The 72,089-nt window shown below is 38.3% G+C and overlaps 2 protein-coding genes and 4 non-coding genes across 6 annotated transcripts; 1 reads left to right on the top strand and 5 right to left on the bottom strand.

The window, feature by feature from the left end:
- Window positions 1-3,721: 3,721 nt before the first annotated feature.
- On the top strand, window positions 3,722-4,741 carry LOC142609815 (protein S40-7-like). The gene has a single exon (XM_075781532.1). It carries the CDS (start codon window positions 3,810-3,812, stop codon window positions 4,464-4,466), a length of 657 nt encoding a protein of 218 aa, XP_075637647.1. The 5' UTR covers window positions 3,722-3,809; the 3' UTR covers window positions 4,467-4,741.
- Window positions 4,742-23,577: 18,836 nt separating this feature from the next.
- Window positions 23,578-23,676, bottom strand: LOC142611469 (small nucleolar RNA Z266). Its single transcript, XR_012840052.1, has one exon. It is a non-coding gene; the product is annotated as a small nucleolar RNA Z266 (small nucleolar RNA).
- A 20,358-nt stretch (window positions 23,677-44,034) lies between these two features.
- LOC142611472 (small nucleolar RNA Z152/R70/R12) lies at window positions 44,035-44,146 on the bottom strand. The gene has a single exon (XR_012840055.1). It is a non-coding gene; the product is annotated as a small nucleolar RNA Z152/R70/R12 (small nucleolar RNA).
- Window positions 44,147-44,235: 89 nt separating this feature from the next.
- Window positions 44,236-44,321, bottom strand: LOC142611471 (small nucleolar RNA R11/Z151). Its single transcript, XR_012840054.1, has one exon. It is a non-coding gene; the product is annotated as a small nucleolar RNA R11/Z151 (small nucleolar RNA).
- Window positions 44,322-44,395: 74 nt separating this feature from the next.
- Window positions 44,396-44,493, bottom strand: LOC142611470 (small nucleolar RNA Z157/R69/R10). Its single transcript, XR_012840053.1, has one exon. It is a non-coding gene; the product is annotated as a small nucleolar RNA Z157/R69/R10 (small nucleolar RNA).
- A 23,732-nt stretch (window positions 44,494-68,225) lies between these two features.
- LOC142609962 (NAC domain-containing protein 90-like) lies at window positions 68,226-70,744 on the bottom strand. The gene is made up of 3 exons (XM_075781687.1): window positions 70,470-70,744; window positions 69,522-69,814; window positions 68,226-68,800 (listed from the first exon to the last, which is right to left on the bottom strand). The coding sequence occupies exons 1-3, from the start codon at window positions 70,633-70,635 to the stop codon at window positions 68,498-68,500; spliced, it is 762 nt and encodes a 253-aa protein (XP_075637802.1). The 5' UTR covers window positions 70,636-70,744; the 3' UTR covers window positions 68,226-68,497.
- Between the last annotated feature and the right edge of the window lie 1,345 nt (window positions 70,745-72,089).

The following is a 72,089-nucleotide window of genomic DNA, read 5'->3' on the forward strand; positions in this document are numbered from 1 at the left end:
TAAATAACCATGGATTTCTGTTAGGTGCAAGACATAACAAAATTACTTCCCCCCTCACTGAAATGTGAGTATAAAATTCTTTTATGGATACACATACATTTGCCAACACGATATGACTAATTTACACATTTGTTAACATGTGATTAAATTACATCATTTACACATATCCACTACTAAAACTTAATGAAAGATAATTTAACCAAGAAAAGACAATATGCTTTAGTGTTCAATTAAACAATTGATTAAAATAAAAGGGTCATATTAATAGATGTTCTTAGGATAAATGTTAATAAATCATGATAAGAAATTTTTAACACAACTTTTATGAAAAATATAAATAATTAATAAAAATATATATTGTTTTATAATTCTCCTAATAAAATATTTATAAAAATAGCTCTTAAACCAAGGTATTAATTAATTAATTAATTAATATTTCTCTAAAATAAATAACCATGGATTTCTTATTTGTGCAAAACAAAATTACTTTTTTTAAAAAAAATATTTTTTGTTGAAAAGAAAATATGTATAGTTATTTTACTGATATAAGTTTGCCAACACACTTTAACACAATTTACATGTATGTTAAAGTGTGATTGAATTATATCATTTACACAAGTCCATTATTAAATTTAATAATCCTGTTTAATTTGTATCAAAATATGTGTACAAACCAAAATTCTCAAACGGTATTATGTGGTTGAAATTGAGAGTCAAAAAAAAAAAAACTTTTAATCTTAACTAGTAAATAAAATTAGATAAAAAATAATTAAAAAGTTAAAATTAAAAAGTGAATATGATAAAAAAAAATTTGTAAAAGAAGAGAGTGGTAATTGCAACGTATCTCAATTCCTGTGAAACAGTCCAATTACACTTATTAATTTTCTTGATTTGACATGCATCAATTTTATGTACGGACTTCTTACAAGGTAACACGTGGCCTACATCACTACTAACTACGGTGGTGACGTGTTTATTACTCGACCAGTTCCTTAATGACGCACGCAATCCAGACCTCCATTTTCTCTTTTTCCGTTCAATTCCATCAGATCAGCCTAATCAAACGGTCAAGGTCTTGCCGTCCATAGGACCATTAAGAACTCCACAAAACCCAGATAAGGCTCTGACGTAACATTTTTAATACGCTTCACATTTTCGCCGACGCTTCTAGAACAGAAAAAATTTTAGATAAAGCAATCTATGTGTTGTCAATTTTTTTTTTTTTTTTAAGATTCAGATACTTGATTATTTAACTAAAAATACTTGAGTATTAGATAGTCTAATTAATGAAATTTCTAATGATGGTATAAGAGATTTAAAATTTAATTTTTGTCTATACTAAAAATTGATTAGTATCTTAATCTGACATTAAGGAGTGAGCATCATATATTGAAACTCTGTAAAAAAAAAAAAACTAATAATTCATTTTCATTTTATATATATAAAAATAAAAATCACATGCAATAATTATAAAATGGTAACTTAAAGGATAACACCTCAATAATGTAGGTAAATCTTGCCCTTAGAACGATAAATGAGAAAAAAGTAATTTACGTTGCAAATTTAAATTAAAACAAATAATAATTAACTATTTTTTTTAAATGCTGTTGAAGATATAATTGTGGGGACTAAAAGGACTTAAGTAAGTACTTAGACCTTGGGCTTTATTGATGGGCGCTAGTTTGTTTTAGACTAAAAATCTCTAGAGCTGCAGGTCGGCCCATAGGTCGAGAGTCCGAGGATTCGTCCGAGGACAAGTCTTTCCTCGGACGGACCTGCGAAGACCCTGAGATTCGCCAAAAAGATCAAGGCAGTGTTTTGGACGAACTGTTAGTTAAGAGGGGGATCTAAATACTTTCTAGACGCCACGGAGTGAAAGAAATATCTTAGGAAAAGGCTGCTACCTCCACATTAAAGACCCTACATCTACCTCCCTGGTCGCATTAATGGAGAAATGATCCTTGAACAGTAGAAGTCAGCCTTCTTGTTATCATTTGAAGACTTCCAGAGGGTGGTGGATGGGACAGGTGTCTAATAGGGTAATTTGCGTTACATGTAGATAAAGAGGGAAGAAGAAGAAGTATTTAAGGAGGGAGAGAGGTGACTGAGGAAGGAGGAAGAACTGTAACTTTTGAAAGAAAAAAGAAAAATAATATACATAAATCATCCTCGGCTTACGTCCGAGGAGGTTCATTTGCCCTATTTGTCCATTGTTTGCAAATACAGTAACATTCTAGCTTGTTCATCAAACTTCGAACACTACTAAACTAGATTGCAAGCCCACACTCTACAAATTTTATTGTTTAAGGCTCATTGGGCTTGAGCCCACGTGTGTTTTTGGGTCCAGGTGCAATTGTGCACTTACAATAATAATCATCATTTTTTTTAATTTGCAATATGGGACCTGATAGGACTGACGAAATCAACCACAGACGAGGTTAACAAGACAGACGAGACCGCTCCCATAGACGAGTTTAACCAAATGTCCACGTCACTGACAAAGATGTTGGGATCATTCAATGCCGTCAATAATGTCTCGGGTGGTTACGAGACCAGCTAGACAGACCATTGAGAACATATTAAATCTCATTAGTCAGCAGGAAACGTTATCAAGAAAGACATTAACACCACAACATCAACCACAATGGCTAGAATCCAGAACAACATATATAAAGTCCTCACATCGCCAGCATGAGGGACAGACATATAATCAGCAGGTATACTAAATTATTTTAGGATATTTTTCTAAGAATTCCTCGATATTGACATTGGCATCAGAGGCGTTGTGGCAGACACCACACTGGTGAGCATTTTAGTGAGCTCTTACCTCTACTGTGACGCAGAAGAGTGTCCGGCCCCATTTGGACAAACTCACTGCAACTAATGAACTTTTGCTTCATCAGGACCCATCAATGGAAAAACTAAAACCCAAACCATCGATCACGTGAGCGAGTGTCATTAGTTGAAATTTTATAAAAAAACTAAAAATATACTTTCATTCTATAAAAAAAATTCACATGTCAAAATTTTAAAGTAATAACTTAAAGAATATTACCTAAATAATGTAGGTAAATCTTGCCCTAGGAACAATGAATGAGAAAAAATTATCTTACATTGTGAATTTAAATAAAAACAAATAATAATTTACATTTTTTTTAAATGTTGTCGAAGTTATAATAATTACCATTATTTTTTTAATTTGCAATATGAGATCTATTATTGGAAAAACTAAAACCTAAAGTATCGGACACGTCAAAAGCAGACGTTATAGGTAGAACTTTTCTCAAAAAATGCACTTTTATTTTATAAAAAAAAAAAAAAAACATATCAGTGTCACACAAAGAATAACACCTAAATAATTTCGGTAAATCTAGCCCTCAGAACAATGAATGAGAGAAAAGTAATTTATTTATTATTATTTTTTTGGTTAAAAGGACATAATTAAAACAAACTATGAGGCCAAAATGGCTAAGTTCGCAGCAGCTGCAAGCCTACAATAGTTAACCCATTAACATAGAGCATAACATAACAACTCTTTAACAAAGTTTGGGGCTGAATCAAAAATACAATAATTACCATTCTTTTTTAATTTGCAATATGGACCCATCAACCGAAAAACTAAAACCCAAAGCATCGGTCACGTCAGCAACGAGAGTGACCCGTGGGTCCCACACCGAAAACTCTTTTTCTTTAATTCTCAAATCCGCGACTCTCCGCCACATCAGTTTCTCTCTCTCTCTCACACAAAAACACAGTCTCTCTCTAAAATCTCTCTCTATGTGAAAGACTCTTTGATATCCAAATCAACAATGGAATCTACCAGCTACCGTCACCGGCGTTCACCGTCGAGTGATCGATTTCTCACTGTGTTCTCTTTCTCTCCACCGTCTTCCGCCGGCGTAGGCGGTGGAGACGAGCTCAACGAAGCTGAAGTGTTTTGGACCAATGACTTCACGGACGACGATCACAATCGTCCTCGTTTAGCTAACAAGTTACAGAAATCAACGAGCTCTGGAATCCTCGCGGCGTTGCCGGAATCCGATAACCGGTCCCAGAATTTCCGAGACGGACCGGTTCTGTGCCGCAAGCCATCAATCTCCGCGATTCCGGCGATCCCGAGGCCGCCGGAGAGAGAGCTCTCTCAGGCTCTAAACTGCAACTGGAAATTCCAGAACGAGCAGAACCAGAGCCCGCAGCTTCACCGGCAGTCGGCTCCGATGAAGGTTCCGGTGCTGTCGAAAGCGATGGCGACGAAGAATCGGAGCAGACTGATTGCCGATTACGTGGCGGCGGACGATTTGGACGAGGACGAGATGTTGCCGCCGCACGAGATTGTGGCGCGAGGCTACGGAATGTCGCCGAAGACGACGTTTTCGGTTCTTGAAGGAGTTGGTAGGACTCTCAAAGGGAGGGATCTACGCCAGGTCAGAAATGCCATCTGGCGCAAAACTGGTTTTCTTGATTAACTCTCTCTCTCTCTGACTTTATGTTTTGGTACCACAGTTTTTATGGGTAGGAATTTTTTGCTTTGTTTTTTTTGTTTTTTAAAAAGAAAGCACATGGGGGTTGGTTCTATCTATAACTATAAGGACTTTTTTGAGTATATGTCATATAATATATAGATATTGGACAAGGAAGACTATTATCTATCATGAAATTAAAGTTATGTAAGTGTATAAGAAGTGAGGTCTTGTTAGTTTTTATGGTTATTTTTCTTCTATACAATTCTCTAATTGGGGTATGAGTCATGGAGGCATATGCTTTTTTTGTTGTTGTTGTTGGCTTCATTATGTTGAAAAACACTTCAAGAAATGTGGGGTTTTTTATTGGATTAACATGTGCGTTTAGATAATTTACTCGTAGTTAAAATTTACCCGCCAAGAGCTTTGTAGTTCGGTGACAATTTTAAAATTCAGCAGCGAAGATATTTGTACTGTAATTAAAGTTTACTGGCGAAGAGTTCTGTAGTTTAATGAGGATAGTCTGGTTTATGGTGCACGAGAACTTAAGTTCATTCCCCTTTGCCACTTGTGGTAAAAAAATTACAACAAAAAAGCAAATAAGCCCGAATGTTCTTGGGGGAATAGCTTTTTTAAAAGCTCAGTGAATTAAGCTAACTTTACTACTTCATAAAAGGGATGAAGATATTGATGCTGCGTGTGGCACAAAAAAAGGCTTTGGAGTTTTTATTTATTTATTTCAGTGTTAGTTAGAAGAAAAACGCAAACGTGAATTGAATTTGGTTTTTTTTTTTTTTTTTTGTTTTGTTTAATTGATGGTAGAATGGTAGGTTTTAGAAGCCTTGGAACAATTGTGATGATGGCAATTGGTAACTGCAAAATTTGTGAAAGTTAGGTGGAGATGAGGAAATGCTAGTTTTATGTAGGATGATGAAGCTGTTGTGTTGTGTCTTGCGTGTGCTTCTGTCTTATTCTTCTTTCACTCGGTTTTTTTTTTTTTTTTGTTTTTTTGTTTTTGTTTTTTTTTTGGGCTTATTGACTGTCAGCGTCAAATAAAAAGATTTGTGGAACTTTTAACTGAAGTTTGGTACAGTATACGCGTAGCCTTATCCATACGTGACAAAAGAAATCGTGATTGTTCCAAAGGAAAGCAAGGACTTTTGATTATGTTACTATTATTAGTCAATTAGTGGATTTGGATAGGGTGCAATTGCTAGGTATTTCACCCGGTGCAGTTACCCCCATCCTTTCTCACAAATGTTTTTCTACAGCTTTCACTTTATAAAGTTTACTTTTTTTTACTTTTTTTTTTTTTTTTCAATGGTTGGTTGAGATTGAGAGTTGTTTTTTAACTTTCAATCTCAGTAATTAAAAGCTATTGATAGTAGGGCAAAGACCATATGGCAATAGATGAGACCAATTGAGTAGCTTCAATACTTTTTGCTAAATAAAGGGATTCATTACTTGACTAAACCTTTCTTTCTTCCTCTTTAGTTTTATACAAACTTTAACAACGTGGTAAAGAGTCTTGTGATCCGTAAGTATTGTTTAATTCTCTCTTTTATAAAGAGAATCATGATTGGAATCTTTCTTCCTTTATTGTAAAATTTGAATTTTTTTTTAAAAAAAAATCTAGAAAAACATGGTGTAACTTAAACTTATGTAAAAGCCTATAAGAGTAAACAACATTGGATCGTTTACCAAACAAACGGCATTGGGTCATTTTTGAACACATCCCTTGAGGTGTTGTAATTGACCGAATTGACCCTAAAGTTAAATTTTTGTTCATTATGAGTCTTAATTCCTCTTCCACTACTCATTGCTGAGCCGATCGTGCTACATTTTGTCACCGGAGTGCTTCTTGGGGCCAGTCAAGATGACTTGGTTGGTGCTCACAGGTTCCTTGAAGCCAAAAATGAATTGGTTTGTTCTCATAGATTTCTTGAGGCTTTGGATGACTTTGTTGACACAGTGGCAACAACTACAAAAACCACAACCTCCTAGGCTTTGACAGGGTTTATATCGACAACCTAGGCTTTGGTGCTGCCCTAGGAAAATATTGGGTTTAAGAGAAGGAAAAAATAGAAGGAAGGACTTCGCTTTCATGAGCCTGACATCAACAACTAGACCTTAATACTACCTCTAAAAGAGGGGGAGGGCTAAATAGAAGAATATTAGGATAAGGGAAGAGAAAGAGCAAGGAATTTAGCCATGGAGAGAGATAGAGGGAGAGATAAACGAGAATAATAAAATGAGAAAGAAAGTATACTTTAAAATTAATTATTAGTTGAATTTACTAAAAATGTAACAATGTTAAGGGCGATAATTGATAGAAAAGTAATTGAAATGTCAAATTTAGTCAATTGCAATAACACATAAGTACAAAATTAAATTAAAAATATATGAGGTATGTGTGAAAATGACCCGAACCTCAAGAGATCTTTTTGTAATTTGTCCAAGACTAAAAACATGTTGCCTTTTCAACTCTATTATCCATTTTGTAGAACACTTCTAAAGAAAAATCTTAATAAGTTTCTCTACCTTCTTGTATATATTTTTTGTTCCTCCCAATTATTTTCTCATCCTCCTTACTAAAGAAAGAGAAAAAAAGATGCAGAGCAAAAAAAAAGTGGAATGAAGGATATTTTAATATTTAGACTTTATTATTATTTTTCAATTATAATTTAATTCTCAAGTCACAATTATAATTTTTCAATTCCTCCCAAGTAAGAAAACGTAAAAGGTATGTTCCAATTTGTAGTATTATTATTATTATTATTATTATTATTATTATTATTTTGGCTAACTCCAATTTGTGTATATTAAACACACAAATCCATGGAGAAAATTACACTTTACACCTCTAAGTTATTTCTCCTTTTACACTTACCCTTTAAACTATGAGAATGCCCACTTTACCCCCCTAAATTATGAGTTGTATAGCACTTGTCCCCCTAAACTATGAGAGTGCACACTTACCCCTAAACTATTACTTGTGTAACACTTTGCATCTCATTCCATGATTGATAGTTTAGGAGAGTAAGTTTGCATTCCTCCAAAGCATATCGGTCTGTGGAGTGCTCTCTACCAGGGGGTTAAGTATACCTGATGTGTGTCCCTTGTGTAATGAAGGTACTGAAACTATCACTCATGCTCTTAGGGACTGCTGTGAAGCCTAGGTCTTTTGGAATTCCCTAGCCCCACCTTTGTCTGCTTCTCTTTTCTACGGGTCTAGCCTGAAGGATTGGCTTAAGATCAATTGTTGTTACTCTTGGGTCTCCTCATTATTTAATATTAGCTGGGGAACTATGTTTGCCTTTGGTATTTGGTCATTGTGGATTTAGTGTAACAATTTTATTTTTCGAAATGAGAGGCAGCCATGTAATTTAAGAACTGATGCTATAGCAAGAGCCACAAAATCTGCTTTCCTTAGGTCCAATGGGAAAAAGACCCATGCCAAAACTCCCATTAAAGTTAGCTGGATTAAACCTCTGTTAAATTGGCATAAGCTCAACTTCGATGGCTCATCTCTCGGCAACCCAGGTCTGTCAGGTGGAGGAGGCTTAATTCAGGATGACAAAGGATTTTGGGTGAAATGGTATGCAAGGGTTGTTGGCAGCACTACTAGTGTTGTAGCTGAATTATGGGCTTTAAGGGATGGTATCAGATTGTGCATCTCCCTAAAACTCTCTGCTGTGATTGTGGAACTTGATGCTCAGCTTCTTGTGGATCTGTTGAAGAAGGATGATGATCAGTCCAATAGCTACGATGCTCTCCTCAGTGATTGCAAGACTGGGCTTCGACAAATTCCAATGGTTCGTGTCCAACACTGCTACTGAGAAGCAAATAAATGTGCGGATGCCTTTGCTTGAAGGGGTGCTCTTCTCCCACAAGATTTTGTAGTGTATTTAGACCCCTTTATTGAGGTTTCCTTATTACTCAGTTTAGACAGTGCAGGGGTGGCTTTTGATAGATTTGTATATGTTCCTTAGTTTTTAATGAAAGCATCATTTTCGCCAAAAAAAAAAAAAGAAAAAAGTTTGCATTCTCATAGGAGTAAGCATAAATAGGGTCATGGTTTAAAGAGGAGGGGGGGGGGGTAAATTGTGTATTCTCATAGTTTAAGAAGGTGAAGTATGAATTCTTATAGTTTATGGGGTAAGTATAAAAAATGGGTCATAGTTCAAAAGGGTAGATTGTAATTTTCTTCATATCTATGAATTGCAGTTAGCAAGAAGATAGCCCAAGAGCATTTCTAAATTTTACCTTTTTCTTCCTCAAATGATGAAATTTGCAGTGAAAAAAAAATGATTGATGCCAACCTACATACATTTCACCTTAAACACGTTTCAGTATGTTCATAATTGCATGATTTAAGAATCTCCCTATAAATCTCTCTTTAAAACAAAGTCAAAAGAAATTATCAAAATGATCAAAGTGTGTAATGATTTCATGAAACTCCCTTAGCTAGACTAAATTATAGTCTAACCTTAGTCCCTAATCGGTCAAGTCCACTTTATACGAGAGGGATATTACATGCAACTGTGATACAAAATAATATATCCTTACCTATACCTATTATCCAAGACAAACTTGCACCATCGCCATCCCTAAGGTTGATAAAATAGTTTTTGATAGTTTGTTACAATGGAGGAGTAGAGATCATGAATATTTCCGTTGAAAACATTAAAAGTTATTAGTTGAATTACAAGACTTTTGACAAGTCGATAACACAAATTGAGTAATCGGTATAATCATTATCTCGCATATGTTGCTCCTAATCACTCATTCTATTTTCCTAGAGATTGTCCTTAGAGCATTTCTATTGGCAATTGCAAATGGGAAATGTAGGGGGAAAGTACTGTAGAGACATTGGGCCCAGTAATTTATAAAGGATGGCCCAACAAAGTCTATTGGGCTAAAAACTCAATCCGAGGACATCAAACGATCTAGGAGTACATTAGTGTACCTCATAAAGAAAATACCAGGTAAAGATGTGATAAAAGAGTGAACAATTGCGTCCGAGGAAGATATTAGTCCTCGGATATTAAAGCCGAGGTCATAGGAAGGAGGTTTAATATCCCCAAAGCTATGTTATAAACAATCTTATGGCTACGGGAAGATACAGTACACGTGGAAGACAGTAGAAGAGCGGTGGAATATATAAGGTAAAACTGCTACCACCGCCCACACATTAAAAACTCTGCAATTGATATACTGACTGCATTAATGGAGGAAGGAGACCTGAGCATGAGGTTTGGAACTTGGTCCCTGATCCTAGAGGAATTCGGGGAAATTTGATGGGACAAGTATCCAAAGCCAGCGTCATAACCATGAGGTGGAGGATGATAAAGGGGAGAAGAGAGAGTATAAATAAAGAAAAAGACCTTCGAAAGAAGGGAGGCTCTTTCTTTGGAGAAGAAAGACAATAGTATATGATAATCTAACGATCTATAATTGTAATCACCCTTGAGAAGTAATACTATAAACTATCCTCGGATTGTGTCCGAGGAAGAGTTTTTCATTTATATTCTTATAATTAATTCCTTATTTGTGCCATTGGGCCCGAGGCTCGTTTATTTTTTGTTGTTTGAACCACCCTCAAAAACTAGATTTCAAGCTCACTCTCTACAAATTTATTGCAAAAGGCCTTTCAAGCCCATTCCCATTTAATTGTGGATTGAAGGTTCAACTTGTGTCCTTACAATTGGCGCCGTCTATGAGAATTTAGTCTTTGAGGAAGTTTAGAACATCATAGTGGGCTCAGGACCACAACGTAATGCGGAGTCTGTAGGCTCCCAGCATGAGGATCACTCATTGCATCCTGATCACGGAGAGAACCAGGAAGGTAGTGTACATACTACGCACACTATCAGAAGTACGAGTCATTCACAAGAAGGAAGTAGAGGTCCTCACGAGAGGAATACCAAGGCCATGCAGAAGGAGATTGACGGCCTGAAAAGAAAGTTGCGCCACGAAAGGCGAAGGTGAACTCCTTCGGAATCCGACCCCTCTTCGGAGGGATTCGAGGATGACAATTACAGGCAGAGGTCCAAGACTCCCCCGGGTGAATCTTTTTCTTCCGAGGAGGACAACCTGTATGGGAGGCATGGCAGGGACTTCTCCTCTAAGGGCTTGGGAAATGATGCGATGGGTAGGGCGTTACACCAAATCTCCAAGTCACCCTTCACGAGCAGACTGGAGGAAGGAAGGTTACCTCGGTGCTTCACACAACCAGCCTTCACTATTTACAATGGCCAGAATGATCCTGTGGAACACGTGAGCCATTTCAGCCAGAGAATGGCAGTACATTCCAAGAATGAGACCTTGATATGCAAGATCTTTCCCTCTAGCCTGGGACCCGTGGCCATGAGATGGTTTGATGGCTTGAGGGCAGGCTCTATTAGTTCTTTCAAAGAGCTTACTAGAGCATTTGGTTCCCGCTTCATCACGTGCAGTAGAATTCCTCGGCCATTGGATTCATTATTATCCATGGCCATGAGGGATGGAGAAACCCTGAGAACGTATTCGGATAGGTATTGGGAGATGTTCAATGAAATTGACGGAGACTTCGATGATGTGGCGATAAGGACCTTCAAGGTCGGCCTACCAACGGAGCATGACTTGAGGAAGTCTTTGACGAAGAAACCTGTCAGAAGCGTGCATCGGCTCATGGATCGCATCGACGAGTACAAAAGGGTTGAGGAAGATCAGCAGTAGGGGAAGGGTAAGGCGAAGGTTATCCCACAAGAAATGAGGGATTTCAGGTCGGGCAGATACAACAACAGTAGGCCTGCAAGAGATTTTTCCAGACAAGCTAGTCATATGCCCCCACAGGTGGTCAACACCGTTTTCAAAGAACCAGTGCAACAGCTGTTAGAGAAAATCAGGCATGAGTCTTTCTTTAAATGGCCAAATAAAATGACAGGGGACCCTTTGAGACGCAACCAAAATCTCCATTGCCATTATCACCAGGAGAGGGGTCACACCACCGAGGATTGTCGCACTCTGTGGAATCATTTGGAGCAGTTGGTTAAGGAGGGAAAGCTAAAGCAATTCCTGTATCAGCCTAATGGGCAAGGAAACCAATCAGGAGTGGCAAACCACGGGGGCCCTTCGTCAAGGCCTCCTTTAGGTATAATCAATGTAATTTTCGCGGCACCAGGAAGGACTGGCTCATTTCCCTTTAGGGTGATGTCAGTGGCTTGGACTTTGGCCGAAGAATCAAGGGATCAACCGAAGAGAATTAAGGCAAATATCCTACCAGTTTTGGGTTTCTCGGAGGAGGGCAAAATGGGGACTATCCAGCCTCATGAGGATGCCTTGGTGGTAACCCTGAGAATAGGGGACTATGATGTGAAAAGGGTGATGGTCGATCAAGGCAGTGGCGCAGATATCATATACCCTAACCTATTTAGAGGTTTAAAATTAAAACTTGAAGATCTTACGGCGTATGACTCACCCTTGATAAGCTTCGAGGGAAAGGCTGTCGTTCCAAAAGGGCAAATTAGACTGCCTGTGCAATCAGGCCCAGAGGTGGTAAACGTAGATTTCATCGTGGTGGATGCCTATTCTTCCTACACGGCTATTGTGGCAAGACCTTGGCTGCATGCGTTGGGAGCTGTTTCTTCAACCTTGTATGTCAAAGTTAAATTTCATTCTGGAGACCAGGTGGTGGAGCTACTTGGGAGTCAGTCTGTGGCTCGACAGTGTGTCACGGCTGCAATTCTGCGTCAACCTGAGCCGGAGTCCTCGTCCTCGTCCTCGACTGGCGGAGAGGCATAGCAATCAAAGTCTTTTGGCGCAGCCAAGGTAGATGAACCTGCATGTGAGGAATTGGAGAAGATTCTCATAGATGACGACCCTGAGAAGTTCTTTTAGGTAGGGGTTCAATTGCCACAGGAGGAGAAGGCAGAGCTGATTTTGTTTTTGAGGAAAAACATGGATGTATTTGCATGGAATGCTTATGAAGCCCCTGGGGTTGATCCGAGTTTCATTTGTCATCATTTAAAAGTCAATCCAGTTGTGGTACCAAGGAGGCAACCACCTCGGCGGTCCTCCAAAGAGCATTCCGAGGCTGTGAAAGAGGAAGTGCTGAAACTCAAAAAGGCGGGTGCTATCAAAGAAGTTTTTTATCCTGAATGGTTAACCCATACGGTAGTGGTGAAGAAGAAAAATGGGAAATGGAGAGTTTGTGTGGACTTCACAGATTTAAACAAAGCTTGCCCGAAAGACTCTTTCCCAATGCCTCGGATTGATCAATTGGTGGACGCTACTGTTGGACATCCTCGGATGAGTTTTCTTGACGCTTTCCAAGGTTACCACCAAATACCTTTAGCTGTGGAGGACTAGGAGAAGACTGCATTTGTCACTCCCACAGGAAACTACTATTATAAGGTAATGCCCTTTGGTTTGAAAAACGCAGGGGCTACCTATCAAAGGATAATGACGAGAATGTTTGAGACACAACTGGGAGAGACTATTGAGGTATATGTGGATGATATGGTGGTAAAGAGTAAAGTATTTTCTATGCATTTGGAAGATCTGAGCAACACTTTTCAAACGCTAAGAGAGTATAAATTGCGACTCAATGCCTCTAAATATTCTTTTGGTGTGGGATCGGGCAAGTTTCTAGGCTATATGGTAACTCACCGGGGAATTGAGGTGAATCCTGCTCAGGTTAAGGCCATTAACAACTTACACCCACCTCGGAATCCTAAAGAAGTTCAGAGACTAATAGGTATGACCGCTGCTCTCAACTGATTTATATCTCGGTCTACGAACAGATGCAGACCTTTTTTTCAATTGTTGAATAAATGGAAGGGTTTTGAATGAACCGAGGAGTGTGCGGTGGCTTTTCAACAGCTTAAAGAGTATCTCTCGCAACCACCCATTATGTCTCTGCCAGAAATTGATGAAGTTCTGTTTGCATATATTGCAGTAGCTAACCATGCAGTTAGTTTGGTTCTTATACGAGATGATAATAATATCCAGAGGCCAGTTTATTATGTAAGCAAGTCTCTGCATGAAGCCGAGGTGAGTTATTTGCCACTGGAGAAAGCTATTTTGGCGGTGGTGCATGCTACACGAAGGCTTCCTTATTACTTCCAATCCCACATGGTGGTTGTCCTTACGCAACTCCTTCTCAAATCTATACTTCGGAGTGCGGATTATACGGGAAGAATTGCCAAATGGGGCACTATCCTAGGAGCTTTTGACATCAAATATATGCTTCGTACCTCTATAAAGGGGCAAGTCATCACGGATCTTGTGGCGGAATTTACTGAGCCCTCATTAGAAGAATATATTGAAGGATCAGGCGTGGGTAAAAAATCAGTAGGCATGATTTCACACAAAGAGCCTCCGTTGTGGAAAGTGCACGTTGATGGAGCAGCAAATCAAAGAGGATCTGGTGTAGGGCTAGTTTTGGTATCCCCGGAGGGAATTACTTTTGAGAAATCTTTGAGATTGGGGTTCTCGACCACCAACAACGAAGCAGAATATGAGGCCGTCCTCGCAGGGATGAACATGGTTCATAGAATGGAAGGGAAGACGGTACAAATGTTCTCGGATTCATTATTGGTGGTAGGCCAAGTAGAAGGGAAGCTAGAAGCAAGAGATTCAAGAATGCAGGGATACCTAACTCAGGTCAGGTGTATGCAATCTAAATTTGAGTCTTTTTCTTTATTACATGTATCCAGATGTTAGAATACCCATGTCGATTCATTAGCCACACTCGCAACATCCTCGGTGCAAAGCCTACTGCGGGTTATCCTTGTCGAAGATCTGTTGAAACCCGCTGAGACGAATGGTAACATCAGTCGAATTCTCCAAATTAGGACGGGGCCTAGTTGGATGGATCAAATAGTAACATTTCTCAAAAATGACATCCTGCCTGGAGAAAAAGTTGAAGCGGATAAAATTCGCAGGAAAGCAACTCGGTTCTGGTTATCCGAAGACCAGAAATTATACAAATGCTCTTTTTTGGGACCATATTTGTTATGTATGCACCCCGAGGCAACGGAGTTACTTTTGGAAGAGTTGCATGAAGGGATTTGTGGAAGTCACACTGGGGGAAGGTCTTTGGCTCATAGAGCCTTTACTCAGGGCTATTGGTGGCCCAATATACAGAGGAAGGCACAGGATTATGCGAAGAAGTGTGACCAATGTCAAAGATTCGCTCCAAACATACATCAACCAGGAGGTGTCCTTAATCCTCTATCTAGCCCTTGGCCTTTTGCTCAATGGGGCTTGGACATTGTTGGACCTTTCCCAAAAGCAACAGGAAACAGGCGATGGCTCCTCGTTGAAACGGATTATTTCACCAAATGGGTTGAAGCTGAGCCACTATCAAATGTCAGAGACATGGAAGCAAAAAAATTTGTATGGAAAAACATCGTTACCAGGTTTGGCATCCCTCATACTCTCATTTCAAATAATGGTCTACAATTTGATAGTAAAGCCTTTAGGAAATATTGTTGTGATCTGGGCATTACGAATAGATATTCCACTCCAGCTTACCCTCAAGGGAATGGCCAAGCCGAGGCTGTCAATAAAGTGATAGTTAATGGACTCAAAAAAAGGTTGGGTGACGCTAAGGGAAGATGGGTGGAAGAACTGCCACATGTCTTGTGGACATATCGAACTACCCCACGAAGATCCACAAGAGAAACACTCTTCTCCATGACTTATGGAGCCGAGGCAGTAATTCCCCTAGAAACTGGGTTCCCAACCCTAAAGAAAAGCTCATTCGTTCCAGATAGCAACGATGATCTATTGAGGAGAAATTTAGACTTAGTTGAGGAACGACGAGAGAATGCCATGGTTCAACTAGCTTATTATCAACATAAGCTCAAGCAGGGGTATGATTCTCATGTAAAACTGCGACCTCTTGCACCTGGCGACTTGGTATTGAGGAAAGTTTCGGGCACAACAAAGAACCCAGCATGGGGAAAACTGGGGCCCAACTGGAAACGACCTTATCGTATTACTTCGGTCGCAGGAATAGGGGCTTACAATCCTGAGGATTTGGACGAACATGTTGTACAACGTCCTTGGAATGTAAATAACCTACAAAGGTACTATTATTAAATGAAAGGCACTTCGACCATTTTTGTTAAAACTGCCTTGCGTTCATTGCCTTTGTTCATCTAAGTATCAAACTGAAACTTGGTGTACCTGGATCCTCGGACCACATACCTCGTCTAAATTGATATTTTTTACAAAGTGTTAAACAGAACCTTAGTTATGTCTGGTCCTCGGATCATTTACTTTGGGAAAATTAACATTTCAATTGGTTCATCTAAGTATCAAACTAAAACTTGGTGTGCCTGGATCCTCGGACCACATACCTCATCTAAATTGATATTTTTTACTAAGTGTTAAACAGAACCTTAGTTATGTCTGGTCCTCGGATCATCTACTTTGGAAAAATTAACATTTCAATTCGTTCATCTAAGTATCAAACTGAAACTTGGTGTGCCTGGATCCTCGAATCACATACCTCGTCTAAATTGATATTTTTTACTAAGTGTTAAACAGAACCTTAGTTATGTCTGGTACTCGAATTATCTACTTTGGGAAAATTAACATTTCAATTGGTTCATCTAAGTATCAAACTGAAACTTGGTGTGCCTGGATCCTCGGACCACATACCTCATCTAAATTGATATTTTTTACCAAGTGTTAAACAGAACCTTAGTTATATCTGGTCCTCGGATCATCTACTTTGGGAAAATTAACATTCCTTTTCTTTTTATTAAAGTATCAAAGCTTGGTATTCCTTATTTCATATATTTGACATAGATAAACTAGAGGTCTAAATGAAAAATCAACTGCTTAAAGTCTCCCTGACATAGTGATAAATGGATAAGAAATCCATGAGCATCACTTAATGCATCTCCTGGCATATTGAACCTGCCTATGGTATCAAGTTCGATCCAGGTTATGGCTTTGACTTTAGTAAATTAATAAGGGCAAAAGGATTACTGTTCTAAATATATAGCAAAACAAATATGAAGTGATATGATCAAAACAAAACAAAAGTGAAGGCCATCAAACAAAAAAGAACTTGCGCTTACATTAGATTCAGAAAGTACTTTGTAATTACAAGGAACTTGCGAAATTACACTTAGCAAAAAATAAAGAAAAAAAAAGAACCAAAACTAAGGAAAAGCAGTCATTGCTTCAATTTTATCTTCAGAGGGCCTTTAGGGTCTTGAGGAGGTGGAAGCTGCACCGAGGCCTCATCGGCAATTCCTTTGCCTTTGGAATCATCATTTAAAGTTATCGAATTTGCTTGATCACCCAGCTCATCCTTGGAAGATTCCTGAAGGTCACTTGAAGGCTGTATGTCTTCTAGTGCCTTTTCTTGTATGGGATCAACTTGCTTGAGGAGATCTTCAGAAAGAGCTGAGTATTCAGCCTGTTCACCTCTCTTATCCTCAGATGATACCTAGGCAGCTTCATTGTCAGCTTGAGGAACGTCAGAAGCTCGAATTTCTGGAGGATAGTAGACACTCTTTGCTTTCCAAAGAGTAGAAGAGGCATCAACCCCAGCTTGGGAAAGTGCCTCGTTCCACACTTGGAGGCAGTAATGTCTACATACTTCGGGAACCTGAGCCTTGAAGGTTTCCGTGATCTCCTTGACACCTATCTCGTAACCTTCTTGCTCAGCTAGCTCCTTTGAATTCTCGGCTTCTTCTTTTGCCTTTTCAGCTTTTTCCTTTTCTTCAAGGGCTTTGTCTTTGCCCTTGATGGCCTCCTCTTTAACCCTCTCAAACTCCTTCAGATCTTTTTTCAGATCCTCAATAAGCTTTCGTGCTACAGCGAGGTTCTCGTCGGCTTGTCGGAGCATCAGTCGCTGGTCCTCGGCCTGTTTAGTGGTTGTTTTGAGATCAGCCTCTAAACCTGACCTTTCACTCTCTGCCTTAACCAACTGGGCTAAGACCTCCTGCAGCTTCTTCTTCTGAATATCCAAGATCCTTTGGGCGGCTTCACGCCTTGATTCCTCGGCCCTCAGAGACTTGTATGAGCTGATGGCAATCTCTTCTACCCTATGGGCAGATTGAACAGCCTGTGAACAAAAAAAAATATATATATATGTATAAGTTTTATAAAAATAAAAAAAAATATATACAATAAAAAAAATAGATAAGGTTTAGAAGAAAAACTTACCATCGCAAGCTCCTTCTTCAGAATCATGAAGACATTATAGTCTCTTTTCTTTCTGAGCTCACCCATGTCCTTAGGGAGCAGCAACGCTTGCTCCAGTGCGTCTGCTACGCACGCAGCAGCGCCCTCATCGGAGTTTCTGATGGACGCATCAATAGTAATGGCCCGGTCGTCCATAGTCATGTCTGGGAGCCATAGTGGAGCGTGCACGGCCACGCGGGATTCGGTCCGTTTGTCCGTCCTCGTCTGTATGGTGCGGGCCTGCTTCCCACCTTTTTCAATCTCGGGCTCTTTAGGAAGAGAGCCCTTTTCTACCTCTATCACTTCCTTTCCCTTTTGCTGATCCCTTTTCCTTTTAAGGTCAGTCGGATTGATACGTTGAGGTTGGGAAAAAGGAGGAGGAGGAGGGAGCCTAGACTCGGGGCCTTTATCTGCACCCTTATCTTAGGGCCTAGGGCGCAGTTCCTTAGGAGGCTCTTGGGAACCTGCGTGACCCTCAAGTACGTCTTTTAAACTGGGCTTGGCCTTACGCTGAATGCCCATACTATCAGATTGTTGAACAGTAGCTTGGAGGACTTGAGAGGGGTTGCCGAGGATATGAATTGGGTCTTCGGGAGAGTGGGGTTGATTGAAAACCTCGAACTCGTCCTCGGAATCAGATACCTCGACGATGTTTTCTTCTTCCTTTACGATAGGATGGGAAGATGTGGCTTCACCAAGTATGTTTTGTGTTGGAATAGGGATTAGGGGAATCCCAACTGGAATGGGTTGTGGCGGTTGTATAGGTTGAGTAACCAGAGTACCCTGAGGAATAGGAGCCCCCTCGGGTAGCAGGAAACCTTCAATGGCAACGCTGATCCGGGGAAGGCGGGGGTCCTTGGCTTTGATCACACACTTCGGCGCCTGGAAAGCTTTGGATATTGGATTGTAGTCAAGGATGAGATGAGCCACTCGGAGTTGACCGTCTGAATGCATGAAAACTTCGACTTGTAAAATTCTGTCCAATCGCCCAAAATCGACGAGGAAAGGATGACGATCTGCTGCGTGTGGATCTGCAGAATTGTCCGAAAGAAAACGAAGGTAAGCATAAATAAAAGGATGGTTTTAAAGAGTTTTAAATAAAAATCCAAAAATTCACTTGGGGTCCCCTCCCTTGTCGGACAGGGTAAGCCGTCGTGCCAATCTCCTGATATGATCAGGAAGTCGTTTTTTAGACCCTTATTGGATTCGGGCAGACACTGAATTAACCTAACTGCTGGATGTCTAGATTTTAGGTAATACTCATATTTTTTTGTTAGGTAATGGAGGTTATAAACCCAGTTCACATCATGATGAGTGAGCCCTAGGTTCATTTTTTCATTTAAAGCATCTATAGAACCTAGGATCCTAAAGACATTTGGGGCGCATTGGGTAGGAGCTAATCTAAAGGCCCTAAGATAATCCCTAGTCACAGTCCCTATTGGGATTCTCATTCCTCCTTCGATGAATGCAATCATCGAGATTACTACCTCCCCTGTTTTTCTTTTTTCAAAATACTCCTCTTCGTTACAGTATCTAATTGATACGTTCGAAGGAATTTGGTATTTAGCCTTAAATTGCTCTATTTTTTCGTTTGAATCCACCAAGGATGCAAATCTACCCATTTTTAGAAAAAATGGGGTGTAAAGTAACTAAATAGACTAAGCCGAGGACAACGGAGTATAGAGAAAAGGAAAAAGAAAGGAAGAAAAACAAAAAGAACAAGAGCTGATAAGAAATGGAGAGAGTAAGGGAGAACTTACTTTAAGAAAAAGAAGATGGCATGGTCACCTCGGACAAGGTATTTGGTAAAAAGAGAAAGCACGTGGAGTTGGAAAATTATGGCAGGTACGATATAGGAGTGTTGTAGTGTGTGAGAAGATTTGAAAGAAATTAGTATTTATATGTCAATAGGAATTATGAAGCGGGAGAATTCCTGCCTCATCCCAAGAACAAATCTCAACCGTTGGATATGTGTCACATCGCTGAACGTGGGGGAACATAGAGACGCCAGAATTTAATTCAGGGACGCTTCGCATGCCGAAGTGTCAGGAATATGCGATGAGTAGTTCAAAGGTCATTGTCCCTGTCAGCAATATTGCTAGAAATCCGCAGGATAAAAGCAGATTTAAGTCGAGATCCTCTTTTCTTCCCGAGTTGAAGAAATAAGAATCTCGATGGGCTATTGTAGGGACATTGGGTCCAGTAATTTATAAAGGATGGCCTAACAAAGTCTATTGGGCTAAAACCTCAATCCGAGGACATCAAACGATCTAGGAGTACATTAGTGTACCTCATAAAGAAAATACCAGGTAAAGATGTGATAAAAGAGTGAACAATTGCGTCCGAGGAAGATATTAGTCCTCGGATATTAAAGCCGAGGTCATAGGAAGGAGGTTTAATATCCCCAAAGCTATGTTATAAACAATCTTATGGCTACGGGAAGATATAGTACACGTGGAAGACAGTAGAAGAGCAGTGGAATATCTAAGGTAAAGCTGCTACCATCGTCCACACATTAAAAACTTTGGAATTGATATACTGACTGCATTAATGGAGGAAGGAGACCTGAGCATGAGGTTTGGAGCTTGGTCCCTGATCCTAGAGGAATTCAGGAAAATTTGATGGGACAAGTATCCAAAGCCAGCGTCATAACCATGAGGTGGAGGATGATAAAGGAGAGAAGAGGGAGTATAAATAAGGAAAAAGACCTTCGGAAGAAGGGAGGCTCTTTCTTTGGAGAAGAAAGACAATAGTATATGATAATCTAACGATCTATAATTGTAATCACCCTTGAGAAGCAATACTATAAACTATCCTCGGATTGTGTCCGAGGAAGAGTTTTTCATTCATATTCTTATAGTTAATTCCTTGTTTGTGCCATTGGGTCCGAGGCTTGTTTATTTTTTGTTGTTTGAACCACCCTCAAAATCTAGATTTTAAGCCCACTCTCTACAAATTTATTGCAAAAGGCCTTTCAAGCCCATTCCCATTTAATTGTGGATTGAAGGTTCAACTTGTGTCCTTACAAGTACAATCAAGGCACATAAAGGCCAAAATTGTAAATTTTTTTGCAATTGTACTATAGAAGGAGAGTTGTATTGGAATATATTATATTATTTTAATGGGTAATTTTAATGAGTAGAATAGAAAAATAAAAATTAGAATGTTAGGTGTGTTGTAAAATGATATGGTATAATTGATAAAGTAGCTTTTGAGATGGTAAAATAAAATAGGTTACAATTTTCCATTGAGAATGCTCTAACTAATTCAAAATTACAATCTGTCTAAAGTTAGTCCTAAAAAATTAAACACTATTGCGTCATTGAGAACTTTTTTTTAAAATCCTCTGCACAAAATTTTGTCAACATTTTAAAATTTCACATTTTCTAATTATAGTAATATCTTAGGGAAATGTTAGCAAAAGAATTGGTTTAAGAATTATTTTTAAAAATATTTTATGAAAATATAATAAAATAATTAATTTTTTTAAACGGCTTTTTATATTAAAACAATGTTAAAAACTTTCCCAATCTAATTTATTAACAATTGCAGCACCCGTGATTCAATATTTTATTTGGTTAATTTTTTTAAAACAAAAGCAAAAGGCAAAAAAATCCCCATCCCAACAAATTTAGTAGGATGGCCCATAAAAGCAGGGGATTATTGACTTATTGTGGGGTAAGAAGTTTTCACTACTTTTACATTTCTATTCCGGTCAAATTCATCCTTATTAGGGCCAAAAATATATTCGTCCTTGCCTAACACACCCACAGATATATTCTTCAAAACAAACAGTTTAAAAGGAAAAAAACAAACTTCAAAATTCTTCACAATCCCATCCTCTTCCATACTTAACAACCTTCAAATCAAGAGGTTTTTTTCTTTTAGGCGTAAATGTACTTTTAGTCCCTACATTTTGACATTTTTTTCATTTTAGTCCCTACATTTTATTTTTACCACTTTTAGTCCCTAAACCAATTAACGCTTGTTATTTTCGTCATTTCCGTTAGTCAACCGACGAAAATTGCTCAGGTGGCTGCTGAAGGAATTAAAAAATTATAAAAAATGCCACATCACCATGACACATCAGCATCTTTTTTTATATATATAAATAATTTCTCAATTTTAACTAAAAAGAAAATTAAAAACACAAACTCAAAATTAAAAACATAGGAACACAAACCCAAAAAATCAGACCCAATAATACGAATTCAAAATTAAACCGATTAACAAAATATCACTTCTTTCTCTCTCTTCTTTCAATCACACGGTCACTCTCACTCCTCTCTCTCATTTCTCATCTCTCTCTCTCTCTCTCTCTCTCTCTCTCTCTCTCTCTAAGCCGCTGGATGAGTCTCTCTCAAGCAAGCTCTCTCATCTTCTCGGTTCAAGCCACTGCCATCGCCATCGCCTCTGACGGCCGGAACTCTAGATCATGAGTTGAACATGAATGACGCCACAGATGGTCGAAAACCCAAATCTTTTATCTTCTCAGTTCAAGCTCTAGATGTATGGTTCATTCTCTCTCTAACTCAACATCTTTGTCTCTCTTTAAACCCATGGCCGATCTGTAGCGATTGGAGAATTTTTTGATCGGTTTTAATAGTTCAGGCATGGGCAATCGAATCCTACATATCTAATGGAGGTGAGATCATCAATGGGGGATTCAGTGAAATGGTACGTTTTGAGGAAGAAGCCGCTAGGATTTAGTTTGCTCACGCCGTCGATAGAAAGTTTCAGGATCTTTCTTTGTGATTACTTTGGTAGGTCATTTGATCTGTTTGGTTACTCGAAAAACCAAAAACAAAAACAAAAAATTGAAGGGTCCGGTAAATGTGTGCCCTTAGGACACACATTAAGCCCTCCGTTTATAGTAAAATTTTTTCGAAAATTGAAAAAGCTGTCAATACTTTTTCAATTTTCGAGAAATTTGTTTCTAAAAATGAATACTTATTGTGTACCCTTAAAGCACACATTAGTAAAATTCAAAATGAAAATATATGAATTTGATGAGGATTTGTAGTTTGATGATTTTGGATGGAATTTATGAGTTTTAGTTTGATGATTGAGTTTTCACTGGAGTTTGTTGATGATGTTGGATGATTTAGACTTTTTGTTGTTGATTTGGTTGGGTTTGATTTACTGGTTTTGGAGATATGTTTGGGATGAAATTCTGCGTATTTAGTTGAATTTGTGTTATGAGAAATCCTATTAGTTTATAAAACTTAATAAGTCATTTCTTTTAATTTTGATTTGTATTTTTGGTTTGATTTCCTGAGTTTGTGTTTTTTTGTTTTCAAATTTAAGTTTGTGTTTTTATTTTATTTTTTTAGTTAAAATTAAGAAATTATTTATAAAAAAAATGCTGACATATCGTGGTAATTTGACATTTTTATAATTTTTTAATTCTTCCAACAGCTAACACAGCAATTTCCGTTGATTAACAGACAAAAAGAACAAAAATAATAATTGATGAAAAAACAAAAATAATACGCGTTAATTAATTTAGGATTAAAAGTAGTAAAAATAAAATGTAAAAACTAAAATAAAAAAATGTCAAAATGTAGAAACTAAAAGTGTATTTACACATTTCTTTTAAAGTCAAAAGAAACATGCTATCTTATATGCACACGTAGAAGTTGTCCACATCGCGTAATATTGATTAAATTTACAAATGCACTGTAGGTTAGTTTGCCATTAGTCTTGGAAATAAACATGAACAGTAGTCTGGAGTTGGTCCTTGAGACAACAATCAGCAAAATGATCCACAACTCAAAGCGTACTAAGATAAACATAAATCGCTCTACAAATTAACTTCAAAAGCTCAACTAACCAATTCAAAGTGCATAAAAGCAAAGAAAAAGAGTAGAATAATTTATAATAAAAAAATAAACATATAAATAAAAGAAGATCTCTCTGCTCAGATTGGCAACAAGTCAGACAATTAAATATGCCTCAATAATTATGTTCAAAAAGGATTTCACCTTTCACACATCTAATTGAATCATCATTCTAGCCAATCCATTTTCCCTCACCGAAAACCATAATCTAAAACCTAAAAATTAAAACGTTTCCCCACCTTAAAATGAGGCAAACTTAAAAATGTACCAAGTTGGGTCTGAAAATAAGAATCATTAGTTGAAACTTAATGAGGTTCCATAAATAAAAAAAAGAGAAAAATTACAGATCCAACGGCAAAAATCATTAGTTTTTATAACAAAAATTAGTTCATAAAAATATAAAAACAAAAACATCGAGTTAGCTAAGGATCTAACTGGAAGAAAAATAAAACAACTAAGAATTAAAATGTTTCCCCACCTTAAAATGAGACAAACTTAAAAAATGCACCAAGTTGGAGCTGAAAATAAGACCCATTAGTTGAAACTTTATGAGGGTTCCAAAAAAATGAGAAAAATTACAGATCCCATGGCAAAGAGACATGCCTCATGAAAAAAACACAAGCAAGGTAGGACAAAAAGGGAGGACTCAAAAGGAAAACCCTAATGAGAAACCCCAAACCAAAAGAGGTAGACTTTGATTTAGCGCAGCTATGACTCAAAACGCTTCCATGGTAACTATAGGAAGGCGATCTTAAGGGCTGCGCTTACAGATTTCAGAAAACTTCATGACCCAGAAAAATAATTTATTAAAAAAAAAAAAAAAAAAAAAAAACGCAGACAGTGAAAGTGTAAGAGAGAAAAGTGTGAGTGAGAAGCCCTAGCGAATAGAGCGTGCTTGGACAGGAAGGGCAAATATATAGGCTGTAATGTTTTTTTGGATGACATGTATGCCCTTGTACTTTTTCCAGAATGACAATCTAATATTTTGGGTTATGAGCTTTCTTTTTTTCTTTTGGTTGGGTTGGAGGCCTGTTAGATTTTGGGTTCTTTGTTATTCGGGCTTTTGTTATGGACTAGCCCAGTTTGAGTTCGGACTTATATGGTGGTTTTTGACAAATACAGTTGAGATTGGGCTTAGTTCTTGTAAAAAAACTGGAAAATGCTGTGAAGTGAGGCCTTGTTCTAGCATGAAGCCTGGAAAGCTGGTTAGCCTGGTTTTACAAATACCTTGTTAAGAAAAAAAAAAGGTCCAAAACTTTCTGATTCTCACTTGGTGATATTCTTCATCCTAAGTATGTGACAAAAATTAAAATGTGCTTTAATCATGTGATCGTATGGCGTTAACGATATTAATGTTTGAGATATCCAAATTTATTTTGGCCCAAATACTCATGTACTTATAAAACATTTCATGTAATCCTAATCCTACTTGACAACCCGTCATTAGTTTAGTGTTAGCCTTTGGTTAGCTATGTCATAATTATTGTTGTGGTTGTAAGAGTGTTTTAGAGTTCCTTTTTTTTTTTTTTTTTTCTTAAAGGTTATTTTATCTATTTTAATATACCATCTTACGACTTATCTAATATCTCATCTTTTATTTTAACATACAACGCAACAAAATAATATAAAGTTATAAACAAACCAATTAAATCAAATATCCCAACTCTCTCTCTTCTCTCCTACCTCTCTTCATCTCCGATTGTTCTCTCTCTCTACCACCCACACCCGCCACCTTAACCTAAACCCTTATCAACCCATTAGCCAGCCACCATCCACCACCCAAACCTGTATACCCAGATCAATCCATCCACTGCCCACCACCAAAATCCAAATCAACCTAACCCTAATGACCAACCACACAACCAACGATCTCCACCACAACCTTTGCAACGCAAACCCACCGATCTCCACCACAATAATCCAACCAATTTATGAGAGAGAGAGAGAGAGAGAGAGAGAGAGAGAGAGAGTAGATTCAGAGAGATAGATGAGAGATATAATAAAAAGGCTTTAAAAATGCCTTAAAACTTGCTACAATAAGTATTTAAAAGTAGAATATTACTATAGCATGGTTGTAAATTTTTTTAAGTTTAGAAACTCGGGTAATAAGTGTTTTTGACATTTTCAAGAGTGTAAAATAGCATTTTTTTTAGGGGGGAGGGGGGGGGGGGGTTTACACCCTAGATGCTTACACTCTAAGTGAGAGAGACATGAAAGAAAGAAATAGATGCAAACATTTTTGTTACATCTTATCCACTTGGATGCTTTTGTGATCTTGAATCCACACTCGGCTCATGAAATCTGACATGAATTTGAGGAAGATTATTAATATATGTTAGAACATATTATAGGGCAATACCCATTATCTTGTCTAGGTCAACAATAATATAATGCATCACCTTGTATTACACCTATACTTTGTAATATACTTTTGTGCTATTATTCCTTGGAATATAACGCATACAATTTAGATGGTTTCAAATCATTAGTGACATTGACATACTTCATAGTTGAATACACTTCCCTTGGTTATTCAACAATGGACTTGGTTTTGATATTTTGTCATTTTTTTTTTATTATAAATATTTGTGGAAAGAAACATGTGAATATTGCTAAGAAGGTAATTAGCATTTTTATTTGAGTCAATGTTACTTGTGGAAAACAAAATGATAAAGAAAATATATTCTATTTTAATTGCGGTATAATGTAAAGACTGTGGAAGATACACAGGAGAAGTTTTTGTTGTGATTCTTGTGAAGCATATGAGAAAGTCATTGGTGAATGAGTTTGAGATAGGTGTGATGAATCCTAGGGAGATTGATTTTGAGTTCCAATGGAAGCTAATATGGTAATTTTAATTCCAGTTAGCTATATTTTTACTATTGTTACAGTTGTAAGTGAAAGAAACATGAATGAGAAAAATAAATGCTAACATTTTCATTAGATTACATCCACTTAGACTCAAGTTGGTCTCGCATAAGCTTTTATGTTAAAAAAATGTGCTTGATAGTGTGTAGGTGAACATACGTATGCTTGTATAAACACAAAGAATAGACAAAGCAAGATTAGCTTAAACAACACGTATTAGGTAATATCTTATGAAATGTCAAAAGGGAGATAGATACTACCCATTTTAATTTTCAATTTGTAGCTGCTTTTGCTTGTTTGAAGAAGGCTATAAAAATATGTTAGCCTACATTATAGGCCCATAACCATTATCGAACAAAGTTTCTCTCCAAACTAGTATGGAGAGAAACTCTTTATACTTCTCATATATCTTTTTTTTTTTTTTTTGTAACTTTTGATAATCTAACCATTGAATTTCACGTTCCTTATGTTCTTAACATGCATATAAAATTTTGTTCAAATCGGATGTTATTTACTATTCGATCAATAAACTTATTTTTTATACATAATTTTAGATCATAAAAATTTGAAATTTTAATATTTGTTTGATGACATAGCAATTGATTTTTGATTTTTCTTGAAATTTTATAAGCATGAAGGATATGATAAGAATATGCAATTCAGCGTTTAGATTTTCAAAATTCACAATCAATATAAAAATATATAAGGAGTTTGTAGGGTTTCTCTCCAAATTAGTTTGGAGAGAAACTTTGTTCCCCATTGTCATGTCTAGGCTCAATGTTCAAGTACAACTATACTATAATGCATCACCTTGTATTACAACTATACTTTTTTTTTTAGAGAAAGTTTTAACTTATAGTGTCCGCTCCTAATGATAGCTCTTTGTCATCCTGTATTAAACCTATACTTTTTTTTTTATAGAGAGTTTCAATATATGACGTTCACTTTTAATGGTATGTCATCTACATAAACCAACAAAGCTGTAAATTTTGTGCCTATAAAATGTATGAACAACGAATAATTTGCTTTAGATTGCTTAAAACCCAACTGGAGAATGGTTGTTGAAAGCTTAGCATACCATTGTCTAGATGCTTGTTTCAATCCATATAATGACTTTCTCAACTTGCAAACCAGACTAGAACTAGTGCCATTGAAACTAGGACCACCAAAAGCCTCTTCCTTGTTGTGAAAACCTAGGGGCAAGGTCATATAGATCTCCTCTTCAAGGTCACCATGTAAGAAGACATTATTAACATCAAGTTGATGTAATGACCAATCTTTCACAATAACTAAGGACAAGAGAACTCTAACAGAAACAAACTTAGCCACTGGTGAGAAAGTCTCCAAGTAATCCAACCCTTCCCTTTGAGTATACACTTTTGCTACCAAACGAGTGGGAAACTTGCTTGGAGTGATTTCCCAAGTATGATTTTGCTTTAAGGCAGTCTAGATCCTTGTTTCAATCCATATAAGGACTTTCTCAACTTGCAAACTAGACTAGAACTAGTGCCATTGAAACTAAGACCACCAAAAGTTTCTTTCTTGCTATGAAAACCTGGGGGCAAGATCATATAGATCTCCTCTTCAAGGTCACCATGTAAGAAGACATTATTAACATCAAGTTGATGCAATGACCAATCTTTCACAATAGCTAAGTGATAGAGGAAAAATGGTGAAAAGGAAAGATGTTTTAGAAAGCTAAGTCACTTAGAGAAAAGAAAAAATGAACTAACTCTTTAAGAGACACACCCTTGGAATATTACCTCATACGTAGATTTCTTGGATCCAGATTCAACTAGTTACAATGAGGGCAGCCTTGCTTATTTATAGATACATAGGCAATGTACTGATTGGCTAGAAAGTTAGTTACAAGAACCTACCATGTGGCTGCCATGTTATTGGCCAAAGTCTAACAAACATCTATAACTAATTAATAGGCTGTTGCACTTATCAATAACAATCTATCAACTAACTAACTTTTTCCTATCAAAAAAAAAAAAAAAAAAAACTAACTTTTTGTTACAAGTGAAAGGATCTACTTGTCATACAACTAAGCACTAGTAAACAACTAGTTTTAAAAATGAATTGCATCACTAAGGACAAGAGAACTCTAATAGAAATGGACTTAGCCACTGGTGAGAAAGTCTCCAAGTAATCCAATCCTTCCCTTTGAGTATATACCTTTTTGCTATCAAACGAGTGGGAAGACTCCAATCGGTTTTTGGTGTAAGTAGAGATTGAGCCCTAAATCTCTTGTTCAACTATTAGAGACTTTACTAGTTGTGCTAATTGGAACTCATGTATTACACTATTCTTTTTAATACACCTTGGTACTATTAGGCCTACGTCTTTAGGTTTACATATATAAGTCTCTTATGCATAGTTTTAATGTGAAATAAAGAACAAAAGTAAATTTTTTGTGGTTCGACCCAATGATTTTCGTTTACAATGAAAAGTTATGATTGACTACATCTTTAATATTGTGTTTTACAATGAACATGATATAAGGTATGTATCGCAGCTAACCCTAAACAAACCATATGGTGTTAGGATAAAAAATACATGTACCACAAGGACATGAGCACACGAACTTACAATGAATTTGGTCATCTTGAGGCATGATATCTTTAACATATTTATGGTCACACAATTTGTTTAAATGACTTAATTGGTTATATACACAAACAACAATATTAATTTATTAAATACCATGCAATGAGTTTTAGGAGAATATTCCTCCAAACTTGTTTCAAGAAAAGCTTTATATCATTCACTAATAATTTTGTTTAGCTTTCTAAAAAATTTAAGAGATATTAAATCACATAGAAATACACAGGCTCAAAGGCTTAAAGATATTTTGAAATTGACTTTTTTTTTTCCATATTATTTTTACGTCTTTGTTAAGAAATTTGGATGAGATGATGGTTACTTCTAAGCTTCTTTTTTTTTTTTCTTTTTTTTTTAAAATTTTATATTCTCCAAATTTTGTGCAAACCATTTTAACTAGTGTGTTGTGCTACAAGAAGATATCTCATGTATCATATATGTCTTACGTATTATATATACAACTTTAAAAAATGTTATACCACTCAACAACTTTGAATGATGTTAATATTTTAAAAATCTCATTATTGGATTAAATGTCATCTATGTTTATAATACACATCTCAAATTTCATGTCAATTGGATATTATTTTCTATTTGGTCGATAAATCATCTTTTATACATAATTTTATAAAAGAAATGCTAATAGATGCCCTTAAGGAAATGGTTAATAATCCATTTAAAGAAAGCTTTTATGGGAAAAGAAAAAAAAAACAATTAATGTTTTGACTTTTTTTTCATTTCTCATAAGAGCATTAGTATTGGTGGTGCTAAAAAGCTAAATTGTTATTTTTAGCACCACCAACTACAAAAATAGGAGTACTTTGGTGAAGCAAAATGCATATAATTTAGTTTCTTAGCTATAGTGCACAACCATCTTTGACTGTGCACTATAGCTAAAAAAAAAAAAAATTTCATTCACATTGATAAAGGTTATTCAAATCGTATTTTTTTCCTTTTCTCTTTTATTCTCGTTGCAAAGCTTAATTCTCACTTCCTCAACCTTAGATTTCCCTCTTTCTCAACCTCGTTGCCCAGCCGTCGACTGCCCAGCTCTGACCATCTCTTCTTCCACTCGCTGTCGACCTCGCCTGTACTCTTCTCCCTTTAACTTTTTTTTCTTTCTTTTCATTTTTTTTTTCTTCAAATCAGTGTGTTGGTGTGTGGGTTGTGGCTTTAAATCAGTTTGCTGGGTTTCATGGGTTAGATCGGCATGTGGGTTGTGGGTTGTGGCTTGTGATGTGTTGGTTGTGGCCTGTGATGGGTGTTGTGGATGACCATTGTTGATATGAGTGGGTTGTTGAGGTGGGTTTGTGGTGGTGATAATTTTTTTTAATGGTGGGCTGGTTATGGTTGCGGCAGTGGGTGGTGGGTGGCTATGATTGGGTTGGTTGTGCTAATGGAGGTGGCTGATTTAGGGTTGCTAGGTTTGTGTTTGTGTTGAGGCTGATTTGGGGTGGAGTTGCTAGATTTTTGGTTCTTCTTCCCATAGGAGTTTCACACTAATGGTGGTGGTAGTGCCGTGAGTGCTTGAAGATAGTGAATGGAGAAAAAATAATAAATAAACGAATCGTTTATTGTAGTAGATATATTATTTTATTTCGCTGTTTATATTATTTTATTGTATTGAAAGTTAAAATAAAACCATTGATGTTGAGTGTTTTGTAAAGCGAGTAGGTAAAATAAATAAAATAGAGCTAAAATTATGGCTCCACCAATGTGAATGCTCTAAAAGTGGTATCAAAACTTTTCTAAAATGGATTGTTAACCATTACCCTAAAGGCACTGTTAGCATGAGCAATTTTATAATACAAAAGGTTGAACATCATTTTAAACATTTTATAGATGAAATAGTTATTGATCTCCAATTATCTTAAAATGTTGTAAGCATGAATGATATAAAAACAATATATAATCTAAAAGTGAATTTGTCAAAATTCGCATTTATTATATATATATATATATTATATGTATCCAATAGATAATATAATTTGGGGCAAACTACAAATTTAGTCCCTATTCTTCTTGCTAAATTTCAATTCGGTCCTCAACATTTCAAATGTGTCGATTTAGTCCACAGCCTTCTGTTATTGGGTCAAATTAGTCCTTACCATTAAGTGATGGATAGAAAATGCTGACATGACTAACAGCCAAAATAAAAATTAATTTTTATGCTAACTTAGATGCCAAGTGTGTTGCTGACTAAGATTAAACTTAAAAAATAAAAACAAAAACTAAGGGGTCTCACATTTGGATCAAATCCCTAAATCAATCACGCCCCTAACCCCAATATGTTTCACGTTTTGGTCCAGAGAGAAGAGAACATTGAGGCCTCAAAAATTTCGCATGCCTAACAAAAGAGAAATCCTTGCAAAAGGAGTTCAAAAGGAGGCAAAGGGGAAGCCCCAGCAAAAGGAGTTTAGAAGATGCTTTATGTCATTAACAAATGAATTTAACAAACCAATGTAGAGAACGGTGTCGTTTGGTTCATTGGGGTTGGGAGTGTGATAGATTCAGCATACCAATACCATCCTCATCATTAGCTAAGGCATACAAAGCTATCCACTCAGCTTAGTTGCAAACCTGCAAGCCCCACCCACACCCATAGGTACCCATACCTTGTAGAGTAAAAATCGAATTTTGTTGCCATTTACCATTCAGTATCTAACATTTTCGTTAGTTGTCACTGTGCAAAAGAATGTAGGAAACTAGCATCTCGAGTTTTAGAAACTCGAGATCCAGAAAAAATTCGAGCTTTTAAAACACGATTTGAAGTGTTCGTCAATACCATTACGTGGACAAATTTCCACGTGTAGCCACGTAGAAATCGAGTTTATAAGACTCGAAATCTACACGCCCACTTTCAACCCCATCACTGAAATAGTCACACTCTCTCAACCTCACTCAAACACTCATACTCTCTCAATCTCTCAAACGCTCTCTCTGAAACACTCTCACTCAAAATTCAAACACTCTCACTCAAACACCCAAACCAGTCACCCTCAACCCCTCGGCGTTCAGCGAAAATCACCCTCACCCTCAAACGGTCTCCTCTTTCCTCACAACCGACTTCAGGCGATCCTTCAAAATCCCTTTTGTCCCTACCAACGGAAGTTTGAAGGTATGTTTTTGAGCTTTTTAAATAATTATTCCATCTGGGTTTTTCCAAGTGTTTTTGATAATTTTTGTTGTTAGTGCTTTAGTTTTTCTTGTTAGTGTAAGATTTAAGTTAGACGAATTTGGTTTGTTACTTGTTGTATGATTTGGGTTGCTGGCATATTCTGTTTTTGTCTCTGTTTTTGTTGGTTTCTGGGTAATAATGCTTGATATGTGTTTAGTTGTTGGGATTAATGTTAGTAAAATCTTTGTTATGGGGTGGTTGCAAATGTTGCAGAACTCTTCCAAAGTGTAATACTTATAAAATGTGTAGGAATGATGCAAATTTCTTCATTGGGCTCAAAATTAGAGAAATTTGTGCTTTTATTTTTGTTCTTGGGTTATAATTACGAATTTTTTTTAAAAAAATTGGTGCTTTTCAGTTTTGATACCTTATTTTGTTCTATGGAAAATTTAAAGAAAAAAAATTGTGAATTTTTTACACTTGAAGTTGTTTGCAACTATTTCTTGGGTTCAAAGTGACATTACTTTCATGGGTCTATGAAGATACGTTGTTAGGTGTTCCATTTTTTTTTTTTTGAATATATCAGGGTGATCACTTGCAGTGTATGCTGACCTTTCAGTCAAAAGCTAAATAATGATGGCTGGTAAAATGAGTGAAAAGAACATTTGAATTCATGCCCTTTATTATTTTTATTGCTAAGAAAATGTATAACATTTAACAGATTAAAAGTTGCAGCTTGGGTTATTGTTAGATAGTTAACTTTTTATCATGGAAAAATTATAGATTTATGCTTAGGTGAATGATAGAAATCCTCAAAGATATGTCTAAATATATATGTCTGAATATATATGTCTGAATATATATGTCTGAATATATTACAGTGTGTCACTAATAGGGCTTTTGTAATTTTTAGATGCTGAGCTTCCGCCTCTTTATCATCCTCTGGTTTCTCTAAGTAAGGAGAAACTTCAGTATCCCCTATAAGGACATCTCTTTGTTTTGCATCAATATCAAAGTAACTACCCTGCAAGCAAATAAGAGATGCTATAAGCCATATAGAACATGTTTTAGGAAGCACCAATTTATATGAAACTTATGGGGAAAAAATCATAGAAAATGCACATATGGCAGCTTGATTTTCAAGTCTAGCACTTTGCGCTGAAAACATTTCATTTCAGAAATGTGACTGTAATGATCTTAGGCTAATTACATCTTGGGCATCTAGAAACAAATGGTAAGACGACCATTCTTGGTCAACTTATTTCCAAGATATGATAGTGATACTATAAGCATTTAGCATCTTCAACCTGCCCAAATTGACATTAAAAATATTAAAATGACATTAAAACTCAACTTCCCCCTATCCACAAAATCAAATTGGTGTATTTGTATCAATTATATGAAAATTTCTTAGTATACTAGGCAAGATAATTCTAATTACTCTTTAAGTTTAACAGACAACATCTGTTAGACTGTCACACTGCTGTCTTCAGAATATTAAACAAATCTCTTTGGATTTAAACTTTACCTTAACAATTTGACAATCACCTTAATCTGTTCAGTTCATCATGTTGAGCTTGGTTTTCCGGTATACAGATGGGTGCATTGGTGTCATAAAACAGAGGTTGAGTTTCAAGGGCATCATAACATCAAAACACATTTCAATTATAAGTATCCAAAAACTCTTGTTTTAGCATTCCCATTTAAACTTGCTGCCAAGAATAGTTTCTCACTATGCCAATGCTTATAGATTGCCCATTATTAAATCATTCCTCCCTTTGTCCCAACTAGTTTTTTCTGTATTCCATTTTGAGATGTTGCAATATATAGTCTTATTTTGAATGGGGATCTATCTCATGTTGATTTTGTTGTTTAGGCTTATGAATCTCCCATTATATATGTGCGTGCTTTTTTATCACGACTACAATGACTTTCTTCCCTAGTGATTATATTTATTTGAGATGGTCTGAAGTTGGGAGTTACATTTGATTGTTTCGGTTTTCACAATTGAAAGGCATCCTGATGCATTTTTATTTTTGTAGGAGGTTATTTAAATACTCTGATAAGATTCTAAGTGAATGTGAACATTGTTTTATTGCTACTTTAGATGTTATGTTAACTAAATACAAAAATATATACCAACATGATTCTCACTGAATAAAAAAACCAACATGAATTGTTAGTGTTCAACAATGAATCTTTAGTGTACAAACTCAGTATCACTCGGCTTAACTCAAATGAATAGGTAAACATAGGAACAGAAACAATCAAGGCTGTACTTCTTCTTGCTTTCCATTCTTTTAGCATCCTTTTTTAAATAATGCCAATAAGCTGCTCTTTAGTATAGATTTTCCTTGCATGTAGAATAGCATTCCTTTGCCCCTACACTATTAATGATCTCACAATTGAGTATCTGAATGTTTGCAGTATGGAGCCTCGGATTGATGACGAGCTACAGATTTTGCACCCTGGTCCGCTTGACGAGTCATTGTTGACGCGACAACGATATCATCGATCAGAGGACATTTGGAATAGCGAGGTGAAATATCTAGTTCTTTCAAAGTTGTATTTGTAGTTGTAACAACCGCTATAATTTGTATGGATTTTGTAGGACCCAGGCCCACTTACGTGCCGTGGTAGCACTAAGGAGATGGCAAGCATTCAGATGGGAGATAATCGGGTGATTCACATTATCAAGTTGCTAAGGCTGGAAGGATTGTTTAGGGCCCCTTCCAGAGAGATAGATCATTGCCTAATTTCGGCCCTAGTTGAGCGATGGCGGCCGGAGACGCATACGTTCCATCTTCCACATGGTGAGATGTCAATCACCCTACAAGATGTGGAGGTCATTTTCGGACTTCCTATAGACGGTGAGGTCTTGGTTGGGCCAAATGCTGTGGTGGATGGGGATTGGTGAGATCTGTGCATGGAGTTGCTTGGTTTTACTTCGGCGAATGACAACAAAACTTTGGTGGGGCAAAGAATTCTCATCAGTCGCCTTGTTCACGCCATTGCAGCGCCACTGCCTCATGACGCAACGGAGATGCAGATACACCAGTATGCTCGGTGCTATATTTTTACGCTATTAAGGGATAAGCTTTTCATGGACAAGTTGGGAGATAGGGTGCATTTGATGTTCTTGGCGTTCCTGCGTGACCTTCGTGATCCACCACAGTATAGTTGGGGTAGTGGTTACTTGGCCTGGTTGTACAGAGAGTTGTGTCAGGCAAGCGAGAAAGGGGCATCGCAGATTGGTGGGGCGTGCACATTGGTCCAGTATTGGGCATGGGCAAGGTTGCCATTCTTGTGCCCGAGGATAGAGCCCCCACCTGGATGTGATTATGGCCCATGGCCATATGCTCCACTTGCATTTAAGTAAGTATTTTTTTAACATTGTGTGTGTTCTGCAATGTACTCTTCTTAGTAACTATAACATGGGTATTATCTTATCTTATGTTATTCGCTTGTAACTGTAGGTGGGTGCGGGTGCCAAGCTCGAAGAGTAGGCCATCCAGCATGGCCTTGATCCACTATTGCGAGCAATTAGTTAGAATGCAGCCGGACCAAGTATGGCAAACAAAAATTCTGTTTGGTTATGTTAATTTTCCTTAAGAATATGATTGTTTCATCCTTTAACACATCTTTTGTTTTAATTTTTGTTTTTCCCTTTATCTATGTATTCTCCCTTGTTTTAATAAACTTGATGTTATGATAATTGTTTTTTGTTTCTATTGTAGATTGTGTGGCAGCCATACGAGGCAGACTTCGGCCACCTTCCTGACTTTTGCGTTGCAGGGAGGGATACGTGGACGGCAAGGGTGCCATTTGTGTGTTTTTGCATAGTAGAGATACACCACCCAGATCGTGTCCTTCGTCAGTTTGGGTTGGCGCAAGAGCGGCTCGACCATGTTGTGTACAATGAAAGACTGCATAGAATAGACTTGCGTGGGAAGGTGGAAAAGAATTGAAGGGAGGAGCATGGACCGTATATCCTTACATGGGATATGAGACAACAACGACTTTGCCATGCACCTCCTCAGACTGGTGAGACGCCTCGCGATCATGACTATTACCGCTGGTACCGTCCGGTCACTCGAAAGTATGTCGACCACAACAGCGCAAAATTAGATATATCGGTAATGTGTTCTAATTAGATATATCTTAGTTGAGTATTTGGGTAGATTAATAAGTACTATATTATCCATTTTACAATTGATACGTAAATGTCTCAAATCTGATTGTACTGGTTCTTTCTCGGTTTCAGATTGAAAGCCATTTAGCGTTGTTGGAGATGCTTCCTGTAGGCAGCCGAGCCCACAACCATGTCCGACGCGTCCTAAATGATCTGGCTGGGCTTGGTGGTGGTCCTGCACCAAATGGGGAGGCAAACAATGGGCATGAGACTGAATCAACAGCTATTGCAACCCCAAGCACAAGCGCAGCACCCATAAGTACACCGACCCGTGCTACTGCAGCTAGGGGTCGTGGTGGGCCTGCTACAGCATGCCCAAGCACTAGCGCAACTAGGGGCCATGGTCGACTTGCTATAGCAAGCCCAAGCACAAGTGCAGCTGGGGCCGTGGTCGGCCTGCTACAGCAAGCCGAAGGACAAGTGCAGCTAGGGGTCGTGGTCGGTGTGCAACAACCGCTCGGGTTGTAAGTAGTCCTGAGATACCTGCACCCATCCCGCACGCATCTCTCCAGCCCGAGGTCCCTTCACCCATGGTAGATGCATCTCCTCAGCCCGAGGTCCCTTCACCCACCCCACCTTCGCAGCCCAGTTTTGATCTCGGTATTCATTCTCAGTTGACCCCTCCTATGCACCCCGAGACACCCTCAAACCCATCTCGGTATTCATTTTTTTTAATTTCCCAGTGGAACTCGAGTCTCTAAAACTCAAGTTTCACTTGACAAAATATTTTTTTTCCCAACACAAGCATGCTCTGTTTCAGGTAGAAAGGCATACCCTGTTTCAGCGATTATTGCCCAGTGGAACTCGAGTCTCTAAAACTCGAGTTTCACTGGGCAAAATATTTTTTTTCCCAACACAAGCATGCTCTGTTTCAGGCAGAGAGGCATGCCCTTTTTCAGCGATTATTGCCCAGTGGAACTCGAGTCTCTAAAACTCGAGTTTCACTGGGCAAAATATTTTTTTTCCCAACACAAGCATGCTCTGTTTCAGGCAGAGAGGCATGTCCTGTTTCAGCGATTATTGCCCAGTGGAACTCGAGTCTCTAAAACTCGAGTTTCACTGGGCAAAATATTTTTTTTCCCAACACAAGCATGCTCTGTTTCAGGCAGAGAGGCATGCCCTGTTTCAGCGATTATTGCCCAGTGGAACTCGAGTCTCTAAAACTCGAGTTTCACTGGGCAAAATATTTTTTTTCCCAACACAAGCATGCTCTGTTTCAAGCAGAGAGGCATGCCCTGTTTCAGCGATTATTGCCCAATGGAACTCGAGTCTCTAAAACTTGAGTTTCACTGGGCAAAATATTTTTTTTCCCAACACAAGCATGCTCTGTTTCAGGTAGAAAGGCATGCCCTGTTTCAAAGACTATTGCCCAGTGGAACTTGAGTCTCTAAAACTCGAGTTTCATTGGGCAAAATATTTTTTTTCCTAACACAAGCATGCTCTGTTTCAGGCAGAGACGCATGCCTTGTTTCAGCGATTATTGCCCAGTGGAACTCGAGTCTCTAAAACTCGAGTTTCATTGGGCAAAATATTTTTCCCCCCCAACAGAAACATGCTCTGTTTCAGGTAGAGAGCAATGCTCTGTTCCCCCCCCCCCCAAACATGCAGCAAACCAAAAATTGAAATGTGTGCACACACCTGCTGGGAAACATAGATAGAGAAGCTAAGAATGTAATCCACAAATACTCATTGAGAGGTAGACAAGTTGAGAATGTAAATGCACTTAAATTACATCAAAAGGCATTCTCATTAGGCACCAAACTAAAGAAATTGTTACGCTCTTTGCATAACCATAGTTTTACAATGTAAATGCACTCAAATCATAACAAAAGTCATTCTCAATATATCACCATTCTAAACATGTCCAACCACGCTTAATTTGCAATTCTAACCATACTACTCAAATCACAATCTTCATAGAGGTGCATTGGATAGAGAATTACAAGTACATTCAACAAAAATCAAAAAGTTCACATAGAGCCAATACAACGTAGTCACTTTTCCTAAGATCAGCGATTCGCATGACATAAACATCGTCCATGGAAGCATGCCTGAAAAACGTAGAGTATTTACGTTAGGAGACAAGATAGTAAACATTAGGTAAACATCGAAAGAACAACAATTATTTAACTGATGCATAAATTTTTGCCATCTACCTACCTAGTGTGGAACATGGCCGCTTGTGGAAGCGCCACGGGACTGTGGACATTTTCTGCGGTTATGCCCATAAGCATGACACAGTCCACATGTCTGCTTGGGTTGACTCTCTATCAAATCTGCGTCCTCCCTCCGCCATCCCGGTTCTCGATCCTTATTCCTCACTCCATCCATCTCGTTCCTTATACTTGACTTCACCGGTCGACCTTTGGCCCGCAACAATGCCGGATTAGGCAACCACTTTGGCCCCATGGGATCCCTCTATAATGACTGTGACTTAGGAACCACAAATGCATGCTCATAAGTGTTAAGGGCATGGTTCAAACCATAACATAGGTGAATATACGTGGTCGAATCAATATGTAAATAGTCACATACTCTAATTGCATGTGAACACGGGATCCCTATATTTTGCCATTTCCCACAACTGCATGTTTTTTCCCGTAACCGAAGTTCGTAACTGTGGTTTCCCCCTCCTGCGCTACACGTGTTGAGTTGGGTAACTACTTGAAATATCAGCTCTTCATTGCTAAATGGCTTGAGATAGTGTTTCTCAGATTTACGCTTATTTCCATCCCACGTGGATAAGGCATATTCACTCCATTTCTTACCCTCTGACAACTCATAATGGTATTCTTTGTGCCGGTTGTGGAAATATTGAACAAGTTTGTTCCAAGTGAACTCAACCAATGCGGCAATAGGAAGGCCTCGTGCACCTTTCAATACACCATTGAAACACTCTGATATATTGGTTGTCATTGCCCCAAAACGTCTCCCACCATCGTGTGACTGGGTCCACATATCCACAAACTCGCTCATTAGGTATGTGTATGGAAGATAATCTTGATTCTTTTCCTTACCATCCCTCCCCGTCACCTTCTTCTTCTTCCTAATGGCCTCAATTTCCACCTGCTTAATGGACTCCATTATGGTAGTAAATTTAACTACCTGACTAGTATATCCCGCTTTCAACACCGCTAACTTTAGAGTCGAGTTCTGAAAATGGGTGTTGAAGTTGCTAGCAACATGTCGAAGGCAATATCTATGAAATACCCTTGCTTTTCCATCATCCCTTCTAGGCCAGTTTGCAATGGCGTTTTTGATACCGAGATGTCGGTCAGAAATTATGCAAATGCCTTCGTCAGGTATCAAGTGGCCAATCGTTTCTATGAGGCATAGTAAAAACCACCTCCAACTGGACCCTGACTCACAATCCACAACAGCAAAGGGGAGAGGGAATGCCTTGTTGTTAGCATCGGTTGCCATTGCGACCAACAACTTTCCCTGATATTTACCATACAGATGGGTCCCATCAATACTGATAACTGGCTTGCAGTATTTGAATCCTGATATGCATGGACCGAAAGACCAAAACACATAATGCAACAATACGGTGTGATCTTCATCGGTGGGTGTGACACGATAGCAAAACTGGGTAGTCGGGTCCTGATCAATATATGTCATTAGCAACTTTTGCAGCCTTTGGTAAGACTCTTCCCAATCTCCAAACATAAACGCAATCGCCTTTTGTTTCGCATCCCATATCTTGTAGTAAGAAGGCTTATGGCCATTATATTTCGACTCTATCAGAGATCTGAGATGCTTAATTTGAGTAGTGTGATCCTCACGTAACTTGTTATGGATTTCTGCTGCAATAAAATTACAACTCATCATTCTACCATCATTTCGCACCCCAGTCGGTATACACGTGTGAGGACCCACATACATGATGACCATCCATATATTTTGGAGCTCGGGCTTCATAACTACGTAGACATACCACTTGCATGACTCATGCATGCATTTCGCACAAAGATTTTTCCTCGTCGACCTAGTGATCTTAAAGTGTTTGTTTTCCTTGAGGGCACAAATTGTTAATACACGCTTCACCTCCATTTTACTGGCAAAAGTCAACCCTTTGCACAAATTCATCCCCTCTCTCCAAGTAGACACAAATGGCATCTCAATATGCGAAGGATCAACCATATTTTCCCAAGTATTTGCAGAGAATGACAACGCAGGAGGTGCGTAGGCAGGAATTGTGTTTGTAATGTTTTGGACACTAATAACATTGTCTGCATCAGGTTCACCACCGTCCAATGTCTCATCGTCATCAATGTCCCTCTCAAAGTCCTCAAAGTCCCGAAAGTCCCCTCTGTCAATCATGTCTTCATAGTCATCTTTATCGGCAAAATCTTCACCGTTAATGGCAAGATTCTCATCAACATAGTCGTCATCATCATCGTCATCATCATTGTTAACGACAGTAGTCTCATCAACATAGTCGTCGTCGTCGTCATCATCGTCATCATCATTGTTAACGGCAGTAGTCTCATCAACATAGTCATTGTCGTCGTCATCATCATCATCATCATCACCATCGGCATGAACATCATCATCCTCTACATGTGTAGAATACTCATATTGAGCATCCGGAATCGCAATTGTAAGCTTGTGGTTGTTTGTTGGATATCCTCTTGCCATACTGCACACGGCTCCAACTGTATGTACAACTCAATGTTACTTACTTCAGCTATACTCTCCAACTTGTCAAACATGATCTTTACATGTTTGTCTTTTTCTATCACCATATAGTTGTAATTAATCCAGTGCTTCATGATTTCATTTGGCATACGATAAGTAATTTGCATGTTGTACGCATCAGGATTCTTACACAACTCTTCCATGACAAACATCTTCAATTCGTCAATGGTCTTCAACCTACGATCAATTTGGGTATAATAGGTCTTCATACCCGGCCCCTCAAATGGCAATCCCTTGTTCGCATTGGGATTCTTAAGCGGACCACCGTGGTATATGATTATAACAATATCAGGCATTGTGAACCTGTTCAAGTCAAGTACTATGTTAGTTAAATCACATAACTGTAAAGTGGGGGAAAAAAATAATGCAATCTTAAGGTTGAACATATTCAAGCCCGATTATAGAGTGCCCCATTGCCCATTAATATGTAAAGGCCAAGACATAAACCTTCTAATCCTAGTGGATGGAGAGACGAAATTATCTATTACTCCATTGTGTGGTGACCTATAATGCCTAAAAGGGTTCTGATTACATACCCATTCATTACATTCATTCATTACTCATTTCATACCCAAACCAATGATAAATAAAGTAAAAAAAACTTGTAAGATCATGATAAAAATAAAAGCCTAGAAATGATGAATAAAATTTTGATAATTACATACCCATTTATTACATCCATTCATTACATTCATGCACTACCCATTTCATACCCAAACCAATGATAAATAAAGTCAAAAAAACTTGTAAGATCATGATAAAAATAAAAGCCTAGAAATGATGAATAAAATTTTGATAACAAAAACTATGCAAATAAATACTCAAACAATTAACACTAACAAAGCAAAATAAATTAACTATCTAACAAATAAATGGTAAAACTCTTTAACCCACACCCATAGACAACATACCCAACTACAATGACAATCAAATTATGCAAACACTTACCTGATATGTGAATTTGTTGAGAGGGAAGAGCAATGAGAGTGGACAATGTGGTTTTGTGAGAGTGAAAGGCAATGTGGTGTGAGAGAGTTAGTGAGGGTGAGTGAGAGTTAGTGAGGGTGAGAGGAGCTCTGTTTTTAGGTTTTTTCTCTGTGAGTGTTAATGTGAGAGAGAGTCTCTGTGAGTTAACATGCCACGAGCTGTGTTTTAATATACTGTCCAGTGGAACTCGAGTCTATAAGACTCGAGATCTATTAATTTGACCAATGGAACTCGAGTCTGTAAGACTCGAGTTCCATGCGTAGGATACGATATATAAAAAATATGAATTAGTTGAACTCGAATTTTATAGGCTCGATTTTTATGTCGTTGAAAACGAGTTTTTAAGACTCGAGATCCAGGTGGCATTTTGTCCAATTCAGCGAGCGCAAAGCGAGCATAAAGCGAGTTTCTGAGACTCGAGTTTTTATGTATATCTCGAGTTTCAAAAACTCGAGTTGTTAGTTTCCTTTATACTTTCAAACAATGCCTAACTTACTATATTGATGCCATCCACACAGCTAATTTGCACATTCCCCCAGTAAAAATCCCATAGAAGCATCCAAAGAAGTCAAGTGTCCCAGATCTCTCCAAGTGTGAGCTTGTTTGGCATTGTTTGAGCATATATGCTAAATATGTTTTCAAGATTCACGTTCTCCTTTTTGGACTAAAATGTGTAGCAGATTGGGGATGGGGCCATGGGGCGTGATTGATTTAGGGATTTTGATCCCAACGTGAGACCCTTATTAAGCTGGTTCAAAAAAAAAAAAAAATCTTAGTAAGGCATATTCGTTACATTCTAATTTGGCATAAAATTATTTTTTATTTTGGATATTAGTTATGTTAGCATTTTCATCCATCAATAAATGGTATGGATTAATTTGACCTAATAACAAAATGTTAGAGACTAAATTGACATATATAAAACATTGGGACCAAATTAACATTTAGGAAAAAGGATAAAGATTAAATTTGTAATTTACCCTAAAATTTGTTTATGACACTTGCTTAACTAATAATCTCATACCAGTTTCCGGGCAGATTGCAAACTTTTGGCGGTCAATTAAGATTAACACGCGGCACCAAAAATATGGACCGAATTCCTCTCCTTGGAAATACAAGGATGATCATGAAAATGACAATCTGTCATAAATTGGAATCCTAGGTAATGATGAAAATCTGGCGTGCAACACAAATTTAAGTCAACCATAAATAGTAATGGGATCATATTAACAAGTGTCTTGAATAAAATGATTAACCATCTAGTTTTGAAAATTTTGACATCATTTTTATAAAAAATAAAAAATTGTCAAAATATTAATTACTTTTTTTTTCTATAAAAAATATTTTTAAATGAATTATTAACTATTATTTTAAGAGCATCCGTTAGCATTTTTCTTAATTAATTTGAGGGATAATTACAGATTACCCATTTGTGATTTAGCTCGAATTAAACTTATCTACCCTTAGTTTTATTTTTGACACTTTACCCACCCGTGGTTCATTCTGTCTATGCTCCGTAACTCACCTCTAATTTTTCCGTTTATCTAACACGTTTCATCAAAAAATCAAACACTCTTCTCCCACACACTCTCTACGCTTGCTCACCCACTTGGGATTTTAGATGCTACAATGCCACCCACTTAATTTATTAGACAGAGAATCATCTGGGTTTTGATCGTGCAAGGAAACTGAATTTCCTAATCTGAAAGTGAAACCTTTCCAGACAATTCCAATAATGCACCTACTCAAAAAAAAATCCAAAAACACCAAAATTGAAGTAACAACGTGGAATTTCCCAAATCACAAACCCCCTTGCAATAAACCCCACAACAATCAAAAACCCCAAAGGGAAAAGGAAACTAAATTTCCTAATCTGAAAAAACATAAACACTTTTACATCAAACCCCAGAAAATTCAAACCCTAAAAAAAATAATCAAGAAAAACCTAAACAGAATATTTCCCCTATAATCAAGAAAAACCCAAACAAATTCGATTAAAAACACACACACATATATAGTACACAATTGCATAAATTGAGCAATAAATTAAGCAATATATAGTACACAATTGCTCAGTGGAAGGAGAAGTCGTTTTAATAAAATGAGCTCACGGCGAGGCCTTTTGGGTCTCGTCCACTGCCCAAAACACTATCCAAGTGTTTAATCTCATCATAGCAACCAAGTCCTACAAACCAAATTTAACAATTAAAAGGAAAAAAAAAAAGTGAAACTATATAATATTTAAAAGACAACATACATATTATTAAGGGGCTTCAGTGTGTGTAATATTCAGATCATCGAAATAAATCTCTCACCGAAATCTGCTAAGATAATGAAGTTATCATCATTAGCCCAATTCAAAAAATCATGCATCTTTTATACACAAATATTAAAAAAAAATCCAAAAAATAAAAAGAAATAGAGGAGATAATGTGCTCAGACAGCCAAGGGTTTGTAATCAGAATATGGGAAGAAGAACCCAGATCAGAAACTCTAGTCCACAAATAGCCTCATCACCACACACTTTAAACAAACACAGACAGAGACAGAAAAATTAGAGGTAGCTTACCATCACATCTGAATCCAAGTTCTTCAGCTTGAACAGAAACAACAAGTGAAGAGATCAGTCCTGTTTGTGGAGCATCTAAGATCCCAAGTGGTTGAGCAAGCATAGAAAGCGTGTGGGAGAGGAGTGTTTGATCTGATTTCTTGTTTGATTTTTTGATGAAACGTGTTAGAGTAACGGAAAAATTAGAGGTGGGTTACGGAGCATAGATGGAATGAACCAGGGGTAGGTAAAGTGTCAAAAATAAAACTACGGGTGGGTAAGTTAAATTCGGGCTAAACCACAAGTGGGTAATTTGTAATTATCCCTTAATTTGAGAAGCATCCTCTAAATAGTAATTAGCAAATAATAACTAGGATCCTTCAAAAAACTGTACGCTAAAGGAGGGCACAAAGCACCTGAAACACAATTATTTAACCCTATATATAGAGACTATGAACAGTAAATAAACCGTGCATGCACCTAAAAAGAACAACACAAAGAAAAAGTATTTGGTTAGCCTCAATAATAGACTTAATTTTGTAAGAGAGCTAGTATTTCATATGCCTGGTGTAAGCGCACAATTGCACCTGGCCCCAAGAACAGTTATGGGCTCAGGCCCAATGAGCCTTAAACAATATGAATTTGTAGAGTGTGGGCTTGAAACCCAGGTTAGAAGTGTTTGAGGATTAAATGACAAGCCAAAGACTATAAACACTTGGAGACAATCAGGAATATTGTAAATCAACCTCCTCGGACGTAAGCCAAGAGTTGTTCTTATATTATCACTTTCTCTTTTTGTCTTTTTTCCTTTTTAGATTACCCAAAAAGTCTCCACCTTTCTGTTCTAGGTTGCTCCTTAAATACTCTTCTTTTTGATACTTTGTACACGTGTTGCCCCAACTCCCCCTTAGCCTAGATATTTCTTTTCTCAGTGCCTTTAAATAGTAACCAGAAGTTTCCCTTCCACTGTTCAGGTGTCACTTCCCCATTAATGCGGCCAGGGTGGTAGGTGCAGGGTCTTTAATGCGGAGGTGGCAGCCTTTATCTTCGGTATTTCTCTGACATCGGTGCTTCTAGGACATTCAAGAGTTCACCCCTTTTAACCATTGGTCTTGACCGTGTCATTCCCTAACCTTTACCATGAAGTCCCTGGTTCTCCAGTGTCCGTCCGAGGGGAAAATCACCCTCGGCTGGACCCTCGGATCCTCGGCGTATGGGCCGACCCGTAGTACTAACAAATTCTGAATCCAAAAGCAGGTCGGCCTTCTTTAGCACGGCCCAAAGGCCCACATCCTCATCAGGGTCTTTTTACCCCCCACAATAGCCCCTCAAAACTCTAATTTTCGACGTCCGAGGAGAAAAATAGGGTTTTGACCTGACGAGAACCCACTCCACACACTTCGTGAGTGATGGCACGTGTGGAAATCGTTTCGCGTCCCAGAAGATGCCACTTGGCGGTTTTATTTTCAAAAACGCGCGCATTTATTACTGCAAGTTACACTTTGTCCCCCACGTTCAACGGCGAGATGGGCATCCAACGGCCCTCGTTTCTCCACGAAAATTTGGGCGGGATAAACATAATTTCGAGGCCGCTTTTCCGCACGCCATGACGCTTCGGGAACCTGCGCCTTCATTTAATTCCCCAGGGGTTAATCCCATCAAAACATCATCCATCATACTTTACCTGCAGAAAACCGTGGAAATTTGCACACCTTCAACTTTGTAAGTTTTTGTTCTTTCTATTCTTAACCTTTTCTCCTCTGTCCTTGTCCTCGGCTCTCACTATAAGCATTCTCCCTCTTAGAGTTTAATCTTTCGTCCCTCTGTAATGGAAAGATTCAAGTGTCTAGTTGATACCGCCGCTGGGATGGAAGGCTTTAGGGCCAAGTACCGTATTCCCAGCGACGTAGGTCTAGAATATTGTCCGGCGGAAGCCGTGGCCGATTCTAGGAAAGAGGGAGAGGTTATCATCCCAATGATAGCCTTTATAGAGGGTGGGATGACCCTCCCAATGAAACCTGTAACTAGGGAGTACCTTCGCAACCACCGGTTGTGTCCCGATCAGTGCCTCCCAAACGTTTTTAGAGTTTTGGGTAGCGTCGATGCTCTAAACGAGCAAATGGGTCTAAACCTCTCCTGGCATGATGTCGTTTTTCTGTACGAGTCCCATAACCTCTCCAATGTAGGTTACTACATTAAATCCCGTTCTAGTGTCGTTAGGTTAATCTCCTGTCTGCCCAAATCCAACAAAGGCATGAAGGACGACCACCTGATCGTCTCTGGACTCTGGCACGACGGCCTCCACTGTCCAGTTGAGTGGGGAAATCCAGGTGCGACACCTTAGGATTAATCTCCCCAACTCAAAACTTACCTCAATACTCACAAACATGCACACTAACATGTATTTACATTTGTTTAACTTTATCACTTACTATGTGAATCTGACCATGTTGTTTACTTTCACGTCTTTCTTCACAGATAAGCAACACGTGCGCCCACGCTTAAGCCACTGCAACGTTGTAGATCTTAACCGAGTACTGCGCTCCGAGGTGTTTGTCAGTAAGGACCTACAACTCAGAGTGGCTCATCTCATTCTGGGGTACACTCCCATCTCCTCGGACTTCCAGGAGATAGAAAACGCCATAGTAGCCGGTGACCGAAGGCGAAGGAAGATAAACGTAGCCCGGCCCCACTTTCTGGACGACCACGATCTCCCTGACGCCCCTAACACCGTTTTATACGGACAGCCCATTGCGGCGATCCCCCTCGCCGTGCACTCTCAGGCAACTGTTATTCCAGAAGAGCAGGTGTCTTCTTCGCATACACTAGACGAGGAGATAGATCAATTCCATTTTGAAGACACCGAGAGACCTCGAGGGAATCAGTTCGTCGTACTTTCCGACGAGGAGGAAGAAGCCACCGAGGCCTCTGGAATTGCTGGGTTAGTAGTTGCTCTACCTGAGGACGAATCCGAGGAAGATATGGGCAGAATGAAGGGTCTCCTAACCAATAGAGCTGCGAAGGTTATGGAGAAAAAGACGGGGACGTCCCAAGTTCCCCCATCTTTGCCACCTCCCCCTCCTCCAGCTGAGCCAAAACTTCCAGCCGAGGATCCCAAGAAGAAGAGAAAGGGGGATATTGAGGGGACGATCAATAAGGACCCCAAGAAACCACGAGAACAACTCCCACCGGTTCAGCAGCAGAAGCTGGACAAAGGCAAGGGTAGGGCCCGCTTAGTTGAAAGCGGGGAAATCAGGGACGAGGCCGAAGTGCGCCGAGCACCGACCACCTGGTCCCCCGACTTAAGACTGGATGGCGCACCCATCTCCTGCCAATCCAGTATAAGGGCGGTTCAACAAGGCCATGCCCACCACTTGGCCGAAGTGTTGGAGCGCCCTCTTCTGTTGCCCAAGGACATGGAGTCCTTGGAAAAAATGAGCCAGCCACAATTATTCCTCTCTTTAAAAAGAAACTTAGCGCTGGTAAGTTTACCTCTTTTTAAGAAGATTCCACTTTTAACAACATTCATAAGTTTATTTACCATTCCTGATTCCATCACACTTTGTTACAGGCCATTCAGGAGGTCTTTGTAGCCGAGAAATTTATAGAAGACACTCGGAAGAAGGCCAGGACTGAGCTGGAGATTAGGCTGGAGACAGAGAAGTCCTTGAGCACAGCTCTTGCTAAGAATGAAAAGCTTACCTCGGAGGTGGCTGAGCTGAGGAGAGAGAAAAATGGGGTCGAGTCAAACTTGAAGACTATGAAGACCCAGATAGAAGGGCAGCGCAAGCTCCTTCGCGAAAAAGATGATGAGCTCGCCCGAGCCCAACGGGAACGCTCGAATTTGGAAAAAGAACTTGCGTTGATGAAGGAAGAAGCCAGCTCATTCCAACTCTCTTTACAAGCTGCCAAGCAGGCGAGTTTCGAGGAAGGGGTAGCAACCACCGAGGAGCAGCTGACAGAGGACTTCGCGGCTTTGTGCCGGGAGTACTGTCAGAAAGTCTGGGGGGAAGCTTTAAACGTAGCAGGAGTTTCTCTATCCTCAGATCTGAGGAAGTCCAAGAACGTTTGGCTTCCCCTGGAGATACAGGAGATTGAAGAGGCTCCTGCTGCTACTCCTACCCCCGAGACAACTCTTCCTGCTCTTCCTCCCACGGTCCTGAAGCCAATTCTAGATCCTACAGAACCTTCGGGTTCCAATAAAGACAAGGAAGGAGGCGGAGATGCCGAGAAGGGCCTTAGCCAAGCCATGGAATCCAATGTCCCTCCAACGAAAGTAGCAGACAAAGGAAAAAATGTTCTGTCTCCTTTTGAGTTGGAGCTAAAAGAGACAGAGGGAACCAGCACTTCTCAGCGAGATCCTCCTCCAAAAGCTCAGGACCTAGCTTAGGGCTTCTCTTTCTCCATGTTCAACCTTTATATGTAATGCATGTCCAAATGATTAATGAAGAGCAACTTTATTTGATTTTCACGCGTGTTGCATCTGTTTTTACTTTATTCTTTTTATACTTATCGCAAAAGTTTCCCACAATACATAGCAAAAGTTTCTCAGAGTACACAAATCTAACTCCAAGGATTGCACAATCATAACTTCCACATAATCACGCGCATGTTATTGAAGAGTTAACAGAAGGTGACATGGTTGAGATATTTAAACAATGCCTTGATTAAAAAGAAGAAAAAACCTCATATAACGATCAAACCCTTGTAATGTATAGCACCGTTTCTAGTAGGATGTAAGGTCCGAGGACCATTCCTTACACAAATTTGCTTATCACTTAAAGATATAAGACTTAAGATCCGAGTTAATAAACAGTAACGCATTAACACCCAGACATAATAAGGAGTTAACTTTGATCACAGTCGTGGTCCGAAGATAAAACTTAACCAATTTTCCGTTTGATTCTTAAAAATTGTAACTTCAAATGTTAATTTCCCCAAAGTAGAAGGTCTGAGGACCCGACATAACTAAGGTTCTGTTTAACAAATGAGAAGACATCAATTTCCACAAGGTTTGTGGTCCGAGGACTACACTTAACCAAGTTTCTATTTGATTCTTAAGAACAGTAACTTCAAATGTTAATTTTCCCAAAGTAGGAGGTCTGAGGACCCGGCATAACTAAGGTTCTGTTTAACAAATGAGAAGACATCAATTTCCACAAGGTTTGTGGTTCGAGGACTACACTTAACCAAGTTTCTGTTTGATTCTTAAGAACAGTAACTTCAAATGTTAATTTTCCCAAAGTAGGAGGTCTGAGGACCCGGCATAACTAAGGTTCTGTTTAACAAATGAGAAGACATCAATTTCCACAAGGTTTGTGGTCCGAGGACTACACTTAACCAGGTTTCTGTTTGATTCTTAAGAACAGTAACTTCAAATGTTAATTTCTCCAAAGTAGGAGGTCTGAGGACCCGGCATAACTAAGGTTCTGTTTAACAAATGAGAAGACATCAATTTTCACAAGGTTCGTGGTCTGAGGACTACACTTAACCAAGTTTCTGTTTGATTCTTAAGAACAGTAACTTCAAATGTTAATTTCTCCAAAGTAGGAGGTCTGAGGACCCGGTATAACTAAGGTTCTGTTTAACAAATGAGAAGACATCAATTTCCACAAGGTTCGTGGTCCGAGGACTACACTTAACCAAGTTTCTGTTTGATTCTTAAGAACAGTAACTTCAAATGTTAATTTTCCCAAAGTAGGAGGTCTGAGGACCCGGCATAACTAAGGTTCTGTTTAACAAATGAGAAGACATCAATTTCCACAAGGTTTGTGGTCCGAGGACTACACTTAACCAGGTTTCTGTTTGATTCTTAAGAACAGTAACTTCAAATGTTAATTTCCCCAAAGTAGGAGGTCTGAGGACCCGGCATAACTAAGGTTCTGTTTAACAAATGAGAAGACATCAATTTCCACAAGGTTTGTGGTCCGAGGACTACACTTAACCAGGTTTCTGTTTGATTCTTAAGAACAGTAACTTCAAATGTTAATTTCCCCAAAGTAGGAGGTCTGAGGACCCGGCATAACTAAGGTTTTGTTTAACAAATGAGAAGACATCAATTTTCACAAGGTTTGTGGTCCGAGGACTACACTTAACCAAGTTTCTGTTTGATTCTTAAGGACAACTGCTGCAAGCATCAGAGGTACTCATAACTTTGAAATATTAACTGACAAAAGCATACTTTATTAATAATAATATCTCCTAAGGTTATTTACATTCCATGGACGTGGTACAATTCGTTCGTCCAGGTCAACTAGCCGATACGACCCTATGCCTGCTACTGACACAATGCGATAGGGGCCTTCCCAGTTGGGTCCTAACTTACCCCAGGCTGGGTTTTTAGAGGTGCCGACAACCTTTCTTAGCACAAGATCACCAGGTGCAAGTGGCCTTAGCCTTACGTGGGCATCATATCCTCGTTTTAGCTTCTGTTGATAGTAAGCCATTTGAACCATAGCTGCCTCGCGTCGTTCCTCAAGTAAATCGAGACCTTTCTCCAGGAGTCCATCGTTGTTCTCCGGGCTAAAAGAACTTGTCTTTAGGGTAGGGAAACCGTATTCCAAAGGTATCACCGCCTCCGCCCCATAAGTCATAGAGAATGGCGTTTCTCCAGTGGACCTACGCGGTGTGGTCCGATACGTCCACAGAACATGAGGGAGCTCTTCTACCCATCTGCCTTTCGCATCGTCCAACCTTTTCTTCAGCCCACTGACAATGACCTTGTTAACGGCCTCGGCTTGCCCATTTCCTTGAGGATAAACTGGAATGGAATATCTATTTATGATACCCATGTCACCACAATACTTCCTGAAAGCCTTACTATCGAACTGAACACCATTGTCTGAGATGAGTGTGTGTGGTATACCGAATCTAGTGACGATATTTTTCCAGACAAACTTCTTGGAGTCAACATCTCTAATGTTTGCTAAGGGCTCGGCCTCAACCCATTTAGTGAAATAGTCCGTTCCCACGAGGAGCCATCTTTTGTTACCTGTTGCCCTTGGGAATGGCCCAACTATGTCTAGTCCCCACTGTGCGAAGGGCCAAGGACTGGAAAGGGGGTTAAGAACTCTTCCAAGTTGATGAATATTAGGGGCGAACCTCTGACACTGATCGCATTTCCTGGCATAGTCTTGAGCCTCCCTTTGCATATTGGGCCACCAATAAGCCTGAGTTAGAGCTCTGTGGGCTAAGGATCTTCCCCCGGTGTGGCTACCACAAATCCCTTCGTGCAGTTCTTCTAGAAGCCCTTCCGTTGAGTCAGGGTGTACACACAACAAGTACGGTCCTGAAAAGGATCGTTTGTACAGTTTCTGGTCCTCGGACAACCAGAAACGCGGCGCCTTTCGGCGTATCTTATCTGCTTCGGATTTGTCCTCAGGAAGGACGTCATTCCTAAGAAAAGATATGACCGGGTCAATCCAACTAGGTCCCGGCCTTATTAGATGGATGTGAGGCGCGTTAGCAATGACAACAGAGGGTTCTAGTAAATCCTCAACGAGGATGACCCTAGGTAAACCTTGAGCCGAGGTAGTTGCCAGCGTAGCTAAGGAGTCTGCATGGGTGTTTCCGCTCTGAGAGATATGAGTTAAGGCGAAGGAGTCAAATTCAGGTTGCTGGCGCTTGATTTGGGCCAAATATTCCTGCATTCTGGGGTCTCTAGCCTCCATGGTCCCCATGACCTGGCCGACCACCAGTTGAGAGTCCGAGAAGACATGAACTTCTTTTCCACCCATTTTACGTACCATCTACATGCCTGCCAAGACTGCTTCATACTCGGCCTCATTGTTAGTGGCCGAGAAGGCCAATCTTAAAGATTTTTCAAAGACAATTCCTTCAGGGGACATTAGAACAAGTCCAATACCAGACCCTCTATGATTAGCAGCCCCATCCACATACACTTCCCAAATCGGAGACACCGCAGCTGTGATCACACCAACTGATTTTTCACCCATATGGGCCTCTTTTAGAGTTTCTTCCAGCAATGGCTCGGCAAATTCCGCCCCCAAGTCAGCGAGGACCTGACCCTTCACCGAGGTGTAAGGCTTGTATTTAACATCAAAAGCCCCCAGGATGGTCCCCCACTTTGCTATCCTGCCCGAGTAGTCGGCACTACGTAGCACTGCCTTGAGGGGCAATTGGGTCAGAACAGCCACTGTGTGAGACTGAAAATAATGGGGAAGCTTTCGCGTGGCATGAACCACGGCTAGGAGCGCTTTCTCTAAGGGTTGATAACGCACCTCGGCTTCACCTAAAGACTTACTAACATAATATACCGGTCTTTGCACCCCATTATCATCTCTTATCAGGACCAAGCTGACCGCGTGGACGGCCACTGCCAGATAAGCAAACAAAATCTCATATGCCTCCGGACGAGACAAAATGGGTGGCCGAGAAAGATATTGCTTGAGCTGTTGAAAAGCTGACTCGCAGTCCTCGGTCCATTGAAACCCTTTCCACTTATTCAACAGTTGGAAGAAAGGACGACACTGGTCAGCTGACCGAGATATGAATCTATTCAAGGCGGCAATCATTCCCGTTAGCTTCTGGATTTCTTTTGGGTTCCGAGGAGACTGCAAGTCCTGAATAGCCTTGACCTGCACCAGATTTACCTCTATGCCTCTATGAGTAATCATGTATCCCAAAAATTTTCCAGACCCCACGCCGAAAGAGCACTTTGAGGCGTTGAGGCGCAACTTGTACTTTCTCAATATCTGAAAAGTGTCGGCCAAATCTTTCACGTGTGAGGGTATTGTTTTGCTTTTCACCACCATATCGTCAACATATACCTCAATGGTTTTCCCCATTTGCTGTTCGAACATTCTGGTCATCATTCTTTGATAGGTAGCCCTAGCATTCTTTAAGCCGAATGGCATGACCTTATAATGAAAATTTCAGGTCGGTGTAATGAAGGCAGTTTTCTCCTGGTCCTCTAATGCTAAGGGAATTTGGTGGTAACCCTCGAAGGCGTCCAAAAAACTCATCTGATGATGTCCGACAGTGGCATCCACCAGTTGATCAATACGTGGCATTGGGAACGAATCTTTAGGACAGGCCTTGTTCAGATCAGTGAAGTCCACACATACCCTCCACGTTCCATTCTTCTTTTTGACAACAACCGTATGGGCCAACCACTCGGGGTAGAAAACCTCTTTGATAGTACCAGCCCTCTTAAGTTTAAGCACCTCTTCCTTCACAGCCTCGGAATGTTCTCTGGAGGAGCGCCGAGGTGGTTGCCTTCTCGGAATAATAGCTGGGTTGACATTTAAGTGATGACAAATGAAGCCCGGATCCACGCCTGGAGCTTCATAAGGATCCCACGCGAAAACATCAACATTGTCCTTCAAGAATTCTAACAATTACATCTTCTCTTGGGGTGGCAAAAGTACTCCGACTTGGAAGAATCTCTCCAGGCCATCGGCTACTGGAAACTTCTCCAACCCCTCGCAATGTGTCTCATCTCCTGTCACCACTCTAGATGAATCAGGAGCTATTAACTGCTATAAGTCTTTGGTGATTAAAGCTGAAGTCTCGGATTCTGTCTGATGCAATACTGCAGCCGATATGCACTGCCTGGCTACCGATTGGCTGCCGAGGATTTCCTCAACACATTCCCCCGAGGGGAACTTAACTTTAACATGTAAGGTAGAGGAGACGGCTCCAAGCGCGTGCAGCCAAGGCCTGGCGAGGATGGCTGTATATGGTGAGTACGCGTCAACCACAATGAAATCCACCTCAATCGTTTCTGAGCCGGATTGAATGGGCAAACAGATCTGTCCCTTCGGCACAACGGCTCTCCCTTCGAAGCTTATAAGCGGCGAATCATAAGGAGTAAGGTCTTCCAACTTCAACCTCAACCCCTTAAACAGATCAGGGTACATGATATCTGCACCGCTGCCCTGATCTATCATCACCCTCCTCACATCATAGTTCCCTATTTTGAGGGCGACCACAAGAGCATCGTCATGGGGCTGGATAGTCCCCACCTTATCCTCCTCGGAGAAATCTAAGACGGGCAAAGTGCCCTTCAATCTCTTCGGCCTGCGACCCGCATCCTCGGCCGAAGGATGGGAAACCGCCATTACCCTAGTGGGACCTGAGCCGGTCCTACCAGGGGCAGCGAAGATAACATTAATTGTTCCCAATGCTGGCCGAGATGTATTGTTCCTCTGGTTGTTCGAGCCAACTTGACTGACCTGCCCAGTGGGCTGACACAAGTACTGCTTCAATTTTCCCTCACTGACGAGCTGCTCCAGATGGTTCCACAGGGTCCGACAGTTCTCTGTAGTGTGGCCCACATCCCGGTGGTACTGGCAAAAGAGGTTACGATTCCTCTTCGCAGGGTCTCCTGCCATCTTATCAGGCCATTTAAAAAAGGGTTCCTTACGAACTTTCTCCAGCAACTGATGTACTGGTTCCCGAAATACAGTGTTCACGGCCTGAGGTGCTGCCGAGGCGGGCTGTCCAACGTAATCTCTCCTCGGCCTATTATTGTGGTATTTGTCCGACCTGAAATCCCTTCTCTCCTGCGGGATAACCTTCTCCTTTCCCTTTCCTTGCTGTTGGTCTTCCTCCACTCTCTTATACTCGTCAATACGGTCCATGAGGCGACGTACACTGCGAACAGGCTTTTTAGTCAAAGACTTTCTCAGGTCGTGATCTGTAGGGAGGCCTACCTTAAAGGTATTAAGCGCCACCTCATCAAAGTCGCCATCTATTTCATTAAACATCTCCCAATAACGATCGAAATATGCTTTCAACGTCTCCCCTTCCCTCATGGTCATGGATAACAGCGAGTCCAATGGCCGAGGTACTCTACTACACGTGATGAACCGTGATGCGAATGCTCTAGTGAGCTCCCCAAACGAACTTATAGACCCCGACTTAAGGCCGTTGAACCACCTCATAGCAACAGGTCCCAGGCTAGAGGGGAAAACTTTACACATCAGGGTCTCGTTGTGAGAGTGCACCGCCATCCTCTGGTTAAAGTGACTCACATGCTCCACCAGATCAGTCCGGCCATTATAGATGGTGAAAGAGGGCTGGGTAAACCTTCTGGGAAGCCTTCCTTTCTCAATCCTCCGTGCAAATGGAGATTTGGAGAGCTGGTGTAACGCCCTACTCATAGCATCGTTGCCTAAGCCCCTAGAATGAGGCTTTTTACGTCTGCAAGTTGGCTGGTCGTCCTCCTCACTGGAGGATGTTGCACTGGTGGGAGAGCGCGACCTTGAGCTGTAGCCAGCTCCCCTATCCTCCTCTGAGGAAGAATTAGATGAGGACGGTGAAAACCTACGCTTGGCGCGGCGTAGCTTTCTCTTTAAACGGTTGATTTCCTTTTGCATGGATTTAGAACCCTCATCGTGGGTGGTGCTACTCCCCTCACGAATATGGCTAGCACCTGGGTATTCAGTATGGACACTCCCCTCACGATCCCTTCGATGTTCAAGACGTTCGAAATGATCTTCCGGCTGTGATCCCTGTGACTCTGCATGGTGAGCACCTAAGCCTGCCATAATATCCCTACCTCTTCTAGACTAGATTCCCCACAGACGGCGCCAATTGTAAGCGCACAATTGCACCTGGCCCCAAGAACAGTTACGGGCTCAGGCCCAATGAGCCTTAAACAATATGAATTTGTAGAGTGTGGGCTTGAAACCCAGGTTAGAAGTGAATAAGGATTAAATGACAAGCCAAAAACTGTAAACACTTGGAGACAAGAAGGAATATTGTAAATCAACCTCCTCGGACGTAAGCCAAGAGTTGTTCTTATATTATCACTTTCTCTTTTTGTCTTTTTTCCTTTTTAGATTACCCAAAAAGTCTCCACCTTTCTGTTCTAGGTTGCTCCTTAAATACTCTTCTTTTTGATACTTTGTACACGTGTTGCCCCAACTCCCCCTTAGCCTAGATATTTCTTTTCTCAGTGCCTTTAAATAGTAACCAGAAGTTTCCCTTCCACTGTTCAGGTGTCACTTCCCCATTAATGCGGCCAGGGTGGTAGGTGCAGGGTCTTTAATGCGGAGGTGGCAGCCTTTATCTTCGGTATTTCTCTGACATCGGTGCTTCTAGGACATTCAAGAGTTCACCCCTTTTAACCATTGGTCTTGACCGTGTCATTCCCTGACCTTTACCATGAAGTCCCTGGTTCTCCAGTGTCCGTCCGAGGGGAAAATCACCCTCGGCTGGACCCTCGGATCCTCGGCATATGGGCCGACCCGTAGTACTAACAAATTCTGAATCCAAAAGCAGGTCGGCCTTCTTTAGCACGGCCCAAAGGCCCACATCCCCATCAGGGTCTTTTTACCCCCCACACCTGGCGTATGAAAGATTTTTTCTTTACAAAAAAAAGCTTCTAATAAATGTTTAGAAAATGCATCCACACTTATGCTTGAATCATATTCAATATTAATCCACACAAATGTTAGTTGATTTTTTGTTTAGGCGGGGACTGAATCCCAGATCTCTTATTTTACAACAAAAAATTTTATGAGTTAAGTTAACTAAAATTTACTGTTTTTCTTTTGAAACTCATCGTTAATGTGTTGATCTTTTCTATAATATTACTCTACATCAACTCTAAAATATATGACAGTTATAGAATCTATGTAATAATATTGGGAAACAATTGTTCATCAAAAAAAATATTGGGAAACAATTTAACTGCTTGTCTAATTTAAGCCTGGCAAAAATGGAAAGGTCCTTTGGATCATTTATTCATTTTGTTGTCTCGTTTCAAACCCTTTGACTATGATGATAGGAGGCACAAACAAATTCTACTATGTTCTACTACACAGTTCATAGTTGTGAATACTTTTCTTTCTAAATTGGTGGATGATTTTTGAGTTTGTCTGACCGATTAGTCAGTGGAAAAGCTGACAATTAAGAATCTTAATTATCATTTGTCAACTTCAATTATAGCAAATTAAGTCAAGCTCTTAATTGAAAAAAATCAACACGAAAATTCTATCATGTTCAGCTACTACACAGTTCACATTTGTGACTTGTGAGTACTTTTCTTTGTCATGCTTTGCTATACCTTTTCGCACCAGCATTATCTTCCTATAACGGTGTTTGATTTTGGTTTTAATTTGAGTGCTTAGTCGGTGGAAACTTCGACAATTAAGAATGTTATCATTTGTCAACTGCAATTATAGCAAGTCAAGCCATTAATTGAAAAAAAAAAAAAAATCAATACGGCAAGTATCAAGTAAGACTCAAATTAAGTGGAAGACTAGGTTAGAAAATTACTCCACTAGGTTTTTTGGACTATGCAATACATATATACTGTTGTTAGTTATTACAACTGTACAAGAATAAAACATTGTTAAAAAACAACCCCTAATGATGCCAAACACTAGAAAGAAAGGTAAAAACTAGAAAGAAGTGTCCACTAATGCCGTAGCTATTAATCAAAGACACACAAACTATGATGATAATCCCGAGGCATTGCCAAATCTTATGTTTGCTACATTTATGGTATTGAATGGGATAGATCATGATAGATGCGTAGACAAGTACAGTACGAAATGCATGACTTTGTGCTCTCTCTGTAGTTGCAAAGAAACTCTGCCAATAAACGAAGCTACATAAATATGAATTTTTGCCAGCTAACTTGGAGTAGGATGGCTTGTGTGGAAGACAAGACTTTCTGAGTCTTCTCGACTGGTTTTTCTTTTTCACAATAATCACGTAGAATGTTAGTAACCAATTCCGAAATGAGTCGCTACATGTGCTATTACAAATTTCTAAGAAAGCACACTGATAAGAGAAGGGACTTGCACTTCTGTCCAATGCTTGTAATGCATGTCTTTTCTCCAATTGCGATGATGACTTGTGGTCAAAACAGCGTATGCCCAAATTTTGTCCTAAATCAATATATATATCACGTGTCGTGGAAATTCTTTGGGTGGTCCTGGAACACAGCTCTCTATCTCCACTTATTTGAAGACTCTGCCCTACAAGTAGGATCCACCATGGGGCTCATCTCTTATATGATAAGAGGAAACAATATGCTCTGGACTTCACAGTAACTAATCATGTATCATATACGTGTATCTTCTCTTTCACCATATGTTTCATAGTCTTACAGTATGAATGTTTCACGCAATTAAGGCTGCGTTTGGTTCGACAGAAAATAAGTTTCAGAAAATGTTTTACGCATTTGCGTGTATTTGGCAACAACTGAAATCTTGGTCAAATGGAAAATCACTAACATTGACCATAAAATACTCCCTCCCCACCCGTAAAACATTTTCCATTTCTATTTTACCTTCAATTCATTTCAGTCTCTCATTTCCCCTCTAATGCACTCTCGGCTTCTCGCATTCTCCCTCACTCCAGTCGAGCTCCACTCTCTGCCTCACGCTAGTCCGAGCTCAACCGTCTCCCTCACGCCAGTCTGAGCTCCACCCACCGTCCGACGAGTGCCGCCACTCTCCCACAGTGAGTTTCCTCCACTGTTTCTCTTCCTTTCACAGTCCAACCCAGCCTCTACAACAAACGACCCACACACCTCCGATCCCCACACCTACGACCCACACACCTCCGGCCCACTCGACAAAACCTCACCCACACACCTCTGACCCACTCTACACAGCCCGATCCACCCACCTCCGACCCACACACCTTCAACCCACTCTACAAAACCTCACCCACACACCTCCGACCCACTCTACACAGCCCGATCCACCCACCTCCGACCCACTCTACAAAACCTCCGACCCACACACCTCCGACCCACTCCACAAAGCCCGATCCACCCACCTCCAACCCACACACCTCCAACCCATTCTACAAAACCCAATCCACCTACCTCCGACCCACACACCTCCGACCCACCCTTTACAAAACCCGATCCAAACCTCCGACCCACCCTCTACAAATGCTATTCTCAGGGTTGAACCGATATATATATTAAATTATTTAATTAAATACATATTTAATTATTTATTTACTTTTTTTAATTATCTAGTTATTTATTTAATTATTGATTTCAGAAATTAAATTTTGCTACTCTTACAATTATACAGAAATAGAAATGCAATGTGATTTGTTTGTGTTAAAGCTCTTGATGTTTTTGTTGATGGGTATTCTACTGTTTAGACAGAAAATGTTTAGACACTTAAAATAGGGGTATGGTTAATATTGTAGATTATTATTTAAAGGGGAATTAAACATTTTATGGCTTCTCATAATGGTTTTGATCTCACTTGTCCAAAAAATAAAAAAAAATAAAAATACTATAGATTGCTTGAATGTTTGGGAGTTGGCTGGTTTGTATACAATAAAATATTGATTGTGATGGTATTATGTTGTGTACCTTGTTGATGGCTATGGTGATACAGAAATATATGTGCATAAATTTTGGTACTCGTTATGACTGTGATTTGTGAGCTGGCTGATCAATGCATATGGCACCTTGTGAATACTATGGACAGCCTGCCACAGTAGTTGTGTTTTTTTCCTTGATCTTGAACTGGGCTTGTTATAACATTTATCTGAATTTGGATTGTTTAACAAACTTTGAGCATGGCTGTATATACTGATTGTGTTAGAGATCATGGATGTTGTGTTGGTTGATAGGGTGTGTCCTGCTGTTTTACTGTTGTGGCTATTTTTATATACTGTGTACTCAATATCATGCTTGTTTGCATACCTCTTAGACCACAATGTTTGTGATGTTTTAGATGAAGAAAAAAACCAAAGCAGCAGTTCTTGCCTCAATTGCATCTGTCCTCCTTGTGGGGGTTGCATTGGTAAGGAAATTGCGACGTAGACGACTGCCTAGGACGCCTTATGTTAATCATGCAGCTGAAAGAGAGCATTACATAAATAGTATTTTGCATGGAAGTGAGAGACTTTGTGTTAGTCAAATTAGGATGAAGCCTATAGCTTTCCACCACTTATGTCACATCCTCACTAAGGGGGAGCACATACGCCCTACTACACACATGTCCGTTACGGAGCAAGTGCTAATTTTTTTTACACATTATTGGTCATAATGTGAGGTTTCGTGTAATTGGTAGTCGGTTCCATAGATCGACTGAAACTGTCCATACATACTTCAATGTCGTCTTTAGGGGGGTCCTGAAATTATATAGAGCTCTAATAAGACTGCCTAGCGAAGACACACCCCCAGAGATAAGGGATAGCAGAAGGTTCTACCCCTATTTTAAGGTAAATATTGCAACTTGTGTATATGTGTAAATTGTAAAGGTTTGTGTAATTCTAAATCATTATGTTTGTCGAAAATTAGGATTGTGTTGGAGCGATAGATGGTACACATGTTCGTACATCTGTGCCACTTGAGATACAAGGAAGGTTTCGTGGTCACAAAGGTGGAACCACGCAAAATGTGTTAGCTGCCATTAGTTTTGGCTTGAAGTTCACTTATGTATTGGCTGGATGGGAAGGCAGTGCACATGATTGACGTGTGTTAAATGATGCATTTGCTAGGCCAAGGGGATTTTCAATTCCCTTAGGTATTATAGGATTACTTCACCTTTTGAGTTTATTAGTTTAATAAATTTTGTGCATTTTTCTAAGCATAGTAGTGATTTGGTTTTATTTTTGAACATATGTAGGTAAGTATTATCTTGGTGATGCTGGGTATGGTAATAAAAATGGAATTTTGTCACCCTATCAGAGTGTGCGATATCACTTGAAAGAGTTTAGTGATCGTCCTCCTGAGAATGAACAAGAATTGTTCAACCTCCGACACTCTTCTTTGAGAACTACCATTGAGCGAGGGTTTGGAGTGTTGAAGAAACGTTTTCGAGTGTTGGATGCAGAACCATTTTGGTCTTTTGAAACCCAAGTGAAAGTAGTGTTAGCATGTTGTGTGATTCATCACATTATGGGGGTCGATCTTGCTGACTATATTATGGAAGCTGCAATGAACCAAGTAGAGGGCAGTGGCTCCCAACAAGAAACATAGTCACGTCGGAAGTCCGTTGAAGACAGTAGAGTGTGAAATGCTAAGAGAGATGAGACATGCAAAGCTATGTGGTCTGATTATACCAGGACTGGAGAGTAGAACTTTATTTAGATTTATATGATTGTCATATGTACTGTATTCTTGTTTTCTATATGCTCAATCTATTTACTGTAGACTTCTAGTGGTGTAAGGATCATTATTTTCAACAATACATTGTTATTTCCAGTAGTTGTTTCGTTCTGTTGTGAACATCTATAATCGTGGTTGTATGTGTATTTGATATGTTGTTCATATGCACAATAATTCGTGAATGCTACTTGGATTGTTTAAATGCTAGTCTCACTATACAATTATCATATGTAGTAAAGTCGAAAGGGAAAGAAAAGGTGGGTAGTAAGCAATTCCGATGGTTGTCGCCAATGCACATGACGATGCTAACTGTACTTGCCGAAGAGGCCACGAAGGGCAACAAGCCCTCAAACACTTTTAAGCCCGGTTCCTTCACTACTGTCACCAAGGTGATAACTGAACAGTTTGGGGTTGAGCGCCACCCTTGTATGTTGAGAATCGGATGCGTACTTTGAGGACAATGTGGACTACCATTCAAACTCTTCAAAAGAAGAGTGGGTTCGGTTGGGATGATAGCTTAAAAATGATCACGTGTGATGCGAAGATGCACCAAGAAGAAGTTATGGTATGGCTTTCAACTATATTTTCTTAATTTAGATGATAATATATTTTTTTGGCTTTTATAATCTATGAATTGAGAACAAGACAAGGCTGACTTAGTACCCTCTTTATATAAAAATTATAGTGTCATTCTTTTTAGGATTCCATTGCTTTTCAAATGTAACTCAATGTGTGAGGATCTATTGTAAAATCTAGTGTTAGCATTTGTGCATTATATTTTCTATTGTTCTTATCCCATAAATCACGGATTATGTCTCGTCTGGTAATAACAGCTTTTTTTGTTTTGTTTATCATTCACATAAATCATCTAATGACATCTATATTGAATTGAATATTGAATTTATGAGTGAAGTGATCATTGCATTGTTATTGTATGTTCTTTTCTCCCTTACAGGCACACCGTAAACATGCTGATTTTTTGAACAAGAAGATAGAGATGTATGATGAGTTGGCCATTGTAGTGGGTAAGGATTTGGTCACAGGAAGCTTTGCTAAGTCATATGTTGATATTGACACAGAGCATGACAATGTAGAGAGCACGACAATGTAGAGAGCACTGAGATGGTGGCTGATAATGGGGAGGAGGGTGTGGTGGATAAGGGGAAGAATGTGGTAGAATCATCCACCACTGGGTCTACACTTTCGAAGTCCCGCAAAAGAGGCCGTGCACCTCCTTCTGATGATAGTGCTCTGACTGATTTGTCTGATCAGCTTAAGGAAATTGCTGTGGCCTTGAAAGAAATCAATCGGGGGCCTATTGATTATAATAGTCTTTACTCTGAGGTGATGGCTATGGCGGCGGATGGGTATAGTGAAGATATGCTCGCAACTGCCTTTGACCATATGTGTGAAAATAAGAAGGTAGCTAGGGGATTTTTGGCCAAGAATGCTAAGCTGAGGAAGCTTTGGATGGATAGTTATTTGTTCACTCGACTCTGACTTGTTTGTTTAGTGCTGATTGTGATGGTAGTAGTTTTAGGGATTGTGTGTGATGTAGTACTAGTATGATCCTAACATTGTATTATATATGTGACAATTGTATTATCGGTAAGCAGTCTATGTATGTATTTGTAACTTGTAGGATGTGAACTCTTTTGTATTATTGGGACGATACAATTGCCCAAGTTATGTATGGTGACTTTAAGCATGTAGGGCATATGTGTACTGTTCAGATACCATGTGTAGGTATCAATTTTGCACACCATTGACTTGTAATGGTAATGGTGAAAGTACATTATGTGCGTTTTGATATAAATATTATGGGTACATTCGGATGCTCTTTGTTGATATTGAAGTCGATGAATATTTTTGTGATGCCTTTTGCAAATGTTGAAGTTGATGATTATTTTTGTGCTATTACAGGTTCATCTAGGCAATGTAGGTTTTTATTTGTAAATGCATTTCATATTTTTCGTAAAATGTGTGAACAAACCAAACATGGAAAAATAAATACAGTAAAACGAATTTCAAGGCAGCCAAACAGTGGAATTTGTTTTCTGCCTTATTTTCCATGGTGCAACCAAACAGCTTGAGTACATTTTCTTTACGGGAAAATATTTTCCCTTGAAATGATTTTCCGTCCGGAATTGATTTACTGTCGAACCAAACGCAGCCTAAAGAAATTCACACATTTTGAGTCGGGTAGAATCAACTCAAAACATTTTGAGGTTAGGACGAAAAAATTTTAGTAGGTTTTTAAAATATTTAATTTCAATTATATATTATTATTTTTGACTTGATATATTATATATAATTTTTTCTGATTTGTCTTGTTTTTGAGATGTAAAATGGCTAATAGTATTATATAATAAAATTGTCTTTTTCTCAAAAAAAAAATAAAAATCTAAGATTATTTGTCTTCCCATTCGAATTAATAGAAGGGAAAAAATAAATAAATAAATAAACAAAACAAAGTTCGCTTTCACCTTTCCTCTGTCTCCACCCTTTGTAGTGTATTTTTTTGTTTGGAAGCGAAAGTGAAACACGCCCAAACTACATTAAAATAGTATTGTATAGTTTCTTTCAAAATTTATAAAGGAATTAATTTATTATTCATACAAAAAGAAGTATTGCTTTTAGAATATATAAAATAATTTTTGGTAGGGCTACACGTTTTACTTTTTTGACAATGATACCGTTAAAAATGATGCAATTTACTTATCATTTTTATTTTTTAATCTCCAAATTCTACTATTGCTATATATTTCTTTAGACTTTTTCAATCCATGTCTATCTGGGTATGTCAGAAGTAAATTTGTTTACGGTAGCTCTAAACTAGGTCAGTCCTGGATCCGGGAACTATACAAAAACACCATCATCAACATATTCACATTTATTACTGAGTAAAGGGATGAATGATCAAAATTTGTTTGACGTACATTCACATTCACATTTCTTTTCATTATTGTCTTCTAAAATGATTCTTTAAGTTTGGATATTCTCCAGGGGTGGGGTCGCTGGGATCAGTGTCTTAGTTTAACTATATATTCTTAAAATATATATATATATATATGAATTTTTTTTTTCATGAACTATGAGTCACATCCTTATTTTTAACATGCGATATAACATATACGATAGAATTTGAACTTTCATAATAATTTCTCTTTATTATTATGTTAAGACTCCGCTTAATTGAATGAAAACCCTTTTTCGCACTTTTTTTTTTTTTTTTTTTGGAAAAAGCTATTTCTCACTCTTAGAGTTCCACTTATACTACAGTAACTGCAATATGTTATGTATAATTTTTTTTTTCCCTAATTTAAACTTTGATAACTTTATAAATAAAAAAGGGATGCCTGCGCATGATATGCTATATTGATGGAGCATAGTGAAACTCATAGTAAAACACTAATAATGGAACAAATTATTTTTGTTCTACAAATAACTCCTTTAACCAACATTTCTCCACCGTCAATTTTTGTTACATTGTCATTATCAATTTAGATGGAAGGACTACATTACTTTAAGTAAAAAAAAAAACCTAATAATGAAGACAATGCTTTTCAAATTTGGGGCTCATGTATCAAAAAAAATTTGGGGATCATATTGAAATTATATAATTATATTCTAAAATTTGGGCTTTCTAAGTCATAGTTATTTTTCTATGCGATAAATATTTACATTCTTCTTGGGCTAAGTGACTGGAAATATTTATTAAAGATACGGATAAATTACATAGTTTATCTATTGTATAATTTGGAGTGGTTTAAAATTATACCCTAAATTTTAAAAAAAGTTTCAATTAAAAAAAATATCTTTTTAAATTGATTTAATTTGCGCCCTCCACAAGTTATTACTAATTAAAATTAATAGAAATTTAGATAAGTTGAGGCTAAAAATTTATGTAAACTTTATAAAAATTTTAAAGACTTTGGTAATTACATAGATTTTATATAACTTGGGTTGATTTTAAATTAAAACCTAAAATTTAATAGTTTTAATCAAAAGCATAGATTTTTTAAACTGTTTCAATTCACACACCCCCCCCCCCCCCCCACACACACACACACAAGTCACTATTATTTAAAAGTAGCAGAAATTCACCTTGGTTGCAATTTTAAAATCTATTTAGACTTTAAAAACGATCCTTATATTTATAAATTATAAGGCACTTGGTATTTTTATTTGGAGTTGTTATTTTTATTATTATTTGATAATTTAAAAATTGAGGAAGGGAGGATATTTGAAACATAAATGTTTCATTTGGAAATAACAGGAAGTACCAACTAGTTGGACAACAAAGTTTTCAGAGCATTCTCATCAAGAATGCTAAATATTTTAGCATTTACCACTTCAAAATCCTACTTTATCAATTTTAACATACCATTTTACAATCCACCAAACATCAAACATTCTATTTTTTTTACAACTTCATTTAAATAATATTATTTTTATTTTACCACTTTCTCTCTCTTTCCACCACTTTCTTCTCAACAGCTGACCACTATCAGCCACCACCACCATAAACCATCAACATTCAACAGCAAACCCAGACCCATGGCCAACCCACTGCCACCACAATATCAGCATCCAACCAAAAATCAACCCCATAGCCAAAAAGAAAAGAAAAACAACAACAACAAAAACTAAACTAAACTTGAGAGAGAGAAGCCTCACTGTGAGTGGAAGAAAGGGAGGTGGAGGATAGAGCGGCGAACAAAACCCACAAATCCAAGACCCACAGCGGCCACGACAAGCAAAACCCATCAAACCCAAGACCCACACCTCAGCCACAGCAACCCACCTCAGTCACCACCCACCCACCCACCTTGTTCTCAACCCCAACCAAAACCCACTACCCCGATCTCAACCCCAGCCAAAACCTACCACCCCGATCTCAACCCCTATCACATCAATGATCCACGAACACAGGCCCACGAACCCAAACCCATGAACTCAGACTCACAAACCCAGACCCACAAAATCGCCAGAGCACATCAGATCACAACCCATGACCATCGGCGGAGCACAATCATTGCCAGAGCACACTCATCGGCCAACCACATCGCCAAAGCATAGAGAGAGAAGAGAGAAGAAAGAAGTGGAGAGAGGAAAGAGAAAGATAGAAGAGAGAGAGCCTGAGGTGAATAAAAATTAATTTTTATTTTACAATTATAACTACAGTACGGTCTCAAATATGAGATTGCACTGTAACTTGAATCTTAAAAATTTAAGATTTAGCAGTTTTAATGGAGTGGTGTTTTTATCTCAAAAATGCTAAAAAATAGCATTTTTAGCATTTGAGAGGTTTAATGTGAATGCTCTTAGTAGAGTTGTAAGATTGTATAATTAATATTACTAAAAAATTCAAAATAAAATTACATATTATATAAACCCATGACCATCTCATATCATATAATATATGATAAAAAATTTGATTTAAAATTGTGATTGTGCCAAATGGATGTCTTCTCATTTTTTAATTATTATTCTTCTCTTTTTTCTTCTTCTTATGTAATGTGACACACATGAAGTACATTAAAATAGTCAACTTATTTGATATATATATATATATATATATATATATATATATATATATATATATATGCGAAACTCTATAGCAAAAATTTCAAAAAGTTTGAAAAATACTACTATGATCAAAATTTTACTATCAAGAGTTTCTAGAAATTTAAAAGAAGTTTTATTATTTATTTTAATAATCTACCTTAAATTTAGGTCTTACACGCTATGGTTGCTCTATATGGCTAATCGCTCAATGTAAGTTTTACAAAGTTATTTATATGACATTATTTTTTCATTATTTTTTAAATAAAATCTATGACATAATTTTTCGTATAACTCTTCATAAGTACATTAAAACTATATATGTACTTACATATTTTTCTTTATATCACTAAAGTTTTTGAAAAATTAAAGTATTACTCCAATTAAAATTTAATAAAAAAAGTTTCAAAAAATTTAAAATAAGTTGCATTATTTAATTTAAAATTTTTATAATCTATTATTATTATTATTATTATTATTATAGAAACTTGATCTTATATGATGATATGCCTTCATCATCTAATTCAAAGCAATTTTTGTTCTTTTGTTTCAAAGTGTATTTTATTATTATTGTTTTTTTTTCTATTAACATATGATTTTTTTTTTATTGTGTCATAATGCTAGTCAAGAGACTAAAAATATATTTTTTAGTTATATATTTTATCCATTACATTTTTCTATTACCTGCTTGATTTAATAGCATTAGAATTCCCATTTAGCTCTGTACATTGGATTAAGTATAGATCTTCAAGAAAGAGGCTTATCAAGGTACATATTCTAGTTCCTCTAAAAAAATAAACAAGTTACATAGTCTAGTACTATTGGTATATCATTGTAAAGCAAGACCTATACCGAACGGGATCTTCTCTAATCTTGTCCACTACGTTGTCTATTTTATGGTTCAAATTTTGTATTTTGGATCTAACAATAAACAGATTCCCATATCATTTCAAATTTTGAATAATATGGTAGACTATACATCTCTAAATAAATACTAAAATCTAATCTGAATCATGAAATGGACAAAATTAATAAAATTTGAATTCGATTGGATCATTTCCACTTCATAAATAGAGATAAAAGTAACGAGTAAGCAATCATTTAGACACATTAGTTAAATTATTATACATTCCCTAAACAAATAACCTGAGAAAGCTCAAGTTCATTATGCCTCTCGCAATAAAGTAAAGATACAAGACCATAAAACAAAGTTGGTCCCGTCAAAGACGTGTCAAACCCTACTTTCCTTAAATGGGTTAAGCCCTACAGGTTACAATTTCGATTATTATTACACATATTTGGATACCTGATTCAGCTCAATCCAGAGTCTCCATTTAGCATCTAGACTATTAATCCAGCCCTTGGAACCAGTTCAGTTGCTCAAAATCCCAAAAAGTCTCATTATCAACAGCCATGTTCCCGGTACTTTCACCAGGCTGGGAGAGTTGACCTTGGTCTCCTGAGGATGAACTATCCGGTGAACTTATTCTCTCTGTCAATGAAGGGTTCAAACGAGACGGTGTTGCCTCATCACCTTGAGGAACCTGTTGAGCTGCTGGTTCATTCACTATTACTCCAGGAGGCCTTCTGTCAAATGCTCTTAAGCATTTTGATTTCTTGTACACTCGGCACAAGCTAAATTCTTGCCTTAACTGCAAAAACAGAAGAAGAAAAAAAAAATAGAAATTAGGAATAATTATTGAACCACTTATTCTCATTAGTATTATGGAATAATTATCCTTTAAACGCAGGAGTTATGTATTATTTTTGTTTGAGTGGAGATGTTATCTCTATCTCTTAGACTTTATCTCATTAGAGTACTTGTTATCTCTTATTGGGTGTTGTTATCTCTATCTTATTGGATTTCTATGTTATTGTATTAAAAGGAGGAATTATAATTGAATATGATGATCACCTAGTTATAGATTTTCACTCAATTGAGTAATTCAAGGCATGGCCCCCTTATGAAAATGACCTGACAAGTTGCACGCATTGCATTCTCATTCCATATTTACAGGGTAATTAAGCATTCTTGTGCAAAAGAGCAAGTCTTGATTCATAGTAGACTATTGCATGCATGAGAGAATATATATATATATATATATATATATACCTACCTTTAACAGGGTTTTGCTAGGAGATGGAGTTTATGGAGTATCCACATAAAAAACAATTGTAACTAATAGACTAGTCACCGTTTAACCACCATGGCAAAATTGGATTTGATTGGCAATTAGTAGGTGCAAATTTACTTCATATGTACTGATCAATCACATGAATCTTACCATTTATCTCTATGAAGATGATGATTGCAACATAAACACACACACATATATATGGGAGACCATAGACTAGTAATTAGTTAATTTATACCGTAGGAGTTGCACTAGTTGATGCGGGCACTTCTCCATCAATGGCTTTATATTCATTCATCTTCCACTCCGTTTTCGAACCATTTGGAGCTCTTCCATTGTAGAAAACCATTGTCCTTTTCAACCCAATAATGCGATTGTTGGAAGAGTAAACGTAATTAGGAGACCCGGTCGCTTTCCAGTACCCAGTTTGCGTGAGTCGCCTTGGTCTTCCACCACGAGCTTCACTTTCTTGTCTTGGTATGAAGAAAAACCACTGCTCAGGGTCTCCATGACATAGATCTCCAGAAAACTCTGAATCCAACAAGTTTTGAGAAATATTAGCAAAAATAAAAACAAAAAAGTAAGTATTCATCCCAAAACATTAAAAAAAAAAGAAGAAGAAGAGAAAATTAAAATGGTTAGCTCCATGACCTTTGAAATATTAATTAAATTCATTATTTTCTATCGGTTTAAGTTTTTAGTATCATAATATCAGAATATGTAACCCTGCATTCAACTTGAAAGTAGGAAAGCAAACAAGATGAACCCAAGAAAAACTTAACCTACTTTGCTTCTTTGACAAAAATAAGGAAGAAACTATATGTCAATCAAAAGAACATACTACTTTTGGGGGTTAAGAATAAATGTTTTTGTTTGAAAGTAAAATTATTTCAATATTTTTATCCTCTTAATCTTCAAGATTATCATCCAAAGACTTTCATATGGAAAACCAAAAACCAAAAAAAAAACAAAACAAAATCTTAATTGTGAACTTAAATTCATTATTGCAAGCTTCAACACGAAAAGTGAAAATTAAACCAGAAATATTTAATGAGCTTCAGTGTAACCTTAAAAGGTTATAGAGCTGAAGCATTGAAAGAAGTAAAATTAAATTACTTGTAAGAAATTTCAATGAAGTAACAAAAAAAAGAGACAGAAAAGAATCAAAAGAAGAGAGGATTTTTACGTGGGAGTTCCCATGGTTTGGAGTCATATATATCCACAACGGGTATAATCCGGTCCATAACTCGGTTCAAGTCCTCTCTGGCCCCTTCTAGCTTGTTATGCAAATAGAATGAGACTAACTCTTCCTCTGTTGGGTAGAACCGAAACCCAGGTGGGAAATCCTCCATTACTCTAGCTCTCAAATACAACTATACCAAATGGGATATGTTTCTTTGTTTTGTTTTACTGAGACTCAGTTATATTGTGGTTTCACAGAGTTATGTGTGTGTGTGTGTGTATATATATATACACACACATAAAAGGAGGGGTTTGGAGAATATGGGAATGAAAGTTAGGCAAAAGTGCAGAAAGCCAAACCGAGTGAAATGAGAAAAAGGCAAAGGACGCTTTGTGGGGTTGCTGGGAAAGTTCCACGCGCTTGGGACGAAAAAGTTCCCAGTTTGATTTTGCTACTCTCCGTACAGTGCTTTTTTTTATTTTTTTTTATTCGTTTACAATTTTGATTTGATTTAGTCATCATATTCCATGTGTGTTGCATTTTGATTCGGTGGAAAAATCCTTTTTTATTAAAAAACTTAAAACAAAAAGCTTACCGAGTGATATGGCAAGAGTAATTTGCACCAATTAAAAATTTTAATTGGTAAAATCCATTTAATACTCTTGAGATTTGAATTGATTCTGCTTTTTAAAATTGATCAACATGATCCTTAATAATTGTGAGAAATAGAAAAACAATGAGTAACGGTTTAGAAACTAAGTTAGTCAGTTTTGAAAAGTTTTAGACCTGACTAACATTAGCTCAAATCTTAAGAATATTAATTATATACTATCCTTTTCAACGGTGATGGTTAGTTTGTAACACTCGATTATAAAAGTAAAAAGGTGAAAAGATAAAAAGATAAAATATTAAATTTTTACAATTTAAAGATTGAAATTAAAAGTGGAAATTTTCAACTTTCAATATTAATCCTTGAAAAGTAATTACTTGGTGATCACAATTCATACATGTACATCCACACTTTTATTCTCAGTGCCCACTTTAACCTGTTTTGGTCATATAAACTTCTAATTTATAATTGATACAATTTTTGCGGTTATTGAAGATTTAAGGCATATACGCACACCATACACGGACATCACACGGCTACCACATATATATATGACCAAAACAGTTTGACTTCAATTTTATAATTATAAGTGTACAAGATGAATAAATAACCTCAACTGGATGGTCTTGATCGGTTTTCAATCACAATAGCTTTTTAATTTTGACAAGCTTCTTATAACTAAAATATCTATCGTAGCCATGACCATGCAAGCTGTATTCCATTAATTAAGAATTTAAGATTCTATAATGTGGGTGCAACATAGAGAATAAAATTAAGCTCCATTTGGTTATGTTTTTTGCAAGTATTAAATTAAGTTCTTTCAGACCTATTAAAAAACCGTTAATTGTTGAAAGCTTGAATAATTGCAAAGTCTTTACTTTCACAACATCCCTCCTAACTAACGTTTCTTTGTAAGTATGCTCCACTTGAAAGTTGTGGAAAGTTTGGAGAATACTTGTGACAATTATGTTCTAGATTTCAATAGAATGATGTTAGAAATATTACAAAGTTTA

This window comes from Castanea sativa, chromosome 9 (genome assembly GCF_040712315.1).
Source record: "Castanea sativa cultivar Marrone di Chiusa Pesio chromosome 9, ASM4071231v1".
NCBI classification, from domain to species: domain Eukaryota; kingdom Viridiplantae; phylum Streptophyta; class Magnoliopsida; order Fagales; family Fagaceae; genus Castanea; species Castanea sativa.

Bases quoted from the DNA above. Each gene is read 5' to 3' on its own strand.
- LOC142609815 (XM_075781532.1), top strand. From the start codon at position 3,810: ATGGAATCTACCAGCTACCGTCACCGGCGTTCACCGTCGAGTGATCGA.
- LOC142609962 (XM_075781687.1), bottom strand. From the start codon at position 70,635: ATGGAGGATTTCCCACCTGGGTTTCGGTTCTACCCAACAGAGGAAGAG. The intron at 69,815-70,469 runs GTAAAAATCCTC...TGTTGGATTCAG, and splicing joins CAAACCATGGGAACTCCCAC to AGTTTTCTGGAGATCTATGT. The intron at 68,801-69,521 runs GTATAAATTAAC...CTGTTTTTGCAG, and splicing joins CAACTAGTGCAACTCCTACG to TTAAGGCAAGAATTTAGCTT.